This window comes from Leiobunum rupestre, chromosome 11 (assembly GCF_980474605.1).
Source record: "Leiobunum rupestre chromosome 11, qqLeiRupe1.1.hap1, whole genome shotgun sequence".
Classification (NCBI taxonomy): Eukaryota; Metazoa; Arthropoda; class Arachnida; order Opiliones; family Sclerosomatidae; genus Leiobunum; species Leiobunum rupestre.
Window position 1 is genome coordinate 12,281,188 of NC_143394.1, and position 71,316 is coordinate 12,352,503.

General features: G+C 38.4%; 5 protein-coding genes across 9 annotated transcripts; 2 read left to right on the top strand and 3 right to left on the bottom strand.

Moving 5' to 3' along the window:
- Positions 1-8,305: 8,305 nt before the first annotated feature.
- Positions 8,306-18,622, bottom strand: fry (microtubule binding protein furry). Of its 2 annotated transcripts, XM_090163806.1 has the most exons (3): positions 18,546-18,622; positions 18,398-18,468; positions 8,306-18,330 (listed from the first exon to the last, which is right to left on the bottom strand). In XM_090163806.1, exon 3 carries the CDS (start codon positions 18,312-18,314, stop codon positions 9,336-9,338), a length of 8,979 nt encoding a protein of 2,992 aa, XP_090019932.1. In that variant the 5' UTR covers positions 18,315-18,330; positions 18,398-18,468; positions 18,546-18,622; the 3' UTR covers positions 8,306-9,335. The 2 variants fall into 2 exon arrangements, with proteins under 2 accessions (XP_090019932.1, XP_090019931.1); XM_090163805.1 differs by lacking the exon at positions 18,546-18,622 and having other exon boundaries at positions 18,398-18,504.
- Positions 18,623-20,030: 1,408 nt separating this feature from the next.
- Positions 20,031-20,795, top strand: IFT20 (intraflagellar transport 20). Of its 3 annotated transcripts, none has more exons than XM_090162640.1 (3): positions 20,031-20,160; positions 20,237-20,432; positions 20,504-20,795. In XM_090162640.1, exons 2-3 carry the CDS (start codon positions 20,306-20,308, stop codon positions 20,773-20,775), a joined length of 399 nt encoding a protein of 132 aa, XP_090018766.1. In that variant the 5' UTR covers positions 20,031-20,160; positions 20,237-20,305; the 3' UTR covers positions 20,776-20,795. The 3 variants fall into 3 exon arrangements, with proteins under 3 accessions (XP_090018766.1, XP_090018768.1, XP_090018767.1); XM_090162642.1 differs by having other exon boundaries at positions 20,302-20,432; XM_090162641.1 differs by lacking the exon at positions 20,031-20,160 and having other exon boundaries at positions 20,173-20,432.
- Positions 20,786-21,557, bottom strand: SmD3 (small ribonucleoprotein particle protein SmD3). The gene is made up of 3 exons (XM_090162643.1): positions 21,299-21,557; positions 21,021-21,242; positions 20,786-20,964 (listed from the first exon to the last, which is right to left on the bottom strand). The coding sequence occupies exons 1-3, from the start codon at positions 21,393-21,395 to the stop codon at positions 20,915-20,917; spliced, it is 369 nt and encodes a 122-aa protein (XP_090018769.1). The 5' UTR covers positions 21,396-21,557; the 3' UTR covers positions 20,786-20,914.
- A 92-nt stretch (positions 21,558-21,649) lies between these two features.
- On the top strand, positions 21,650-23,748 carry LOC149921356 (protein CDV3 homolog). 2 transcript variants are annotated; one of them, XM_090163717.1, is made up of 5 exons: positions 21,650-21,765; positions 21,844-22,072; positions 22,134-22,326; positions 22,373-22,610; positions 23,531-23,748. In XM_090163717.1, exons 2-5 carry the CDS (start codon positions 21,848-21,850, stop codon positions 23,655-23,657), a joined length of 783 nt encoding a protein of 260 aa, XP_090019843.1. In that variant the 5' UTR covers positions 21,650-21,765; positions 21,844-21,847; the 3' UTR covers positions 23,658-23,748. The 2 variants fall into 2 exon arrangements, with proteins under 2 accessions (XP_090019843.1, XP_090019844.1); XM_090163718.1 differs by having other exon boundaries at positions 22,382-22,610.
- Positions 23,749-27,692: 3,944 nt separating this feature from the next.
- Positions 27,693-53,055, bottom strand: LOC149921357 (uncharacterized protein CG3556). Its single transcript, XM_090163235.1, has 9 exons — positions 52,871-53,055; positions 43,078-43,291; positions 39,900-40,150; positions 39,668-39,828; positions 38,132-38,258; positions 37,986-38,066; positions 36,436-36,580; positions 29,461-29,609; positions 27,693-27,816 (listed from the first exon to the last, which is right to left on the bottom strand). Exons 1-9 carry the CDS (start codon positions 52,965-52,967, stop codon positions 27,755-27,757), a joined length of 1,287 nt encoding a protein of 428 aa, XP_090019361.1. The 5' UTR covers positions 52,968-53,055; the 3' UTR covers positions 27,693-27,754.
- Positions 53,056-71,316: the final 18,261 nt, after the last annotated feature.

Genomic DNA, 71,316 nt, shown 5'->3' on the forward strand with positions numbered 1-71,316 from the left:
TTCTACTAGTCCCAAATATTATATATTGAATAGGAACTTTAAAATTTAAACTAAAAATAACAACCATAATTAACGGCTTATAATTATAGATTTTGGGCCGTTTTAATGCAAATAATGTAATGTAGGCTTTCTAAAACAAGTCATTTTCGAAAGAAAAGTTATATGTATTGCGTAAATGGAAAGCTTTTGTTTTGATTCCAATATTTGGTCAAAAGCTTCTGAACACGCAACAGGTTGGTAACTATGGCAGAGGAGGTGCCGTTACCATGGTAACCATTGTTAGGCCAAAGTTCCAAACCAACTGTTGTATAAATTAGAAGAATAAATGTAGAAAGATATAAACAGAATACGAAACTGACCGATCTTAAAATTACGTTTTTGCGCGCCATACTACCTGTACCTGTTTGGATTTAGTGGTCTTATTTGAATGTTTTTGAGACCCTAACATGTAGTGGTATTAACAAAATGATTTTTGAAATCGCTCGATTCGGTGCTGGGGGTTGTATCAATGCAAACATAAAGAAGCTGAAATATTTAATTTAAGCGTCTACTTTTAGCTCGCGACATGGTAGGCTACGGCCAATTTCGAGCTACTCGTTTATTATAAATGAACGAAGAAGATGGTAGTCGGGTTGCTCCAGACTGAGGTCGACACAGCTTCTGCATCCCATATTTTTACGGAAACGTCGATTAATTGACGGCTTTTAAAATTCATTTTGCGCGTGAAAATACCTCTACATGTTATGGTCAAAAAAGTACACAAAGAAGGCTGTGTGCCCAAGACATGTAACTGTAGTGTCGCGCGCTAAAACGTCATTTCAAAATCCGTCAATTGTCTAACGCGCAATTATGTTACAAGAATAAAACATACGTTTAATTAAACAACTGTTGCACAAAAGCTATAGATATAGCTTGGCAACCTGTATATTGTTCTTAAATAAATAGTAAATAAATAAAATAATTAAATAATGAATGACGCGAAATACGCTACAATGATTCAATGAAGAATATTAAACACGCTTTCCATAAGCCTTATTTACCCAAAACGCGTAAAAAAAAAACGCAAAATGCTGCGTGGAGGCTTTTAAAGGGTTATAAATAAGTTACATTTTAATAAATATAAAAATTTAAGTCGAAAGGCTATTATTTGGGAATGACTCTATTATTGTCGGAGTCCTTCATTTGAATAAAGTTGTTTCTATGGTTACGAACTGGCAACAATATGACAGCAAAAGATCATAACGGATTCTGTCCCCCGAGTCTCGTTAATAATTTTTGTCGTGGAGAGGATGGCTAGTTTTCATTAACTGTCTCTAGCCTTTCCGAGAAGTCGTACCTAACCTGATTCTTGTACCAAAGGCGAAGATTTTGGGGCTTTCGGTACGTGTTCGCTTAATCTATGGACAAGGCGGCGCGCTGTCCTTTCATTATACTATACAAATTTCGATCGGGCGTTAATTATCCACTCTTGTGTTCATTAAAGCTAACGCGGCAACGCTAATATCGAGTAAAATGCCTAATAATATTCCAAATACACCATTATGGCGCCAGATAAAGAATTTACCTAAAGTTGAAATAAACAGCAGTTTGTAGATATCTTGAAACGTACTTTTCCGCAAACTAGTGAATTACGTCGGCTTAAACGTCTTTTGTATTATTCACTTCTGAATTTGTATGATCTAAATTTTATACCTATCAATGGACGCGTCTAGAATTCGTTTATATTTTTGGGAATGAACATAAGTAACATAATAGTAATAAGTATGACACTTTCGGCCTTATTTGAGCATTAGTGGTTCTTTACCACGTTTCTCTGCCACTAAAAATTAATAGAAGGAATATAAAAAATTTAATATGTAAAATGGTAAATTTTAGTAGTCTTCATGCAGTAGGCTGCAAATTGTGTAACACAATTATAATGTTATTTGTTTTATTTTGAATATTTTATTGTTTTATCACGGTTTAGTATCAATTTAAATTGGAATGTGACATCCAACGCGTTCTTAGTGGAAGACAAAGACCATTTTAAGGATTACTTCTGTGGAAAACCACTAACAAGGAGACCTCCCGACTACCGAGGTGTTTCTCCCCTATTTTTATCAAACTCGGGGTTTAAGTAGACCTTCATGTACCTTGAAAGCTATCTATGATATTATTATAAGCCTATAATAAGGTCCCCATAAGCAAAGGTCTAGGCCAAATTTTTGACGATCACACGTTATTAAGAGGTAGGTATTCAAAATCTGCACCTCCTAGTGGTTATGTTCCCAACTACGCATTTCTGAAATAAATTTTGCGAAATTCATGCGCGAACGTTTTTAAACTTAGAACCACGAGGGAGAAATCTCCGCCGTGAGCCCTTAGCACCGTAGCCAAGGCTTATTCGCCATTTTATCGCTTTAAAATTACCACATATCTTTTCAAAATGATTCATCCGAACTTAAAACTGGCAATTAGAAATAACAGTTGCGTTTCTGAAGGTATTTATTTTTCAAATGTGAGATTTAGACGCGTTTTGTGTGGCTGCTCTACCAAGTAAGAGAATATTTTAGATGTAGCAATTTTTAAAAAGAAGATGTCGTTACGTTAATTTTTTTATCGTATGGACAATGCCGTAAACATAGGGCTCTATGCTAGACCTTTACTTATGGGGACCTTATGATAGTCTTATGATATCGTTCACGCACAGCTTGTGCGAATTCAAAATGCATGCGAAATTGAAATTGATTTCAGAAATGCATAGTTGAGGACGTAGCCACTAGGGCGTTTTAAAAACAGTAGATCCTTTTCTAAAATTCGAGAAACTGCGAACGCGGTTTTTATTACCCTTTGCTCCGGTACTGCGAATGGGTTCGCAACAGACAACAGACAAACAAACAGACACGGTGATTGTAAAACCCCTCCTAGTTATCATAGTTCCCTCTGAGAGGTGAAGATGTTAAAGGCTGACGCAATCTATCAGTCGCGAGGCACGCGTTAAAGAGACACACAATCATTTGATAAATTAGTTCCGAATTTCAGGTGACTCCTCCCCTTCCGTACCTTGTCATAGCAGATACGCAAAATCAAATTTTTGAATTTTTTATACGCTATTTCCAAAATTCAAACGATTCTGGGATTTTTAAAACCTATTGGCTCGTTCAGGGCCGGCCCTACTATAGGGCGAACGGAGCGGCTGCTCTAGGCGCCAAGTCTCAGGGGGCGCCTCAGTGGTAGAGAAAAATAAAGGAAAAAATATTTTTATATTAGAAAGCAAGGGGGGCGCCGTAATCGGATGTCGCTCCATCCTAAAACTTGCCTCGGGCCGGCACCGCTTGGCAAACTAGCAGCCTTCGAAATTCCACGTGATTTGGGTTACGGTTATGATGTGACATTTCCCATATAAGATGTTGCTGACGCTGAAGGACCTAATAAAAGATCCATAGAATTCTGTTCCCATTAAGCACTTTACGTCATTTCGCTCGAGCTTAATTGGAGTGCGTTTAGTTCGTAAGGATTCTTGCAAGAACTTTTCTATCGCCCCAAAAGGGGTTCCGATATTGCACCAGTGGCGCACCCAGAAATTAATTGAATTGAAGGGGGGGGGGGGGGGTGAGCTTGTCGAAGGCTCGAATGAAAAGTAAAAAGTAAAACCATTCTATATAAATTCGTATGTTCTGGAGGGGCCCTGGACCCCCACCGATTGGTACTCCATCCAATGGCTTTTGACATTTTATTTGCAGGTAATCCTTAAAACTTTTGGGGTCTTCAGTAAAGAACTGGTTGGAGTTTAAAAGCCGAGTATGAGTTTCACGAGGGGCTGATCACTCCCCGTAATCGGTGTACAAGCCTGTAGCTTTGACTGCACTAAAATGATTACGAAAGTGAGTACAGATTTAGCACTACCAAAGGCTGTACTCATTTTTATATTTATGTAATCGGTGTACAGATTTTCAGAGAGTGGTTAGCCCCTCGAAGTTTCATACCAATCTTGCAAGCAAATCGAAGACTTATCTTGTATTTGGATGTACCGTGTTAGAAGGACCCTATTTAAAACGAAGATGCTTCCTGCATTGAATATTAGAAATTTCGGCAACAGTGCCCAGAGGCGGCACCAGAAAATTTTGGGAATTAAGGTACGCCAAAACGTAAGCCCCGGATCGAGAGTTTATATTAGTCAACTTTATGTTTCGATTCAATAATTTGTGACATTTGTCAATATTTCTCCGAAATAAGCGATATATTTACTTTGGAAAGCAACTTAATATTCAATAGGCGTTGATCTCAAGCGAAAATTAGCTGGCGAAGGAGATTCTTCGCCGTCTTGACCTAAAAGTTACACTAATGCCAAATTCGATTGCGGAGTATGGGTAAACTACGACACTACGTAATCAAGTCGATAATTGTAATAATAATAATCAGCTAGGCTAATCAAGTCGATAGTGGTTTTAGGTGTCAACGAGGTTTTCTTGCCACTCCATCAGTGTAGTGTCTGCTGCAGCCCGAATTCCAAACGGTTAGCGTCTGTTGTCAAATAAGAGAAAATTTCCTAAATCTGTTCGTCGTCGATAAAATGCCAATTAGAACTTTTTGTAACTTCTATTCCATCCGTACAGGTAGGTGGATATTTTTCGCTTGTATTGGAACCAAATGGTGTATTCATTTTACACTAAACTATTCGCTTGTTCTGGTGGATATAATTACTCTATACCGTGAACTATTCTTGAAAAACAGGAGCCAATAAAATGATTATCAAAATTTGGCCCCCATCTGGCTACGGGCCTGACTTCAAGTAGTCAGACTTTTGAGGTTCCGATTCCTACTCCGAAGATACAGTTCCCAAAGCGAGTAAGGAAATTAAAGAAATATCTGGTATTTTCTTCTCATACGGTTGGTAGAAGTACAGCAGAACTGCTTGATTTAAACAGATACAAAAATAAAGAATACCTCACCATATAGACAAGAGATTATCCAAGACAGCTAGCACATACCTTTCTCTTTACCCTCCACTTGGGGCTGGCGAAGGGGATAAACCGGAATTGGATACAATACACGGCTTGTTTTTTCGATCGATATTCGTCGCTTTATAATATTCCTTAAAAAAGCCTGTGATGTAAGTTGTACCTAAAGTGACGTAATTCTGCTTTTGCAACATTTTTTCATAGGGTGGCGCTAGTAGTGGTGGGTTACTTTGAGAAGACGCAATTTAGATAGGATAGCTGGAAATCCTTTATTTGTGTTACAATATTGACCCCCCTATAGTCATATATTATCATATAAAATATTTTACAGCCTTTTTTAAATATATTAACTACCACCACCCTCCTACGCATTGGAACCCGGCCACCTGTTTAAAGGCATTAAAAGTCACTCGATGACTTGGGCCTAAGGTGGTGCTTTGTTATTATTATTATTATTATTTGCTTTTATTTTAAAATTGAATAATTATTTGTCAATAATAAAAATATTTCGATTTTTAAAGGTTTTTAAAAGTTAGGCTAAAGCGACTTTTTGAAAAAGCATTATCTGGAGTGAAGGAAAAGTAAAGTTTACTTTTTGATCGGATATTTCGGATAAAAACAGATTTTAAATTCCATTAAAGAAAACGGATTAATTTTTATTTTCCTTACTGTGCACCGGAATCAGCTCAAACTGAACCATGACAATGACGAAAGAGGGGAATATGTGGCAGGATCTATTTCAAAGAAAGTTCGTCTGGGACGCTTGTGTACAAGGCCAAAAGTATTTGCCTATCGCCAGTGTCACGGTGCAGTTTGATAAGATTTTGCCACGCCACTTTTGTTGCAGTTTAAATTAATTTCCGTGTGCGCCTCTGGCTAAAGTTACATGCTTACAAGTTACACACCTTTTCAGCGCCGGCCCTAGGGTAGAGCAAGCGGAGCGGTCGCTCTAGGCGCCAGGACAGCGGCCAGGTGGAAAGGGGCGCCAAAATTCCTTTTGAGAGGCGCGGGGCGCCGTGGCAACAATCGAAAAACAATCTCGCTCTACCCTGACCAAGGGCTAGGGCCGGCGCTGCGTGACCTTTTACGGAGAATGTTCAGAGGAAGATTATAAACTTTGTTATGCCTACATAAATTTAGCCAAAAAATATATAGTTTCTTATTGGGAAATCGCTCTTGCATGAATTAGGACCTGAAAACCACAAATTACCATCTATCACCAAGAAAGTCTTGCAATTTGCGTAAATTGGGTAAGGGACCGAAATCAAAGATAAATTAGGTAACGCCACATTTATTATTCAAACCAATCGACACAAATAAACGATAATACTCTTTACAGACGGGGCTTATAAACCCGGGTTTAGATCCCGTTTTTGAAACCAGAGCTTATTTAGCTACTATAGCCGAGAAGCCCGCCTTACAGGCGGGCCCTCAGCTAGTTGTGTGTTTCGAGGCACTTCACCCCAGTACGACCCCAACCCCTTTTTCCCATGCAAGATTTTCCGTGGCACCCTTTTCCCCAAAGTAGAACCACCCCAGTAAGGCCCTACCTCCCCTTTTTCCCCATGTGATAATTACCGGGGTACCCCCAGTAAGGCCCTTCCTCCCCCTTTTTCCCATGTGATAATTACCGTTCCTCCCCTTTTTTTCATGTAATAATTACCGTCGTACCCACCTCCCCCTTTTTCCCATGTGATAATTACCGTGGTACCCACCTCCCCCTTTTATCCTTGTGATAATTACCGTGGTACCCTTTTCCCCATAGTAGAACCACCCCAGTAAGGCCCTTCCTCCCCCTTTTGCCCATGTGATAATTACCGTGGTACCCCCTCTCCGCTTTTCCCATGTGATAATTACCATGGTACCCCCTCTCCGCTTTTCCCATGTAATAATTACCGTGGTACCCACCTCCCCCTTTCCAATGCGAGAATTACCGTGGTACTCTTTTCCCCGCAAAAATAACTCAAACTCGCAGTCGTACCAAACCCACCTCTGCCCCTTTAAACCCCCTGTATCCAATGGCTGATGCATAAAGGCCACGGAATTAAAGTACGTCGAGAGGGCCACGGGACTTTCAAAACGGAACGACCCCGAAACCCCCGCCTCCCACCTCCCTGTTTCCGAAACTCACAGGCCTTCTGAAACTACCCCATATGATCCCCCCCCCCTCCGAAATTCGCGGCGGAAACAGAGAGAAAATTTCGGGTGTATTGCGTGTTGGGACAAACACGGCCCAACTCTCAGGGGCGACAGATTTTGAGATTTCTCTCTGTTCCGCGGGTCGCTTTTTCCTCGCCGCCCCGCCTTTGGCTTCGTGACAGACTAAGCACACATTCCTGAAAGCTGGGACGTACGACCAACGTACCAAGCGCTCCTTATAATATAGATATAGATATAGATACTGAAATGTGCTATAAAAATTTAACTTTGGTTTAAATGAACCCAGTTTTATTAGCCTCGTCTGAATAGGGTATAACTTGTTAACGATTCTCAAGTCGGGTAAAATGATGTTATCTGTTCAAGTACCGAAAACTCTGAAAGACCTCTATCGGTTTGGCCCTCAATTTTAATTGAGCGTCCAGTTACCGATCTTCAGCAATAGCGCCTCCAACTTGTCCGTCTATAACTGTCTTGTCAAACTCCACTTGCAATTCACTGGGATAAAGGAGTCAATTAACCGATATTATATTGATATTCACGTGAATTAACCGATATCAGGGCTCCCAGCGATTTTTTTTAAATATTATAGGAATTATAGGAAATTTCATAGAAAATATAGGAATTTATAGGAACATTTTTAGCCAAAAAATAGGAATTTATAGGAACATTTTAGCTAAAAATAGGAATTTATACGAACAATTTTGAAAAAAATAGGAAATTATAGGAATATATTGAAATTATAGGAATTTATAGGAACTCTGGGAGCCCAACCGTTGAGGGTTTCGAGAACACCGGACCTAAGCCAGAGCTAAGCTCTATTTAGAAGGCAAATTTTCCCCAAGCGTTAAGGCTGTTTTCTAATACATTATTTTTAAAATTAAAGGAAATTCCTGGATATAGCTATAGAAAAACTAGAAAATTTCGAAAAAATAGGAATTTATAGGAACAATTTTGAGAAAATAGGAAATTATAGGAGCGTATTGAAATTATAGGAATTTATAGGAATTATAGGAACTCTGGGAGCCGTGCGATATTTTATTGAAATTCACGTGAATTATACAAATTATAGTGAAATTCACTGGAATTAAGCTGACCCACCAAATTCATGTCAATTCACAGACATTTCGTGCTTAGAGTCACATTAAAAACTGACTCGTGTGTATTTGTTGATATTTCACGTGTTTAACTTTCCATAAAAGAGACACATTCCGAAAAAATTGGGATTTGTAAAATCTTTAATCTATACATAACTTTTACAACAAATAAATTACATTTAATAGTTTATTTTGGTTCTACGCGTTTCTGCGTATTTTTTCTATCGTCGATTCAGCTAGTATTTAATAACACGATATATTTCATGTGTAAAGGAATGTTATACTATGTAGCAATAAGCGCCTAGTTTAATTTTAGTTTGTGATTACATTTTTTTGTAAAGAAACTTTTAAAAGCTATTCCTGAATAAATAAATACGTATTAGGTCTATAACCAAAACTTGAGGAGACTTGTGACTAGTCGCATTTCTTTGTAACTTTATAAAGTAAATAAAATCGGATTTATGAGATCTGAGAACTATAGTTTCCACCAAGGCTGTGTGACGGTGCATGTGTACAATTGTGTGTTGTTATATAAAACTATGCAAGCCCGTTTCATACCATCCAATATACTTCAAAACACTTGTTCTAAAACTCACATTTATTCGTACTGGGTTAGTAATAGAAGCTTAAGTTTCGTCTTCGGTCGAAAACTGAGACTAACGTTAAAGTAGATATAAAATTGAAACTAACGTTTTTACTTTGTTAATATTTATTAAACCGTTTCGTATCTGAATCTAACGTTCGCATTGGTTTATTAATTTATGACAACGTTTCGAACCAAGTGAAAAGCAGAAGTTAACGTTTGCACGTTAAGTAAAAAAAACGGATACATTTTGTATTGGGTTATTTATAAAAGGTAACGTTTCGAATGAAGTTAAAAACTGAAGTCGGAAAAGGACGATAACATTTGATTTGGGTCATTAACTGACGCTAGAGGTTCATACTAGGTCACTAACTAAATTTAATATCTTAATTTATTTAACTATCAAAATCTATCAACAGCTATTTGCACAAATGAGTGAAGAATATATTTAAAGGGTGTGAAAAGGGCTTTAGGAAATGTCCTCAAGGTGAAGACATAAGGTACCGGTTATATATTTACTTTGTATGTAGTATAGTATGGATATCGTATATAACAATTTTACGTCGGGTTCGACCTCGGTCTAGTCTTATCCAGGGCTGTCGAGTGCTCCAAACTATGCAACGCCGAGGACAACTGCAAACTGATATCCATCAACTGTTGACAGACGGAGCTGAGGGTGTGCTCGGGTTGGGTCATGATGAAATATCCCGTTCTGTTCTCGCAGAGATTCCGGCAACGAATAGCCAAGATAATTTCAATGTCGTCCTCTTCCCCGCTTCCCAGGAACATTCCCGGAAAGAGGTTGCGGTAGTTATTCAAGGTCTTGAAGATCTTGGACCACTTACGTTCTTGTATTTGTTCAATCAGGGTCGTTTCCGCTTCCTGGTACGATACGCTCGCGACCTCTAGTTGCAAAGCGGGCGATAGTCGGTCGCTTTCCGTGTCTTCAACAGCCCGAACCAGTTCCCGTTGAACCGTGGTTACTTCCCGGGATAGGTCGATAACATCCGGTAATTGGGTCACGGTTGATAGGGTACTGAGCAACTTTGCGTAACTCTCTAATAACAGCATCAATTGAAAATGTAATTTGTAAAGACAACGGCATAGCTCAATGCGCTGCTCCTCCACAGATTCCTCGGTGACCGGTTCCCCCAATGACTCGAGTTTGAATAGCGATTTTAAATTATCGACGCATTCTCTGGTATGTTCTCGTTTCTCCAAGAAAGTCTCCCAATGCTCCTGGTACTCCAAAACGCAAAATTTGTGTCGGTCTTGTTTAGCGGCTGAATTGATGAGCTCGCTATCTATGTAAACGTACGGGCATTCAGCGTGGTTGGTCAATATATCCATGGTGGTTAGAAAATGCGAGGCAATTTTCCGAAAAGCATCAGTGCTGGAAAAAAGCTGACAGCAGTCACGAGTTGTGCGGGCTATTTTCTGAAACGTCTCCTTGAAGAGTCGCGCTAGTATTTGGTAGGAGTTGGCGGTGAGTGTCCCCGCTCTTTCCGCCATTAAAGTATGGACATGCGCCCGCCATAAGTCCTCGGTATCCTCCGGAGAGGACGCGCTTCGTGGTAAGCTGATAAGGGGGGAAAAACTGGGCGACGCGTTACTTAACGTCAAATCTCCGTCGCTGATAAGACTATGAGAGGAATTAGACATGGGACTTGTAGGTCGTCCTGCTTCGACGCTTAGTGGTAACGAAGACGGCGGGAATATCAGGTTGACGCTTAATCCTGGTAATTGCGAATGTACTTCGTCGGACGGGGACACGCTACCGACTTCGTCGTCCGAGGACTCTTCTTTACGCGGACTCAGAGTAATATTGCTGGTAACCGTCGAGCTGCGGGATTTTGACTGTTCAGTTGAGTTGTCGAAATTGGTAATGGACTTGCGTCTAACACCCCAGTTGAAATTATCTACGCTTTCCGCCTCCTGTCCCTCCAACTCATACTCCAAGAAATCGAAGTCTTTGAAGAGTCCAAACTGTTGTTCGGCGCGTCCCGCATCCTCAAGTTTACTATCGCCAGACATATCGTTGATAATGGCGGATACTTCTTCGGTACTGCTACACATGGAGGACTGGTGCTCCAATATGTCACTGCTCTGACTAAAGATAACCGACGGGCTTTTGGGGAGGCCAACCCGTTGTCCGCAACTAGTTAGCAGGCTTATTAAATGTTCTCGCGTTCTCGCTTGAGATAGCCACGGTCTCTTCCATCCGGATACGGAACCGTTTTCAGTGAAGGAATGGTTATGGGACAGACTGCGTCTTGGAGACGAGGCACCGGCTTCGTCACTCTTTTGTTCCGTCGAGGATTCGCCCTTGGTGGCTCCTCGTATTTGGTACCTTTGTCCCACAACAGGTGTTCCGGCCACATCGTAAATAAACTCCATAGTGCGTCCGGGGAGTTCTCTTTTGTTGCTAAACTCCGAATCGGCGAAGGAGGTACTCGAAGATATGCTGACGCTGTCCGCGAAAGTCGCTCCTACATTCATAGTTGCCGGTGGTGCTGCCAATGTCGACGAACGAGTTACGATTAATTTCATAATCTTCAAAGCGTCTTTCCAATGGGGCGTTTCGATGTAACGAGATACGACTCGCAGGAGGTCCGAGTTGGTCGCTTGCGCCGATGACGTGACGTCCAAATAATGCAACATGCAATATAGTATGTTCATGACGTGGGTCGTGACGTTACTCGATCCCTTCTCCAGTATTTCAACCAGGAACGATACCAGCCCGAAAAAGACGTGGGAATAGGCATCGTATAAGTACTTGACGACGCATTTGGTCCACTGGAAACTTTCTTTACTGAAGGAACGGCGGCGGTATAGCGTCATGACGGTGGCGAGGTTCTCGAGTTTGGAGGAGCGGTCCATACACGCTTGGGCAATGCTTTCAGCGCTTCTGATGCAAAGTGGGTTAGGGTCGTCGTAATTCGCCAACATGTATGGGAAAATCGCCATTATGTTGAATGGAAAACTGAGCGATTCTGATGGATCGATTATGGGTATGTCCAACGTCAGCGTTAACTGGGACAGCAGAGATATTGTGGGTTCGAACGTAGTAGGACTCGTGCATCCTTTCAATAGCAACGCGTGGACGCCGGGAAAGTTGGACCATTTCATCTGCACCAGTATCTTCTCTAGTTTCTCTTGGCAATCGGTGCGATCCAGGGACAACTTCGACAAGACTTTTTCCAACAACCGTAGCGCTAATAAAAATTCGTGCTCATAGTCGGATTCTAATAGGGAGACTGCGATCCAGAAGAACTGCGCCAATAGAGTATTTCGGTCTTCCTGGCAGTACTGCTCGTCCGTTTTGAGTGACTGCGCGCTACGGGAGCGTCCGAGGTTGTTCGACTTCGCTCTCGCGTCTGTTTCGGAATGAACTCTGGCTCTAGACTCTCTACCCTCGATGGTGGGCGAGTCCGGTAATTTCTTAGCGGAATACGACACTGAGTATGACGTACTTCTCACGTGTCCCGAGCTTCTGGGTGACGGCACGTTACTGCTCGAACCACCGTGACTGATGAGCGGGCTCGCGGGATTAGGAGCGCTTCTACGGTTATTTTCTTTATTCAAATTGGGTGTTGATTTGAAAAATTCTTTCATAAACTCAGTGATTCTAAAATTTGAATCGACCAAATCGACTGAGGACTCTGACGTCAAAATTAACTCTGTGACGTATCCTTGCATATCTTCCCCTTGTTCGGAAACCGTTTCAACGAGTCGGGATAGTATATCCAATATCATCCTTGCCGTTACTGGCACCTTAAGCGCCCGGAATATCTGCAGGGACCGTCCTGCGTAGTGTCGTGAAGAGCAGGATAAAGCCAATTGTAGGGCGACTTGGGCCCAACGTTCTTCTATATGCGCCAAGGGAAAAGATTCCTTAAAAACGAACAGAATGTGTTGCAAAAATAGAGATATTTGCTCAGCGCTTTTAATGGTCCAAACTTTAGCCGTTATGTCCTCCGAGCTCCATAATGGTTGATTTTTTTTGGCAGCCAGATAGTCAATTAGCGACTTGATTAGTTCTTCTAAAGTCGCGTGACTGCTGTCAATTTTTATAACGGTCTGTAACGAATCACTGTTAAGTATTGAAGAGAACGAACTGGAATCTTTGTTGGTGGTTGAAAAACTGACATCGCTAGCTGAAGTCATCCCACTACTCGCCAGGGACGCCATTGTCTTCTTAATTTGTTTGTGAGTTTCGGTGAAATTGCGAAAATCAGTTTGGCATACTGCCACCGGTAGGCCATATTCGAGTTGGTTGGTACGGTTGTTTAGTAAAATCTTCGACACGGTAAGAAAGTCGTTGTGGTGAGCCAAGACTATTAGAAGGTTCAGTAGTAGACGTTTGCAATGCTCGTGCACCAATTGTCGACTATGGTCCATTCCCAGGAAGGCCACGTGCAGCATTAGAGGAATATGCGGTGACCAGTCAATGTTAATACGGTCCAAGACGATGTCCGTAATTAGCATAAGTGCCAAGTTACAGCGATGGAATCCAGTTACAGGTTGGGAACTGCTGGGGAGAAATTCTGTAAGTGGGGCGTAGAAGCCACCATACTCTGGCATTGGTAGAGGGTGAGGTTGCGGCGTGTCTGGTTTGGCTTGATCTTCATCGGGAACTCTGCATAGTAATATAAAGTTATCATCTTCCACAGATGTAGATAGGAAATGATTTTCTTCATCTTTTAGCACGCTTCCAGCCGAGTTTACAGTTAGTCTATCCGCCTTCGTAACGCTACAAGCGCTGGACGTACTGTGAAGGGAGCTATGTCCGCTTAGGTCATCTTTGATGGCTCCGTCCTTTTCCGATCCATCCTCAGCACTTCGTCTTTTAGTATGAATGGTACCTTTTTCAAGTCCAAGGTCACCTCTCGAAGCGTCAGGATGGGTACTGTTGGAGCCACCATCGTCCGAATGGCTGCTGCCTTTGCGGATGTTAGTAACCCTGAAGAATGGTGGAGTCTCGGTTCGCTCAATCAAGCAGTTTAAGGTTTCTACGGTTTGTAGTTCCGACATCATCTCGTCCAGTAACCTTTCCGGTCTGGATCTGGCCACATAAACAATGACCCTTTTAGCGAATGGTAAAAGTTCGTACGGTGCCAAGCCAGTTACAATGAATAAGTATCGGATTATAACTTTTAAATTGTTTGGCCAGCAGCTGCACAATGCTGCCCAAAGGTCCTCAACTTCTTTGGGGTGTTCGTCCCCAAATTTAGCGGTGATGTAGAATAAATTGTTAAGTACCATTTCAGTCGCTTCTGCTGATCCCCAACCTTCACGTTGTTCTAATGGGACAGCGGCGCAGGAATCGGAACAGAATTCTGGAATTCTGCCAATTTGGTTTAAGGGATTCATTTGGGATATGTTAGGGTCGACCAGTTCCATATTGTATAGCCATGGAAGCAGATACTGTAGTAGGTTTTGTCTAACTGCCGGTCTTGCAGTTTGAAATCTGTGGGTGACTTCCGAAAACATGGGCATTGTAAGTTCAGTGTGTATCTGGGCCATGTGTCTCGATATATCAATTTGTGAACAAGGAAATCCGGATGTTATCAGACTGTCAAAATGGTGGGTGATTTTCTTACGGGTGGTTATGCTGCATTCGCTGTTGGTGGTATTATCACCGTCTTCGTCTTCTTCGTCGATGGAGATAGCAGAGAGACTTCTAAAGAATCTGCTATCCAGTACTTGTAATAGTTGAAGGGCCGTTTCTTGTATTTGAGCACTGGGACAACCAGTGTTCATAAGTGTTACGTTGATTATAGCCATATAATGATCGCATGGGTATTCCCTAACACTGAAAATTGTAGCCAATGCGTTGAAACAACCATCGGCTACTTGTATGTTACCAGTATAGCACCGGTCTACAAGCCAATCAAGTAAATTACCAACGTCAGGGTTGAATTCAAGCAGGAGAACTACCGTTTCCTGCGCGAGTTGGTATATTCTTTCCTCAGATGACTCCAAAAGACTATTGAGCCATAGGTATATGGAACTTTCTTCGGAAAGACCTGGAGGGTCAAATGCTGAGCCACAACAAAGTATGGTAGTCATGGCCTGTAAAGCGCAGTGTTCAAAATCAGAAGTGGGTTCGTTACTTAGTGTTTTCCGTTCACCAAACCCAAAATGGCATCCAAACTTCCCACTCCAGCTGGAGAAGAGATAGAAAATGTTTCGTCTTAGGTCCCTGCCCAACAAATTCATACGACTCTCCAATGGGAAGCTTTTAATTAGTTTGTGAATAAATCCACAGAAATGTTGTTTTATTTCTTGTACAATGGCCGGTACATCTTTATCATTTTCAGACTCAAGATAAAGTCTAGCACCGTCGATATATTCAACAAATGTTGTGTTTAAGGATCCAGCATCTCTGTCCAGGACACTAGGGCTAATTCCAAAAGTTCCTCGTTCAGCTATCATTTCTAGGACTCTTGCAAGTTGAACTCTGAGGACATCTCTTCGCCTTCGCCTTCTGACATTTTCTTGTTTACGGTCTATAGCTTCCCGTATATAAACCACCAATTCTTCCATAAGTTCCTTAATGGTATTGTGATTAATATGGGCAAGTCCTAATACAACCGCCCCTCTGGTATCGGCTTGCTCACTACGTAAAAGTGGTGTTATGAGTTTGAACAATCCAGAAGCCGTTGCTCCTGTACTGGGTGATCTATTATCGGATCGTTCGAGACTTAAATTTTCAGGGGAAGAACTGAAATTACCAGAACTGTCGTGAGAAATGTACTTGGTTTGTATTGAGGAACACGGAGGAGCGATACTGCAGGCGAACATTAAATAATTTCTCCATAAACACAAATGCATGTCTCTTTCGTTGAGAGCTTTTTTGGTTGTGGTTGTGGTTCGTAGTAAAGAGGCTCTATTGTCATTAACCAAATTAACATCAAGTTGACTGAATAAATAAGATATTCTAGTATATACAATAGGCCAAGCTTGGGCAACAGCGTTAGTACAATGCTGTGGTATGTGATCAGGTTCTAATAATCCAACAAGACACACTCCCCATGCGTCAAGTCCTGAACTTTCTTGTCTGTATAGCGATACATTTGAGACTTTATTGCTGCCATCACCGCTCTCTTGAAAGCCTGATGTCCAAGCTGAGCTGCTACGTTCAGTCAGCCACTGAAGATCAATATTGGAAGCAGACATAATCGCAGCTTTTTCGACCGATGGTAGGTATGGAAGACATTTTTCAACAACTGAAGGGCAGATTTGATCTATCAAGTCTGATACAGTGTCTTCGTCTTCCTTTAGCGGGACTAAAGCTTTAATAAGCACCTTGGTTTCCTTAAGAATATGTGCTGCAAGCCTTCTAGGAGTTAGCCGGCAGTTGCAAAGCATTACCAGAGCGCAGGCTTCAACTAGATTTAGTACATTTTTCAGATGCTCAACTTTGGTCATGTCAAAGGTTTCTTTTCTCACGGAATTGGTCTGATTCTGTAAGGCGTTTTTCCAGTTGGTCAGTAATTGCACCAACATTCTTAAGGCATTATCTAATAGTTGAGGGAAAGTATCGTTGACTTCTTTAAGCAGAAATTGGGCAAACCCATGAATTACGTCTTCACGCCAATCTGGGAAGTCACTGATCATATTTTGCAGGGATTGAAAAGCAAGGCCTCGTAATTCTTCATCCATATGTACAGTTAGTCGTGATAGTAAGTCCACCAAATCTTGCCGACTCATACCGTCAGGTATTAGTCGGGGTACCGCAGCAACACAGGTTCTGAATAAGTCTATTTTTGGTTTACGTTCTCCAGTAATCATATCATCAGGCTCCTTGTTGATATTTTGAACTGTGGTCATCATTAAAGGTCTTCCAAATTGAACATCCAAAGCTTTTAGGATATCGTCAAACGCTTTCCTAACGTACGAATAGTACTGGGACATACCAATTGTTTTTGCCGTTTCTTCGGTCAGCATTTTATTCAAAAAGGTCTTCTTAACTCTCAGGGTGTTTCCTGATGGTAGAACACCAACCGTACGAGGCATCGGTGGGTCACCTTCCTTCTGCTGAAGACTATCAGCAACCACGAGAAAAGCTCTGAGTCCAATACTCATTCGTTCCGGAGTTAGTATAATTTTTATAGGTCGTCCGACTGATAGCAAATCAAAAACAATTTCTTTCATAGCAAAATCTAGTCTCTCTTGGGCAATAAATTGAATGATTTTCACAAAAATATTTAACGGGGTATCCCTTGGAACAACGGCTTTGGATCCTTTGGGAAAAAGAGAGTTCACTATGCTTTGAAGTCTTGATTGAGTGGCTGTGTTACTTTCACACTTAATTCGAATCATATAAACCCATAAGAGACGATATAGAGATTCCAAGGCGACTCGGCACATTTTAGGGTCTCGATTCTTCAGATGTGATAAACACATGGCCAAGAAATAATGCCAGTTTTGAAGAAAGAACAATTTCTGGCTGACACATAACAAACATGTCACCAAAGGAAATAAGGCTAAGTTATGTTTTTTCTTGGTGCTCAAATCAAGTGTTTGAGAGTAAAGCATTTCAACAAAGTTTTTTAAGCAAGGTACATTGACTTCGTTCTTCACAATAGCAGCAACAGGTACTAAAATTTCCACAAACAGCCCCGCTAGGGCGTGCTTGATATCTTTATCCTTCACCTCCAAAAAATACGTGGCACACTCTTGCATAAATTGAAACGAAGCTTCGAATTCTTCAATGGGAACCATTTTTACACGAAAGAATTTCATTCCCATTAGTAAGCTAATAACGCTGTGAGATATTATCGGACTTGGTTCCTTATTTCTCAGCTCCTTCAGTTCAGCCATGAAACATTTTCTCACAGACTGAAACCTGGATTGGGCTAGAACGCCAATAACTTCAGCGTACAAATCGGCGACGATATTGACATTCTGAGCATTAGCTCCAGTTTGCGAACCTTCCCGAAACTTGAAATGCTTAAAGGCTAGATTTTCAATATGATTCACGAGATCTTCGTGACCTGGGTGGACAGCGAACTGCTTCACGACTTCGATTAAAACCAAGCAAAATATGAACTCCACTGCCAAATCTCTTCGCTCGTGGAGGTAGTCCAAATCTGTTCTTTCTGTTACTTCTGATTTTCCGGATTTTGATTCAGTTCGAAGTTTCTGATCCTGATTTAGGGAAGAATCAAACCCTTGAAGCTGATGATCATACCAGGCTATTAATGTTCGAAGCAATGATGGAAGGCAATGCTCAGCAACTGATCCAAATGCTCCGAGCAGTTGATCGAATACAGGGTCTTCCCCTCTTTGAAGAGACTTTGATAATGGTCTCTCAAGAGATTCTGCAAGAACTGCATCAATTTTCTTTTCAGCTTGGGAAATAAATTCTGCAAAAAGGGTTCGCAAAACGTATTCCCCTGGTTTGACTTCTGTGTCTATAAGTATTCCACTAGGAAATGGCGGTCTTTCTTTCCTTGTTCCCCAAGGAAGGACAATCTGCGTGCCCAAGTTTGATCCATTAGGAGCAGTGTAATTTGTATTTCCACTCATTTTTTAAATGAAATATCTATCGAGAAAGATGTTATCAATGCAAAAGATTAAATTTCTTCTTATAAAAAAGGTGACTTAAATACCTGCTTTAGTTAAAATATTTAATCAATTTTTCCATGCTTCCATCAACTTTGATTCAGAAACCAAGGCTTAACTTGATAAATAATTTTAAATAAATTTAGTTGATATTATCCAAACAAAGTCCAAATAATAAAATAACGATATGCTTACGAAAACAATCTAAATACTCTTTACAACAAAATAATTGAAACATAACACCTTTTAATAAATAAAACTTTAGAAAATTTCATCACTATAAAAACTTCATTTCCGGGTTTTCACTGAAGCAGTGTTGCCAAAACCTATTGTCCTTTGTCTTTGCAGCGACCATTGTTATGGACTTTTCTACCTTTTCGCGTAATTTAACTGCATTATAGTCCATAGGACTGGTGGTTTTTATTCGAGGGGCTAACCACTCTCTGAAAATCTGTACACCGATTACATAAATATGAAAATGAGTACAGCCTTTGGTACTCCTAAATCTGTACTCTCTTACGTAATCATTTTAGTGCAGTCAAAGCTACAGGCTTGTACACCGATTACGGGGAGTGATCAGCCCCTCGTTTTTATTAACTTTAAATTATCGTACATTTCATTTTCCACCAATATCCCCTATTTGACTTAACGTTGCTAGGCAACGCGTTTGGAAATTTATAATGTTTATGGTTATGTTCTCTTTTCCGATTTTCGGTATAGTTAATCGCAAGCCAGATTCCCTGCGCAGTACTGATGAGCTCCAAATATGGTTGGCCTCCAAATAGGGTGAAACCTGTCTACATCTGGAATTTCAAGCCACGTTCCCACTTTGGATCCGTTTTTAAATGGTTTCGAAAGATAAAATCGAACATTTTCAGTGTTAACGATAAATACATTCGACAGCAAAATTTTACAATTTCATCTTTCGAAACTGTTTTAAAACAGTTACAAAGTGTTTAGTGTGAACGCGGCTTCTGACTATTTTAATTTGTTTTGACTAGAAGATCTATTTGGTCCGAGTTTCGCTTATTAAGTTTATTTTCGAATACCTATTGGTCCGAGTATTTCCTAAGTTTTATTTTTACTATAAATTTTTTAGTGTTTAGCTTTTTTGTCCCCTTTTTGTAGAACACTTTTCTACCTTTTCGCGTAATTTAAAAATATAGAGTAGTATCGGTCTGTAGCTTTGGGCTATGGCCGCCATTTTGAGGGCAGTTTTTTATCTATAGGAAAAAGCATGGATGACGTCGACATACGTCACGCCGATATTACTCACGGACTGTGTATAATTAGAATACTTTATCCGTGATCGAGCGTAGTCTGTAGCCAAAACTATTCGCTCGCTTTAGGACGAAAAGAATACACATTTTACCCCATCTACCAACTTCTTCCATACAATAACAGCCAAACTGTATTTTGAAGTTGCTCGCTATTTCCTAAAAATTACTCCAAAACTAGAGAATAATTTTCGCAAGTGGTTTCTTTTCGCCTGTTTTCAACTTTTCGGACTAAACGACTAGAGAACCCCTGAGAAGAGATTACGTAACTTCCTGTGAGCAAAGATAATTTAAACTGGTACGAGTTTAAATTATCTTTGCTGTGAGAAGGAGTGAAAAATTTTGTGAAAGTGAGAATTCACTATATCAAGGGAAGAATTCTTCTCCTCAAACAATGGCAACACTGATCTTAAACACAGCAACCGGTCGGATGGAGGCTGATTTCTCGAAGGTCACTTGCCGGAAGTAGGTAAACGCTTCATTACAAAACCATCAATCCGAAAGCTCTCAGAATTTGAATAATCGAATTTAAGGTACGGAGTTATATATTATCTTTCTTTGGTATAGCCATCTGTATAATAAATAAAGGCCTTATCACAAATTTTAAAGCTTTTAGCTTATTCTATAACTGTGCGGTGCAACAATTTTTGTTGTCAAAATATAAGTTTGTTTAGGACCATGGCTACTGAATCTCTGGGAAAGATTGGTCTATATTTTGATGAATTAAACAAAATCAGAGTTCTTGATCCAAATTTTTCACAGCAAACTCTCGAGTTGAAAGAAGAATGCAAAGAGTTTGTTGACAGTAAGCAAAAATTGTTCAATTTCATGACCTTGTTGCCATGGCAACCATTTGTTGGCATTTTTTTTTTACAGAAATAGCTCAATTTCAAAGCACTGTAGATGGATTTATCAAAATCATAAACACAATGGCCCAAGAAGTGGAATGTGAAAAAATGAAGGCTATTGGGTCAAGAAACATGTTGAAGTCTGTCTCTAAAGATCGTGAAGCACAACAACAACAACTCCAGGGTTTAATCATAGAAAAGAAGCTGCAATTAGAAAGGCTACGAATTCAGTATGATGCCTTGAAGAAGGAAGAATCTGAACAAAATGATATTATTGAGCATTTTATGATGATGAAATGAATCAAATAAATTATTAGATTGATATACAATGTATTTATTTGACAAATAGAAAGATTATTTTTAAAAATATAATCCTAAACAATGTTGAGAATGAACGACGGGTATGACTGAATGAAGTCGAATGTATGGCGTTAGTTGTTTATTTTCGCCTTTGAAATATAGTCCTGGCTCTTCCCCTTCCTCTAGCAGCTGTAGAAAAATTACTTTAATTGTTGAAATTAGTTTAACATTATAGAGACATTTACCTTGAGCTCTTAGAATAGCAGATTTGCCTCGTCCAGCAGAAGGTGCCAGTCCTTTCACTCCAGTCTTTTTAAACATTGGAGCATTCTTTAACATGTCTGGTAAAATCAAGAATCGAATTTTGCTTCCTCTGATGTAAACATTCTCTAGTTGTGTTACTCGGCCATCACGATATGTCACCGTGATATTAGACATCTGACAGTTCATGTTATCTTCGGCCTCCACTAATTTAAATATAATTTGTGAAATTTAGCTTATATGGTAGTCAACAAATAATTACCTAACTTCCCCCTATAAATTTCACCAGTGTTCGTCTCACATGTGACAATGTGGCCCTCGGCTTCGTGCAAAACTTTAATGGGTACGCCGATTGACATGTTATCTTTACAAAACGTTTTACCTCAAATGAATCAGAAAAAAATTAACTAACAGACTGGTTAATTTAATATTTTACTTGGATATTCAGAAGAAAAAGCAAATATCTTTCGAAACAAACGTAAACTGCACAAAGGGCGAGTTTTCACAGCGCAGATAAATGGGAAAAGAATCCGTAAGGTGGAGGAGCTTAGTTAGGTACAATCAGGATTGTGATTGGTTAATTCTTTCAAAATTTAAATTCAGTTCAATTCTTTTATCATTCAATTCGTCACGTGTAAAATGACGAGTCACCCGCGATTCATTGGTCATTCAATTCGATCATTGGTGATTGCGGCTTTCAAGTGGAACGTAGCGGAGTTTCCGAGTTTCGTAAGCGTGGTCATCATTTTAATGTTTAAAATCGTAGTTTTACAGTCTAAACTAATTATAATTTCTTTTATATTATAGTACCATGGCAGATTCAAGTTTGGATAGCTTTTTTGCTAAAAAAGATAAAACTAAAAAGGCCAAAAATAAGGGCAAATTCATGACCTCGGATCAGACAAGCCTTGGCCAGGCCAAAAGAGGGGATGAAAATTTCAGGAAAAACGAAAAAAGTGCGAAAAAGGATAAAGATAAATCCAGCTCTGGAAGTAACGGCGGAAACTCCAATAATTTAATATCTAATTTTGAACAGGTAATGTTTTGCTTTTAAATCTGAATTACATTATTTTTTGACTCTTGTCTTTATTTTTCAGCCTAATGAAGAATGGAAAGAAGTTGAAGATGAACAAGAAAAAGACTACTCTGGGCTTAGAATACAATCTCTATCACTTTCGGATAAAGAAAAAGAAGATGAAATGAACAGAGATCAACTTAATCAAGACGGTGATGGTGATGATTCTAGGAATAATGAAGGGCCACAAGGGCCTTGGAAGATCTCAGCTGGCGGTGAGTTAGGTACGTGTACTCTGCTTTCTAAGTGTAAATTATGTAGGTGTTACAGATAAGGATGAAGATGATGAAGTAGATGAACCTGAGGAGCCACAACAAGAAGAAGCACCAGTATCTGCTTCTAAAAGCTACGTTCCACCCCAGATGAGGAATCCACAAAACAATCAATCTTCCTTCATCCAGCGTAAATATGGAAAACCCATAGTTCCTGAAATGGATAGCGAAATCCATTTTCCATCCTTGGCTTCTGTTTCTGAATCTGATAAGAAAGGGATTAAAATGTTAGTACTTTTATGGATTTAAAGAGAACATGCTTAGCTCACTTTTGAATAGGCTTAATCAAGTTTTTTTTAAGCTATCCGAATAGGCCAAATTGAGAAGCTTCAAAAGTCTATAACTTAATTTCGGGGGAAAGATAAGCCCTTAGTCAAATGAATTCAACATTTCCACCATGGAACTATACAACCGTGGCGGATGAGTATTGAACTTTTTATGCACTGTATTTATAGTGAACGTTGTTGTCACTTGGAAGGTGTTGGGTTCAAATTGCATCTCAACAGGTTGAAAAATTTAGAATTTTATTTCATTTTTAAAGTTCCCTGATATTTAATAATTTGATAGAAATAAGATTATTATAATTCTGTTTGTTATTAAGGGCTTATAAGTTTTAATATTTTTCTTTAGTTACAATTGTTCTTTTTAAACCTGCGTCTTTCCAGATGCTCATGGGGAAATGTAACCCATGCACTGAAAGAATGGCACTGGTTTTACTATGACTGTGTTAGTTGCTAATCCGAACTTCTTAACCCCCGTTTCAGAGATTATTGAAAACTTGTTTTTTACAATTTGTAATATATGACAAATATTGAAGCTTTTATACTTACCACCAGTGCTCGAAATTCATAAAGATAATTTTTTAATGCACAGCACCCATTTTTCAGAATAATTGGAAGCTTTGAAAGGAAACATGTTCCGTTTCGTGAATAAGTCCATTTCAAGCCCTGCTTCCCACTGAAAGGGGGGTTATATATTTCTGGTAGCTTAATTTCTCCTTATCAATCTCTTCAAATTCCATATTAACCTTGTCCTGAATTTATTCAGTATTAAACTTAGACAAACCCGATAATTTAGGCAAAACCCTCGCCTAAATCATTTTTCATATTTAAATAGATTTTGTATTCATGACGATTTTTATTTTTAGTGATGACAAAAGTTTTCAGTCTGTTACAAGAGGATCTAAAAGCAGGGATGACGTAAATCTAGGTGCTGTTAAAGTAGAAACTGGTAACAAATATTCAGCGTTAGGTCGGAGAGACTATGGTCATTAAATTTTAGGTCTTTAAATTGTGGAAATTTTTGGCAAGATTCAACGAACATTTTAAAAGACTAAATAGTTACATAAAATGGAAGTTGAATGAATTGAATGGAAAAAATAACCTTCTTTAACAAAATGGCAAAATATCACGGCCGCAGTATTTTGCAAGATGGTAGAAACTTTCTAGGATAAACAAAAGTCTTGCCAAGTACAATTTGTGGTTTCAACTTTATTCTACATTTAGCGTTACTGCTCAGTGACGGGCGGAATACAGTTTAAAATTATATTATTTTATATACGTGAAAAGCTTTTAAACCATACGAAGATAGCTAAAAATGGGTCAAATGTGTACTGTTGCCTTAATATTCTGTATAAAAAAGCTAGGGTATATCAAAGCCAATTCCATTGGACATGTTTAATACTAACCTAAATTTAGGGATTTTGAATTTCTTTCGTTTATCCAAAGTAACGTTATTGGCTAAAATGTTCCTCGCATTGAGTCTGTCACTTCGTAATTATTCCAAATTTACCTAGGTTTATTATCATTGTATTTATTCAAATCTGTACTTTTTAAGTTATGATAAAAAATAGGCTCCCGAGTTTTTTAATTTCTTTTTTATAAAATTGTTTTTGAAAATCACAAATTTATTCCAAAAATAAATTCTCCGTTTACAAATACCCTTGTCTTGGAAGTTATGGAAACAGTTCCCCCAGGGTTCATATGGAAAACCTAGAAATATGAGGGAATTCCATTCTGGACAGAAAAGTGAGGGAAATTCCAATTTTTTTGTAGAAATGAGTGAAATTTAAGAGGGTTCAGAAAGTTTTCCCTAATTAATACAAATTAACACAAGTTTTTCTTATTAAAGTTTTGACTTTATTTCTTTGTTTATATTATAATATTGAAGCCATTTAACTTAAATAACAATCATGAAATTTGTTACTCTGTAAATCTTAGTCTTATTTTATCTTGCACCTGGAATAATCAGGGAAGTATTCCTGGGAAAACCTGGATTTATCAGGGAAATCAGGTTCCCATTAGGTGTATGAACTCTGATAAATGTTCATAACACAATATAATTTTTTACATTACTGATAGCAGAAGTCTATAAAACTCCCACCTGGGGTAGTATGAAAGCTTTTTTTTTAAGTAGGGGGGGGGGGGGGGGCTGAACGAAGTGTTTGTAAACTATTAATTTGTGTGGGCCTGTTCGTAGAATAAGATTTTGTCGATTGGTAGGTCATAGCTGCTTCAGTTTTTTAAAAGGTCTTAATTTTTGAGACAAAAACATGATAATAAATATTCTGTACATTATAATGTGTTTTAATATTCAGGTTACTTGAGTTAAATTTATTTTTGTTTGGATTGTTGAAAGAAAAGAACTGGTTTTACCACGACTATATTTTTTGCTAATTTTATCTTCATTACTTTAATTTTATAGTTTGGTGAAACTGTTCGAGATTTTCGTTTTTTAACATGGCTTTCTTACTCCCGAAGGAATTGATTATAGACTTCTGGTGATAGCTATATGTGTAATAATGTATTTTTACTTCATAAGCGAGAAACGTACGCAACTTCAGTGTTACCCCTCGGTATTTCACAGCGTAATTTAGAGGCCCATTTTGAATCTCTCCCCCCCCCCCTCGACAAGTCAATATTTAGCCCTTAAAAATTAGGGGTCCTACTTCTAGTGCGCCTAGTCACGGGTGGCCTAGTTGTACTACTTGATCATTTCCAGAATTTCAGTACACAAGTAGCATATATTTAACCTTCAACGAAATTTTTACGCAATTGGTATTACTTGGCCATGTTACTTTTAAAATTCGTACCAACAATGCATTTATTTATTCTTAGACATTATGATTATCTCGAGAGACGATCCACAGACATCATGATCGAATTTTCCTCCGGTACGAGAGGGGGAGGGAGGAATGGAAGAACATCATCGGCGTCAAAAGACCGTAGTGTTAAGAAACCAATGAGATACCGCTGGCTGATTTGATTTTTGTGGGGGGTTGGGAACCAAATTAATATAAAACTCGTTCCCTAAATTCGAAATAACTGCCTCGCGCGTAGTCAATAGCCACTTCCGGCCGGATCTCCGAAAAATTCGCTCTATAGTCACCATGGTAACCAACTATAGATAAGAACACGGCCGTTATATGACTACTAGCTGAGAAGCCCGCCTTACAGCTAGGTATAAGTATAGTTCCTATGTCTATGAGAGCTACAGGCATGATCCATTATTGTTTTAAAACCACATAAAACGCAAAAATATCTGGTATCTTGAAAACCGCGAGTCAAAAACCATGGCGCAATTTTCACTAAAACTTTACGTTTTAACTATATGTCGGTAGCCCTGCCAGCTCCATGGAGGCCATTTTTCCGACTTCCGCCGGGAACTCAGTAATAGCGATTTCCACTGGGGGATTTCGGGCGCTCCGGGAGCGCTCGTGATGAGATTTCGTCCTCCACTGGGAAATCGAGAGCAGCTTGAGACGAGATCCGTGTCGTCCACTGGCAATCTCGCTCTTACAGCGAGCGGTCTGAGAGCGAAAATGTTGATCCGAGAAATTCGACGGATCGACAGATTTCGAGCGGTTTTCGTGATTTTTAAAAATGGCGGAACTAGGTAGGACAATAAATATTCGGGCTGCTTATTTGTTTATAGAATCGTCTTTGGATAGTTCCGACGAAGAAATAGAGGCAATTCTTTTAAGGTAAACGCCGGAAATAGTATAAAGGCCTAAAATAATAAGATATATAGAGGATGTGGTATATTCCTACTCCGAAAATGAAGTAAGTTCTCCTTTACGCCTAGGCTTAACCATGGATGATTAATAAAGTTTATCGAATACAATATTATTGTCCGCCATGACTTTCCGCGTATTTCACTGGAAAATGCTGGCCCCGAGAGTTGCTCTTAAAACGAGGTTGTATTTCACTGGGAAACTCGACACGAGCTGTGACGTCGAAATCGATTTCGGGGCGCTCTCGGAGCTTCCCAGTGGAAATCGCTATAAGAGCCTGCGTTACGTTCTAGGAGCTTGATTTCCAATCTAGGGTACGTAGTTATATTATCTTTGGTTGAACGCAGCCCTAGATAGGTAGCGGCATAAGTTTATAATTATAATTATTCCATGAACGTATTCCCGCGCTTTGTTGTTTTTCATCTGCTAGTAATTTAAATTTTCGCGTCTTGGTCTGCCATTTTGCCAAAAAATCTAAAAGGAACACGCGAAAATTTTCTCCGATCTCGATCTCGATCCGTTGATCTGTCGAAATCGGCAGATCGGTTTTGGGCGATCTCGGAGCATCCGAGAACGCGAAATGGAACACGCGAAACTTGATCGGAGCAGATCCGAGCACCCTAATGGAACATAAAATGTTGAAAAGAGCGATCTAGAGTGCTCGAGAGCAGTCAAATGGAAAACGCTATAAGTTTTTTTGCAAAATGGCAGACCAATACGCGAAAATTCCAATTACTAGCAGACGAAAAGCAACAAAGCGCGGGAATACGTTCATGGAATGTTCCATTTGCGGTTTACTCTAGTCGATCGGGGTGAGATCTATGACGTCAGAGACAGATTCGGAGCGAATCTCGCGCAATCAAATGGAAAACGCTATAAATGTATAAGGAAAAGGATTTAAAACTTAGGCTGAAACTTTCAGCTGTTGTACAGAGAAAATTTTGAACGTCAGTCGTCAGATAGCCTTCACACAATAGGTAAAAGTCGCTTTGGGTTACTTGGGTATTAGCCTAGCTGATTATTATTATTATTATTATTATAATTTTCGAACACCACTCGTTGAAGATCTAAACACGTCTCTGAATTTAAGCTTTGAGATAAATTCCACTTTTAATAACCCTTGGTGGTGATTTCTCAGGCATCGCTTTACCATAAGTCTATAATAAAGAAAGGTCCATAAGTTTGTCACTTATTCGTCGAGTGACGTAGAATTAACTTTGGCTTATGTGGGTATGTTAACCAATATAAAATTATTTCTGGAAACGGGTCGTTTTTATTGACAAAAATAAACGCAATCTCAGGCATAATTATTTTTTTATTGAAAATTGATATTAACACCAAGTATTAAATTATCCAATATTACCAACTCTGATACTTCAAAACAAACGTTGAACCGTCGTTTGGATAGATTTTGTCAGCGCCTACAAGAACATTTTTCAATTTACATTCGTTTAGACAACATCGGCGTTTGAATTTCACTAGTTTCCCGCGCTGAGAAAGTTGCGGAATATTAAAATTCTCTTTATCCTATCTGACTCGCCACCCCTACGTCATAACATTTCCTATGGTTAAGAGAAGACGACGACAAGATAGGGAGAGGGGAATTTTCCTTCGCTGATTGCCTGACTTTCGGAAACAACTAAAGGGGAGGAGCTTTACCGAAACGCCGGTGTGCCCCTTCAAGTTCCAGCGCTCAGTCAATAAAAGTTTATAATATAACTGAGGGACAGGCCACTTCCATTTTGGGTGCGTCTTAATCATAGTAAAATGATTAAATCAGGTTAATCGTGATTAAAAAATCTAGTCAAGATTAAAAAATCTAGTCAAGATTAAAAAATCTAGTCAAGATTAAAAAATCTAGTCAAGATTAAAAAATCTAGTCAAGATTAAAAAATCTAGTCAAGATTAAAAAATCTAGTCAAGATTAAAAAATCTAGTCAAGATTAAAAAATCTAGTCAAGATTAAAAAATCTAGTCAAGATTAAAAAATCTAGTCAAGATTAAAAAATCTAGTCAAGATTAAAAAATCTAGTCAAGATTAAAAAAAATAGTCAAGATTAAAAAATCTAGTCAAGATTAAAAAATCTAGTCAAGATTTAATCACTTATCACGATTTAAACGATATTTAATTATTCTAATCATGATCTAATCTTTTTAATCAGATTTAATAATTTTAATCACAATTTAATCATTTTAATCACAATTTAATCATTTTAATCAATATAACCATTTTAATCACAATTTAATCATTTTAATCACTATTTAATCAATACAATTGGTCGAATCGAGATATTATCGAGCGCGGTAAATACGAAATAATAATTATAATCCCATAATAAAGTATTCTAATCAGCTCGTTCTAATCACGCACAATTATAATCATTCCGATCACCAATATAATAATTCTGATTATCGTTCTAATTTATAACCGCGATTTAATCATTCTAATCATGATTTAATCGTTTCATTCAGGATTTAATAATTTAAATCAGATTTAATCATTTAATCATGATTAAATTAGATTTGAACATTCTATTAATTGATTAAACATGATTTAATCAACTTAATCGTGATTAAATTGAATTTAATCAAAATAATCACAATTAAATCGGATTTCATCTTTCGAGGGGTGCGTCGTTAATCAAGGAAGTGACTTGCCCCTCGAATATAACTCTTTAGAAATAAGTATCCATAAAGGCAAAAATTCAAGTACTTGAATGGATTCTGGATAAAGGATATTATTATCAAGCTAATAACAGGAGATTTTGATAAGGTAGCCAAAGTAAGTAGGGTCCCTTTTTTTGAGGCTCTTAAAAGGATTTTAGGACCCTTTTCTATTTCCTAAAGCTAGCAAAATATGGTGTTTCATCCTCAAAATTTAATTATATACGCTAACTATAATAAAAATCAGAAGAATTTTAAGAAATTGAAAAGTTATCCCCCTATTGTTTGACTAATTTTCAATATTTTGGGTCACTTTTCGAAAGATTTGGGGCCCTTTTAAAATTTCAAGGTAGGACACCGAGACAACTTCTCCCGTAAGAGAAATATACTACTGCTGATACCTTTAGTTTGGGTCTCGTCTCTGAAACTTTGTCCTTCATTTGTGTGGTATCTTTGGTAAAAGGCCCAGAATTTCCGATTCTCCGTGTCCTGTTTCAATCCGTCCACCGAGATCAGCATGGGTCCGAAAGAAGTCTCCGTCCAAGTACATCTTCAAAGTAATTTTTATTATTAACGCATCATCAACATAAGTAACGAAATGCACAAAAGTATGACACTGAGATTTAGGTTTAGTGATAGTCTGATGCGAAGTGATTGTGTAGTCGGAATTGGACACTCGTCGCACCCTCTACTGTAACGTGGCTTTCTTGTTTAAATGTTGCTCTTACGTCACAGTCTCTTGCTTTTACAAGTCTACGAGCGCGCGCTACAGTCGCCAGAGGAATATAGCTTTTTCTAGTGCGCGTACAAATAGCTTGTGCGAAGAATATAATTAATAGCGTTTTCCATTTGATTGCTCAAGATTCGCTCTGAATCTGTCTCTGACGTCATAGATCTCACCCAAATCGACTAAAGTAAAACCGCAAATGGAACATTCCATTAACATATTCCCGCGCATTGTTGTTTTTCGTCTGCTAGTAATTTGAATTTTCGCGTCTTGGTCTGCCATTTTGCCAAAAAATATGGAAAATTTGCTCCGATCTCGATCTCGATCCGTTGATCTGTGGAAATCAGCAGATCGGTTTTGGGCGATCTCGGAGCACCCGAGAGCGGCAAATGGAACACGAGAAACTTGATCGGAGCAGATCCGAGCACGCTAATGGAACATAAAATGTTGATCAGAGCGATCTAGAGTGCTCGAGAGCAGACAAATGGAAAACGCTATAAGTCTTAAAGTTGGTCCTTTTATTTATTTATTTATTTGTATGTCATGTTCCTAAGAACTCGAGAACTTGGAAAAATGTCGCGTGGTCGCGCCGTTATTAGTTTTAAAACCTAAAAACTCGAGAACGGTTAGCTCTAGAGCTTTGAAATTTTAACTCAATGTTCAGGGCCTGATTTCCAACTAAATGTGCCTAATTCCAAATACCTGACATGGTTATTAATCTAATTCCATTTTACTCATAAAACGTCGCCCGGTTTGTTTTCCTCTCTTGAGTTCCTTGCAAAGAATATAAAGCTTTATATTCTTTGTTCCTTGCGCCCGTTCCGACCTTTAAACTTTTTAACGGGTTAGTGTGAAATTCGTAGAAGGGGAGTTAGTGTGAAAGAAAAGGACTTCGTAGAAGCATGGACACTGTATGGTAGAAGGGGAAGTTTAGTTGGGATTTTTAAGTAGTTCAGGACTTTTTGCTACGCGTGTTACGTGTGTTACGTTTTTGCTACGAGGACTTTTTGCTACGTGTGTTACGTTTTTGCTACGAGGACTTTTTGCTACGCGTGTTACGTGTGTTACGTTTTTGCTACGAGGACTTTTTGTTACGCGTGTTACGTGTGTTACGTTTTTGCTACGAGGACTTTTTGTTACGCGTGTTACGTGTGTTACGTTTTTGCTACGAGGACTTTTTGTTACGTGGGTTACGTTTTTGCTACGAGGACTTTTTGTTACGCGTGTTACGTGGGTTACGTTTTTGCTACGAGGACTTTTTGTTACGCGTGTTACGTGGGTTACGTTTTTGCTACGAGGACTTTTTGTTACGCGTGTTACGTGGGTTACGTTTTTGCTACGAGGACTTTTTGTTACGCGTGTTACGTGTGTTACGTTTTTGCTACGAGGACTTTTTGTTACGCGTGTTACGTGTGTTACGTTTTTGCTACGAGGACTTTTTGTTACGCGTGTTACGTGTGTTACGTTTTTGCTACGAGGACTTTTTGTTACGCGTGTTACGTGTGTTACGGTTTTTTCTACGAGGACTTTTTGTTACGCGTGTTACGTGTGTTACGTTTTTGCTACGAGGACTTTTTGTTACGCGTGTTACGTGTGTTACGTTTTTGCTACGAGGACTTTTTGTTACGCGTGTTACGTGTGTTACGTTTTTGCTACGAGGACTTTTTGTTACGCGTGTTACGTGTGTTACGTTTTTGCTACGAGGACTTTTTGTTACGCGTGTTACGTGTGTTACGTTTTTGCTACGAGGACTTTTTGTTACGCGTGTTACGTGTGTTACGTTTTTGCTACGAGGACTTTTTGTTACGCGTGTTACGTGTGTTACGTTTTTTCTACGAGGACTTTTTGTTACGCGTGTTACGTGTGTTACGTTTTTGCTACGAGGACTTTTTGTTACGCGTGTTACGTGTGTTACGTTTTTGCTACGAGGACTTTTTGTTACGCGTGTTACGTGTGTTACGGTTTTTTCTACGAGGACTTTTTGTTACGCGTGTTACGTGTGTTACGTTTTTGCTACGAGGACTTTTTGTTACGCGTGTTACGTGTGTTACGTTTTTGCTACGAGGACTTTTTGTTACGCGTGTTACGTGTGTTACGTTTTTGCTACGAGGACTTTTTGTTACGCGTGTTACGTGTGTTACGTTTTTTCTACGAGGACTTTTTGTTACGCGTGTTACGTGTGTTACGTTTTTGCTACGAGGACTTTTTGTTACGCGTGTTACGTGTGTTACGTTTTTGCTACGAGGACTTTTTGTTACGCGTGTTACGTGTGTTACGTTTTTGCTACGAGGACTTTTTGTTACGCGTGTTACGTGTGTTACGGTTTTTTCTACGAGGACTTTTTGTTACGCGTGTTACGTGTGTTACGTTTTTGCTACGAGGACTTTTTGTTACGCGTGTTACGTGTGTTACGTTTTTGCTACGAGGACTTTTTGTTACGCGTGTTACGTGTGTTACGTTTTTGCTACGAGGACTTTTTGTTACGCGTGTTACGTGTGTTACGTTTTTGCTACGAGGACTTTTTGTTACGCGTGTTACGTGTGTTACGTTTTTGCTACGAGGACTTTTTGTTACGCGTGTTACGTGTGTTACGTTTTTGCTACGAGGACTTTTTGTTACGCGTGTTACGTGTGTTACGTTTTTTCTACGAGGACTTTTTGTTACGCGTGTTACGTGTGTTACGTTTTTGCTACGAGGACTTTTTGTTACGCGTGTTACGTGTGTTACGTTTTTGCTACGAGGACTTTTTGTTACGCGTGTTACGTGTGTTACGTTTTTTTCTACGAGGACTTTTTGTTACGCGTGTTACGTGTGTTACGTTTTTGCTACGAGGACTTTTTGTTACGCGTGTTACGTGTGTTACGTTTTTGCTACGAGGACTTTTTGTTACGCGTGTTACGTGTGTTACGTTTTTGCTACGAGGACTTTTTGTTACGCGTGTTACGTGTGTTACGTTTTTGCTACGAGGACTTTTTGTTACGCGTGTTACGTGTGTTACGTTTTTGCTACGAGGACTTTTTGTTACGCGTGTTACGTGTGTTACGTTTTTTCTACGAGGACTTTTTGTTACGCGTGTTACGTGTGTTACGTTTTTGCTACGAGGACTTTTTGTTACGCGTGTTACGTGTGTTACGTTTTTTCTACGAGGACTTTTTGTTACGCGTGTTACGTGTGTTACGTTTTTGCTACGAGGACTTTTTGTTACGCGTGTTACGTGTGTTACGTTTTTGCTACGAGGACTTTTTGTTACGCGTGTTACGTGTGTTACGTTTTTGCTACGAGGACTTTTTGTTACGCGTGTTACGTGTGTTACGTTTTTGCTACGAGGACTTTTTGTTACGCGTGTTACGTGTGTTACGTTTTTGCTACGAGGACTTTTTGTTACGCGTGTTACGTGTGTTACGTTTTTGCTACGAGGACTTTTTGTTACGCGTGTTACGTGTGTTACGTTTTTGCTACGAGGACTTTTTGTTACGCGTGTTACGTGTGTTACGTTTTTGCTACGAGGACTTTTTGTTACGCGTGTTACGTGTGTTACGTTTTTGCTACGAGGACTTTTTGTTACGCGTGTTACGTGTGTTACGTTTTTGCTACGAGGACTTTTTGTTACGCGTGTTACGTGTGTTACGTTTTTGCTACGAGGACTTTTTGTTACGCGTGTTACGTGTGTTACGTTTTTGCTACGAGGACTTTTTGTTACGCGTGTTACGTGTGTTACGTTTTTGCTACGAGGACTTTTTGTTACGCGTGTTACGTGTGTTACGTTTTTGCTACGAGGACTTTTTGTTACGCGTGTTACGTGGGTTACGTTTTTGCTACGAGGACTTTTTGTTACGCGTGTTACGTGGGTTACGTTTTTGCTACGAGGACTTTTTGTTACGCGTGTTACGTGTGTTACGTTTTTGCTACGAGGACTTTTTGTTACGCGTGTTACGTGTGTTACGTTTTTACTACAGCGTTTACTTTTCTTACGTACAAATCAGATCTCATTCATAAAACTAAGACCCAGGGGGAAGCCGGGTATTAAAGCTAGTAAAAGCTGGGTCCTGTGACGTAAGAGCAACATTTTAACAAGTTGGACAAGACCACTTTTTATTTTATAAAATCAACTATTACTGTCGGGTTAGTTTGATGCTGATAAATAAGATCTAAAACGCGTCTAGATCCAAATTTAGAAAATGACTACTTTCAGAAACAAAGTGAATGTGTTTAAAATCTTCAATTTTATGTTTAAAGGGAATATAACCTCACGTATTTGGTGTGGAACACTAACGTTTGCAGGTCTGGCCGCTCTTGCCTTTGGCTTTAAAAATGTTTGGCGCCACTGTACAGGGTAATTTGAAAAATTGAAGGGGTCTTCCGTAAAGATTGCATTGCAGGTTATATTCCCTTTAAATTAAACAAAAGTTCTTTTTAAACAAGTTGGCAAGCCAAAATATACCTCTCCTCGGAAGAGTTTTTAATTTTCAGTGCGGTAAAAACGCTCACCTGTCGTTCAAGAGGGCTCGGGTTCGAATCCTGGCCGATTAAAAAATTATACTACACCCAATGACAAAAAGAGGGCGCTTTTGGAAAAACCTTTTCCCTGATTCTAAGAAACTGCGTACGCAGTGATTACCCTTTGCCTCGAAAATGCGAACGCGTTCGCAGGACTGACAGACAGACCCACAGACAGACAGACAGACACGGTGGTTGTATAACCCCTCCTAGGGTACAAAGTCCCCTCGGAGAGGTAAAAATAACATTGGCCATTATGTTGAAATGTTGCCTCCCCACGTCAGCTTATTGGTTGTTATTTCGCCAATGTAAACGTTATTTTTACTTTAGAAAACGTTTCAATTTAGGGCCGTAACCAGGGGGGAGGGCACTCGGGCCGTGTCCTACCTGGAATTTGAAGTGCTCTACCTAGAATTTTGAGATGAAATTGAAATCTGAGGAAAGTGCCCTATCCAGATATTTTGGTGATCATTAAAGTTTTTCAGTTGAACGCATTTTTATTTTAATATTATAAAATTTAATTTTTTCGTTAAAAAAATTAGGAGTTAGCAATATAAACAAATAAATTTATAAAAATATGAATAACTATAAATGTAAAATATATGTCAAACCATCGCAACCGTAGTCTATCTCTCTCTTTCTCTCTCTCTTCGTCGTGACACCAGTCCTGATCATGGCCGCCTCCACGCGCTTGTTCCGCGTGCAAACTGGCAGTCAATCTAACACAAATGGGGCTACTCCCTAAAATGCATAGGTGGCATAGTTGGCATAGTTCCGGCATAGGTCGATTTAATACCGTAAACGTTGCTACTATAGCAAGTAAACCAAGGAGCGGAATCACTATTTATAAGGCATTGCTCTTTTCGCCGAGATTCGTAGGGATAGAATACATTCCACGCCCGACTTGACTTGGTGCGTAAGGCTTGGTGCTGTCCTCTAGGTTGCGTTATAGATGGCCCATAGCATTTTTTAGTATGGGGCTCGATCCCCCCTCGGAATCGCGCGCTAAGTCCGGCGAATCCAAATCGCCACGTTTCTCGTATGCCGATGTCGCGTCGGTCGATTTTAGGGAGCTATGCCAGAGAATACATATGTAAAGATATATAATACGAAAAGTTATGTCAGAGCAATTCCGATCTGCAAAAAGAGCTATGCCTGATACAAAACAACAATGCCTTATAAATAGTGATTCCATTCCTTGGTTTACTTGCTATAGTAGCAATGTTTACGGTAGGAAATCGACCTATGCCGGAACTATGCCACCTATGCCACCTATGCATTTCAGGGAGTATCACAAACGGGCCGCCCGTCACTCGTTACAGGCTCTGATCGACTGACCATTGAGCATTGGACGACAGAGTAAATCATTCTAATTCTCATCAATTTAAAAATATACATTGCCCTACTCAAATTTTAAGGCTGGTTACGGCGCTGTTTCAACTTTCAAGAAGCCTTGGCTGATTCGGCAAAAACGCTGTCGACAGCGTATTCTCAGATATGACAGCGTTTTCTCAGACATGGTTACCTAAGTAACTAACACTTCCAAAGACTAGTAACAGCACGTGAAGACTTGGAGAAGAGAATCTGGTTCTGGAGGGAAAGCACGAAGCACAGGGGCAGTGCAAGGTTCCTAGGTTCTATTTAGTATGATTTTAATCTAGTTGTCAAGATAAAAATAATATTTATAGTTTCAAAAACCTTCAAATGATGGCAGCACTAGACTAGGTCTGACCAAAATAAATCCAAGATGAAGATAATGCCAATTCTTAGCCAGGTTGGTGAAACCTAGGAGCAACAAACACAACACCACACACAAGGAGAACGCAACCCGTCAAAAGTCGTAGATTTTCTTGTGTACGTTTTTCATTGGCTAGACGCTATAGCGCCTGCTGCCGTCGGAAGGGATAAATTCGGAAATTGCCTTCCCCCGCGCCCGTAAAACGTTCAGCGTAAAGGCTCGTGACGCTCGTCCAATGAAATTCGTACACAACCCTTCGTTAGCGTGTTTAAAGGCTAGCTGCGTTCTCCATATGTGGTTGTTGCGCCTAGGTGAAACTGTTATATAAGAAAATAACGTAGGGAGAATACGAAGTGTCATACTTATATATATGATGTGACTTACGTCATCAACCATTTCCGGCTACACACTTACTTGAATGTTGCATTGAGGATATCGTAAAGAGAGCTGTTTTTGGTATCGCTAAATGTTTTAGCCACTGTCTCGTTCCCAAATTCTTTAATTATTCCCACCACCAACAGGTCGCTTGCAGTTTCATTTCCGTTATTGTTATCCTTATCTTCAATAAGAAATTTATATGGTTTTAAAGATTGGATTCGGTTGATTTATTCACAGACCACCTAACACAAGAAGGACTGGCATCAATCTCGAAAAAGGTGTCTCAAGAGTGATGCGGCTTTTTTTACAGCAAACAGAAAATAGCGAGTGAAAATCTTTTATTTTACGAAACAAAAAGGTCGCGCGTGAGCCAGTTTTCTACAATTTTTACTGTCGCACTTATACCTTTAAAACTGCCTCTACTTGCCGTGAGAGGGCGCTCTCTTAAAAAAGCCGCGTCACTTTGAAATTACTACCCTTCTTCGGGTAGGTGGTCTGTGATTTAATGTAAGGGAGTATAAAGTTTATAACTTTTTTTCAAAGTAATTACCTTTTCAGCAAAGCCACGTAGCGACCATAAACTGCAGGATTTTTGTATTTTAAGAAGACGCCAGCGGCGGCCCTAGGGTGGTGCCAACGGTGCGGCCGCACAGGGCACCGTGATAGAGGTTGCGCCGAAAATGCAACGATAGATCGGGACCAATAACTTGTGAAACGCCTGACCTCCGGTGGTGTGGTTTAAATCTTACCGGTACACCGGGCTATAAATTCTGATACACATGTCACGAATAAGCGATTGTATATCGGGGAAGATCTGGAACCAAATGAAAAACTTGCTAGGGCCGCTACTGGAAGACTCTCTGCGCTTTTAAAATGGCAGACGAATTTGAAGTGGCTAAGTTGACTTCTCGCGTTAGTCGCTAGGTAACTCCGCCAAATCGGTTCTTCGATTTTGTATGATAAGTGACTGAGTTACAACGCGTAGGACGGTGTTCGCAAAGCCCTTCATGCCAAGCGAGCCAACAGCTCCCTACACTTACTACGAACATTAACCTCCACAAGATGTTATGGAAAGGGGAAACCTAAGAACTCGAGGGAGGAGAGAACGTGCAACTCAACGCGGAAGGAGCGGTTCCGGGTTTTCACCCAGTGCCACAAGCTAAGATTGAACCCGGCTCCTCTTGCTGCGAGACAAAAGTGCTATCCACCCCGCCATCCCACCTTGGGTATTAGCAGACCCTTGCGGTATAATATCAAGCATAAATCTATAATATTGCTCTATAAGTATGTCACTTTGGGGAATATTTTACTGAAAGCTAGTAATGGAGTGACGTCATCACAAGAAGAAAATCCCCCTAGCGAGGCGCTGTCAAAGGCTACGTGTGACACGTTAGCAAGCAGACGCAAAACGACGACGAAGCCAGTAATGCAGTCTGTCTTTTGAATAGCTCTCGGTAAAACTTTTGCATGTGAAGAATAGGCATTGTCACACTTATGTCACAATATTATACACTTATTAAGTTATTACCTCTTAAAAAACGTTGCGTTTTCTAATCACACACCGACTAGTTAAATTTGATATTTACCTACGTTATTTCCATTACGGCTGTCTTCAGTTTTGTTGCAGTTGATTTTGGAAAGACTCGCCAAGCTTTTTCTGTCGAGCACTTTTGAAAATGCTCTATTACAAATTCTACATATTTAAGGTGTTTGAACTAATGAAAAGCGTTACCTGGTAAAGCGAAGTAAGTCGCCATTGCGCTTTCGAAAGAGCCGTCGCTTTTTTGTTGACTCAAAATGTACTCATAGGCCAGAGTCAAGTTCCAACCGATGTCGTCAGCTTTGGCCGAAGTTAACGCCTATAATATAGATTTATGAACCTTCCATAATGTGTGCCGAACCAAGAACGTGCTTAGGGTTAATGAGAACGTACTAAGAGTTTGCCTTCAAGCCCCCTAGCAAGATCTCCTACCTGAGCCTATTCTTAAAACGTAAAAGGTTCTTTTTAGGGGTCCTAACGCTACTTTTCTTTTAAATTTCGATACTTTAGGCCTATTTACACGAGTCATCATTTGTGCGCCACAGTTTTCGACTCGACTTCGCCAAACATTGAATTTTCGTTCGAAATATCGCCCGTTAACTGACAAAGGGAATTACTCGTAATTCTTAAAAAAAAAACTACCTCTAATACTTCAAAATTTTCCAATTCACATAAAGGTATTTTATATTCATATTAGCATTTAGTTTTGTTCATTCAATAGGATCTGCACGAAAATTATTAGATTTTAATATTTGGAGCTAAGCCTCAGTAAAAAAAACTAGCCACTCTTTAAAGGTTGACCAACAAATGCGTTTGCGTGGCCAACAAGTTGTGTACATGTAGATTTTTTTTATTAAAAACGAAGAAACTCGGTGTGTTACCAAGGATGGTCAACAATGTTTAGCAAAAATGTTGGCACGAGTGAATTGGCCTTTAGTCACGGAAGGGAAGACTTAGATATGATTCTTAATTTAGCTCTTGCAACTTCAAAGACCATTCAAAGCAACTTGAATTGAGCGCCACCTCTAAATACCATTCCTCGGGACGAACAATGGGAAAATCAAGATTATTTAAAGTTGAATAATATAGGCAGTTAAATAAACCACTCTCTGACTGTCTTGCCCCCCTGTTGAAAAATGCGGCCAGATCGATGCATAGAAAATTCTCAGCTTTGGCAGTATAAAGATAAACCATAGTCAAACTAGTTATATGTCCAGTCATAGCAACACAAACTCTATAGTCAGCTATGTATGATATTTTATTTAAAGGACTATTGACCCTATGATCTCACTTTCCAATTTCTAAAACTCGGGTTAAGATCTAATGCACTGTTCTAATTAAGCTAGCAGAATAGTTTTCTTTGTACTGAAAACTCACCGACTGGGAGGACTTAAAGATGGAGAAGAAAAGGGTATACAGAGGGGGTGGAAAAAGCCGCAAAACGCTTGACTCGATAAAAAACGCGGGGATCTCAGTACTCAGTAGTGATCTAGGGCGCAACTCGCCGTTGCTGACGTCTGGGAGGAAAGTCCAAATAGTCACGTGACTAAAACGCGCACGCGCCGTAGATAAAGTTGGCCTCCTCTCTTTTCAAAAAGGTTCCCCCGTGAATTGAGAGAAAGCGCGTGGTTCTGCAGAACGTACGGCCCTCTCCATCTTTAAGTCCTCGCAGTCACCGACTCGTACGTTCTCCCTAAGCCTAAATAAGTTCTCGACCGAAATGAATACCTGTAAAACCAACGATGACGTATAAATGTTACCAAAAGTACCGTCATCGCGTTGCTGTTTCTTGAAAAATTTCACGCTACGATTCAGCGTTCGACCCATTTCGGAATGTTGCCCATTTGCCATTGAACAACTTAAAGCCAAAAGTGACATGGCTGGGTAATCTAGAAACGTACTCCAAACAGAGATAAATCGTTACGTGATACCATGCAAAAGTCTAAACAACGTCAAATACCTAACAGACGTGGAGTTTCCCTACTGTTTTCCAGCATGTATCTTAGTCTTTTAAGTTTGTACTTGTCCAAAGTCACCCCGGAATTGCACAGTGCCAGATAGCTTAGCGCCTCTGCGTAGTCCGACGTGAAATTCTTCTTGTTAGCGTAAGTTTCGAGTTTCTTCACCAAATTGAACTTGTAAAAATTCGAAGGGTCCTCGCAAACGGACAACAGTGCGTTCACGAACAGCGACAGTTGTTGGTCTTCCCCTCTGGCGGAAAATTAACCACTTTTACCTCGAGATTCTAAAAACGTTCTAATTTCGTCTAAATAGACTCGCGGCGAATACGTGAACTTCATAATCATGTCGATAATGGTTTTATTGGTTTAAACGGCCAAAATATAATAGAAATTCCAAAATAAGTTTTGTAGTTATGTCATTGAGTTGGGAATATTAATCTAGAGGTCCAATCAAAACGTCGGATTTCAGTACTTCGCGAATCAAGTTTTTAAAAAATAGGAATACTGCCGTCTTCTCCCAAATGACGAGAAAACTTTATCATTCTACCCGTGGCGCCGTCTATCTCTCAATGGTTCGTTCAAATAAGACTCGTTTTCCGGCAAAATATTTTTTTTCAAAAATAATGGATGATAACGTTTTCACGTCATTTTAGAGGAGACGGCACATTCGTAATTTTCAAAAACTTGTTTCGCGGGGAGCAGATTTTATTGGATCTCTAGATTAATATTCCTAACTCAATGAGTTAAGTTTCGTATAAATGTTTCACTTTCAAATGTGAAAATTTACATTCCAAGCTAGCAATAAAGCATGTTTACGTACTTAGAATATTAGAACAAAGATAATATAGAACTCCGAACCCTAAATTCGAATTCTGCGAGCTTTCTCATTTACGTCGGTTTTGTAACGAAGCGTTTACCCACTTCCGGCAATTGACCTCCGAAAAATCGGCCTCCGTCGGTTGCAGCTACAAGACGCCAGGCGCGTAGGAACGTTCTAGAAGTTGGAGGTGGCAAAGAGAAACGAAAATGGGTCTGGAGAATGGTTTTGAAATTTTAATGGAGTGTAGCTTCTCCGAATGCATGTGTACTTATTACTACCATAGACAAAGAACGGGTTTAAGACCCTGCAAGATGCTATCTGTAGTCGTTTGCCATGGTAAATGCGGAGAGACGTTTTTCTGAGTTCCGGCGCGAAGTGGGTAAAGAGGCAGTTATTTCGAATCTAGGGTACTAGATCTAGATTGTCTTTGATTAGAATTAGCAACGAAAGTTCACCGGTTTTTTAGTGACAAAACGTAAACGAACGATGGCAACTGTCTGTGTGAAAGAAATTGTGCCAGGGGAAATCGAAATCGTATAAAGTAGTGTTGTAAGTCGGAACATTTTCCGGAAAATGACCGAGGCCTTTATATCGGAAAATTTTCTATATTTTTCCGAAAAAAATAAAAAAAAGTTTTAATTCCATGATTAGTCTAATATTTTGTTTAAATTTAAATAAAGCTGCATTTTCGCCTCATTTTTTTCGAATCTAAGAGTAAAACTAAGCCTCTAGACTAGATTAAAAACTGATTAACAATGTGGCAATATCAATGTTTTGTAGTATATTTACTGATATTAAACATTTTATATCGATAAAAAGTTAAACACATTAAAAACCCTTAAAAATTAATTAATCTTTCAATTTTTTAATTTTCGGAAAATTAACAACACTAGTATAAAGTATACGAGGGTATATCAACATCACACCGGAAATGCTTAAATCTGTACTTGCCTCTATAGTAAGGTTCCAAAAAGGTCAGCTCTCTCGGCTGCTTAGTGGTTTGTTGCGGGGGTAAATTGTTCAAAGACGTTGAATGCCATTAATTCAAGTGGCCGGGTTACAATGCGTAGGAGGGTGGTAGCAAGCTCTTCATTCCACGCGAGCCAACCGTTCCCATGAACTTGGAGGATAAAAGTGTTTCTCACTTTTATCCTCCAAGCCATGAAGGTATTCATTTCAACCATGAATATCGAACTGTATAAGGTAGTCTAGCCTCAGTTGCTAGGATGGGATGGGCTTAGTTATTATGATGTCGGCCAAAAATTGTATTGAATGACAATGTTTAGCGCGAAATTTAGTTTCTAAAATTTTAATACACCTCTTTTTGGTTGAACGAAAATAAGTGATAATATTAATAATAAATTCCTTTATTTATGATTATCAAGTAATTTGGTTAAGAATCACGAGTCATTTTCTTCGGCACTTAAATCGCGAAATCCCGGAAACGTTTTGGTGATCCAGTCAACGACCATCGCCTGTCTCCTGGGTTGCGTTCAACAACTATCAACGGAGAAAAACCGTTGAGTTATCGTTGAGTTATTTTAATCAAAGCTACGTCACAAAAATCTAAATGTTGTTGTACGATTTATAGTTCGCTGACTTAACGAACAAAATATCGTCTGCTACCCCTCCTTTAACTTTGTCGAATGACGTCACGACACCGATGAGCGACGGAAAAACCATCTCGCTCAGCCGATGTTTCGGCTGAGTCTCCGATGATCAACGTGACGTCAAAACCGGAAGTCAAAAAAACCGTTCAGAAAAAAACCGCTGACCGTTGAGCTCAGCGCTGAGCTTTTTTAGAGTTGTTGACCGCAGCCCTGATTGGCTCAAGTGATGACGTAAATGCAGAAAGGCACCGGCCATCTTAGCCTCAGATGGTAGAAAGTTCGATTCATGCTTGAAACGAATAAATTAATGCTATTACCGTTACCTCAACGCATTTTTATTGAAAGTGGAAACCGAAAAACTCCTATTACTTCGAGTCGAAAGTGGTACTTCACCACCCCACTTCAGTAAAGGACCCGTTGGTTGAAGCAAAGATAATTTAAACTCGTACCCTAGATTCGAAATCACTCTCTCGCGCGTTGCCGATAGCGTTTACCCACTTCCCGCCGGAACTCAGAAAAAATTCGCTCCATGGTTTGCGCCTTACCGCAACCACGGCCAACTGCGATCACGCGCAATAGCGCGGCAGCGCGTGATCGCAGTTGGCCGTGCCACAACCGATGGAGCCCGATTTTTCTGAGGTCACGTGCCGGAAAAGGGTAAACGCTTCGTAACAAAACCGTCAATGGGAAAGCTCTCGGTATTCGAATCTAGGGTACGAGTTTAAATTATCTTTGGTTGAAGGTTACCTGGCCAGGGCTAACGCGATTTGCAGATCCATTTCTTTAACAGCCAAAGATTTGTGGTAATTTCTGTCGAAGAGGTCCGGACTTTCCGTCAGGCCAAGAGCGGTAAAGACCCTTACAGTGGACAGTCCCCAGGCGCCATTGGAATCTGTGTTGGACCATAGCCATTCTTGGCTCAAGGCTACCGATTTGTGTAACTTTGATTCGAGCGACGTTTCTGAAACGATGGAAAATATTAAACAAATTAAAAGACTGTAAGACATAATACAGAGATTAAGGGGGAAAACTATATTGGCCATTGTCTACTTTCACGCTATTTCAAGCTGAATTCTTTTAATTTTGTATTTTAACTTATAAAATTAATATTTAAGCCTCTTGTTTAGTGACTAAAATAATTTTGACAATTTTAAATTTAAAAGTAATTAAGGTATTACGTTTTAATTCGGACTCCTGGAGCTAAACAAGTTGGGCAAGCGCCCAAACTACCCTTTCAGGCCCCCCAGAGGTCCTATAATTCCTATAAAATCCTATATTTTCAAAAATGTCCTGTAACATCCTATATTTTTAGCAAAATCCCTAAAAAGTCCTATAAAATCCTATAATTTTGATATTTTGAACATTTCAAATCCGACCACTCACAGTTATTTATAACCACGCAGTTAAATGGCTAGATTTAGCTATCGGATAAGTTCCTATACAAGGTTACTCTAGTCTATACTTTGTTATTGTTAAAATGGTTAACTACTAGTATATTTTTGTTATGAAATGGTTCAATAGTTTCTATTTTTCAAGTGAAAATCAAAGATTTATTTCACTAAATATAATAGATTTTGTTTTTTAAATGCATTTTTAAGCTAGTAAGTGAAATAACATATTTAGTCCTATAAAATCCTATAATTTGAAAAAATAGTCCTAAAAAGTCCTATGTTTTTAGAAATATAATCCTAATGTTCCGATAAAATATTTTAATATTTGAGTGGGGGCCCTGCCCTTTAGTTAGAACCTTATATCTCGTTAACTATTAATATTATAATTATCAAAATTATTTTAAGCACTAGAAGAAAGTTCAGCCTAATAAGAAAAATATAATTCAATTATGTAATTGTTAAAACAGAAACGTTCAGCTTGAACGAAAAAGAGGCTTTTACTGTATTCTTCCCCCTTAAGTACGTGATGGGGGAACGCATATCAGACTGGTGCTCAATTCCTTGTTTGTTAATGCGAAATGTCTTTCACGTCACCTTAAGTAGGTTAAAAAATAATTGCGCCTTCGTGTTACCATAAGTAACATAATAGAATTAAGTTCGTTAGTTAGCAAAAACTATCTGATTTTTAGAGATATTGCGCAATCAAGGCATATAGTTCCCCTAATGTTCAAATATTCCCAAGCATGAATTTATACTACTCATTTCAGTCGGAGCTGGCTGATAATGTTCGCTTAGAAAATTAGCATTAAAACTATGTCATACCATAAGTCTTCACACTTCCTATTCTTCCCATGAAAAGTTTTACTGAGAGCTATTTACAAGACAGACTGTATTACGATCGTCGTCACCGTTTTACGTCCGCTCGCGTCACACGTAGCCTTTGACACCGCCTCGCTAGGGGGAGATTTTCTTCTTGTAATGACGTCACTCCGTCACTAGCTCTCAGTGGTACCATAACTATAAACAGGAATCCATAACGCTACTTGGAATGAATTTCGGCTTTGATTCCCCGCTGTTGTGGCGGGACATAGTAGGCGGAGCTTATAAGCCGAGTGGTTGCTCCTCCCCCTCTCATAAAACCACGTGACTAATGTGTCGTTTGCTCTGTCGTCTGTTTGCTAATTAGGTCTTTGGTGAAGTTGATTATAATGTTATAAAGAACGGTTGAAAGCATTTGTTTCGGAAATGAACATATTTTTAGAGAACGGCATTTTTAAAATTCCCTCCGCGCCGGTTTAAAGACTGTATTGAGTTCATGCATGGACTAATTAATTAGTCCGTGGTTCATGCTAGGAAAAGACCCAATGGTTTTAACACATTGTGCCAAGCACTATGGAATACATGTTTGAAATCCTATCACAGGATTTCGATAACAATTTGCTTCACTCCACGCTTCTAAATCTGAGCTGTTCAAAGGCCTTTGTTCAGGATTTGGAGAAAAATAGACTTCATCTTTACGGACCATTACCCCTGTAGCAAATTAGAGTCGGGCCGACGTCGGCAAAAGGTACTAAACACTAAAGTCGGCCGACGGTCGGCCAACCTTTGGATTTCGGGTCGAAATGTCCTAGGGGTAAAAGGGTCGGCCGACCGTCGGCCGCCTACAAAACGTCGACTCATTACCGCCTTTTAATAGACCTAAGAACCGACTCCGAAACGACGTCATCCCGACTTGGAATGTACTGTATAATTACGTCGAAACGACTTACTTTTTGATATTTTAAGTGACTGAAAATGACCAAATAAAATCGTAAATATAACTATATTAATAGCTATATACATGTATCGGAAAGCTCTTGAATCTAGAGTACAGAGTTCTAGAGTTTCTTGGGGCTTAGTAAAAGTAACGAATAAATCTTCATTAATAATATCTTAGCCTAACATATTTAGCTATACGAATGTAACCTACTTGAGCTGAGAGATTTTTAATACGGAGACATTCTCAGATTGAATATATAATCTTTTTCGAAAAAATATAATACAGAAAGGAAGTTATTTTAAAAATATTTCAATTTGTTTTATTAAATCGCCAAAGTTTCACAGTTTTGAGCGATTAATTGGCAAAGCGTGACCTTAAATCGACTCTTTGTGCTACAGGAGTAATAATTATATGTAAAGTCTATCCCAAAAAAGGATTTACGGTTTTAGTGTCGAAAAACGTTCGGACGTTTTTAGGTCGGTATTTGGTCGTCGACTATTAAGCGACTTTTCGACCGTACCCCGACCCTAAAACGACTTCATGTGCTACAGGGGTATCCCCATCTCGCTTGCAGTACCTTCGCATCGATCCGGTAATGATCTCTGTTTGCCTCACGATTGTTTCTATAATAACTTAACTCTAAATTTTGACGATTTCTTCTCTCTTAGTTCCTCCCAAACTCGGGGCCATTCACTCAGACTCTCCAAGCCCCGAGTTCGTACCGCTCAGCGTCTAAATCATTTTTCTTGTCGTGTTGTTAATGACCGAAATTCCCTTCCCCAAGAGATTGTTTCTATCCCCAATCGCCACACGTTGCGCCGCCACATCTCTGCCTTTTTATTTCGTTGCCCCAAGGGGGGGAAACGAAATTATAGTTTCCCTCTGAATCGGGTCGACTTGGATAGGGGTGTTGGATAGGATTACCTCGCCGTGTTCGTAAAGGCGCGAGTTCAGTGGAGTTTGCGGTTGAGGCTGTGAAGGGCGCTCCGGGGGTAACGTCAGAGTCTTGGCCGACCGATCAAGGGGTGGTGGTGGGAGGGAGCAGGTCACCTCGTAGTAGCCGCAAAGGCATTTTTCGACGGTTGGAGTTTAACGCAACAACTTCGAGGTAAGCCTGCCCCCTCCGCTTTTCGTTCCGATTGGCGCCATCGTTTCACTTGGCGCCGTCGCGGCGGGTTGACCTTGTAGAAGACTATGTTACGAAAGTTTCGAAAATTCTCCGCTAACACCGCCAAAGCGGCGCTGCGGTTGTGAAATCGCTGTCATGTTTATTACTTAACTTAAATATTACTTAAATATAAAAGCTCTTAGTTTAAAAGTTATTTGAATATTTTTTAAGTTCTAAAAAATATTTTTTTAAGTAACGTAATATCATTAAACATAGATGGCGATAGCGTCACTAACTTTTACTTTTCAAACTTTATCTCTCGAACGCGTTTCCAGGTCAAGGGGTGATTCCCCCCTTTCCGACGCCGAGAGGAAAGGGGCGAGAACCGCTTGCGCGGCCTGTGTTCAGTGATTTTCTTACGTTGTAAACATTAGTGCCTGGTAGCATATCACGGATTTATAAAACGTTTGCGCGGCCTGTGTTCAGTGAAGTGAGTAGTGCGTTGTGAAGTCAATATTTGGCCAATGTGCGTTTTCTTCTCACGAGGACAAGATGGAATTTTGATGGTTTAAGCCGTCATTCAGGCTGTATTTCTCATACTTCATTTGAAACAGGTAGTTTGGTTTTATACATTCAGGCTGTATTTCTTATACTTCACATGAAACAGTTTGTTTTTATATTTTCAGGTAGTTTGGTTTTTATATTTTAATTTTTTATTCGTATTTCTATTTTTCTTAATTTGTTTTTCGTTGTTTTTGGATTCTTGTTTTTTTTTTTGGATTTGTCTTAATTTTTTATTCGTATTTCTATAGCATTCTGATTTTGAATTTGTATTTTTATGGAATTGAATTGATATTTCTGCTAGGAAATAATTCGTTTCAATTTCTGTAATTGCAAAATCGGCCATGAAACCAAAAACTTCAACAATCTTAGCTGAACCGCCAAATAAACACACTCGGCCAACCTCTTTGCCGATAAGTGCATCACCAACTGGCAAAGAAAGAGGGCTACAGACAGGGAAAGGTACGCTGCCAAAAGCCAAGACCAACAAGACCCGGCTTTCCGGGATCGACAAAATCTCAAAAGGCGGATTGCTTATGCTGCCAAAAAACAAATTACCGTTGCTTCATCAACTTCTGTTGCAGAGTTGCAAAATGGGGAAATAGATTTATCAACTTCTGTTGCAGATTTGCCAACTGGGGAGATAAATACAGAGTCAATAGGAACAAGTCCACCAGTGTCTTCGAGTTGTTCACAAATTGCAGAACCGTCTAACCTTGCAGTGGAAGATAGACCAATGCCAGACGGAGAAGTCGGTGCAAAACCACTAGGTGCAGAACCGTTTGACCTTGAAGTGCAAAGTACACCAATTCCTGGCCATTGTTCTATGGGACCCACCAACGTAACTATATCTTGCCACGCATTTTCCAAAGCAAAATGTACGATTTATTGACAAACTAAAGTAACACAGCGTTTTTGGAAAACCTGACCTATCGTTATATTATAAACTTCTATTTTAGACCTTGGTAGTATCCGTAGCGCATGAGTATCCGTAATGTATTTCAGGCCGCATAAAAAAGTTGGAGCATTGTTGCCAGCCGTACGATAATTATTGGTACATGTCGATAATGTAAGAAAATGGTTGAAAACTACATTTTTAATATTTCATTTCTGTTTTAAACCCGTCATTTTGAATAATTCTGCCGAGGCGTACGATAATGTAAGCATTTTTTTTACTTTAACAGAAAATGGTTAAAAATGACATTTTTAATATTTAATTTCTGTTTTAAACCCGTCATAATTTTAAATTAGGAACAGCTAGATTTCTTTTGAAAGGTTAACAACATACGTTTTCAGTTTATCACGCAGACTGCCAACTTATAATCTTCCAACAAGACAAAGGCAGAATAAATAATGTAGTCGAATTATTTAGCGTTATTAATTTTACTGGTTGGGTTTTATTTCCTGAAATCGATCATTTTTAAGTCTGGTACAATAATTTTATTTTCACGATCTGGCAAACGCTGAAAGCTTTAGCGGTAGAAGTCGGGAAAGTGATATGATAAATACCGTGTTCCCCTCCTTAATGTGGCTTTCTGTAAATAGCTTTGCCTTGCAAGGCGCTATTTGAATATGGCAAAACGAAGAAACCACTCAAAGCCAGCGGGAGCTAAGCTTTTAATGGTTTGAGGACCGTATTTTTTTCCTGACCAGCGACGACGCTTTTATCTTTTTAAATCTGAAGCGGGTAATTTCTGTGAGGTGAGCGAGCCGCTTCCGTTGTTTTGTATGCGCTTCACTATGTCGTCGATTTTCCTGGGCCTGAACTTTTCCAACGAATTCGGCTGATATTCGTGGCGCCTATTTCTCAGAATTTTGTAACTCCGGAAACAGTTCGCTCGTTCTTTTTCTGCACCGATTTTACAACACACAGCTATTTCGATTTTCTGATGCTCTAATCACGATATAATCTTTAATCATGATTAAATCGGATTTAATCAATATAATCATGAATAAATCGGATTTAATCATCTGAGGGGTGCGTCGTTTATCAAAGAAGTGACCTGCCCTGGAATAATTATTAGTATAATTAAAATCACCTTTTATGTCCTCGTGACACATTTGTACTTAAACTAAAATGGAAAGTGTTGAAGTGGGCTTTTTCTTTGGGTTTTTCAGTATTTCCCAATATTTTAAGAAAAGAAGGTACCATAAAGCGTTCGCACGTGCATATGTTCTCGGAACTGGACTTCCCGTAATCCGTCATTTGTTCGCACCGAAGAAAGTTCACCTAGGAGGGTTATTTAACCGTCCTAGGTTACCCTAGCTTCTCCGTGCGAACAGGGTATAGTATATCAGTAAGAGTGTATTTAATTAGTAAAAAAAAACGAATTCCGACTGCGAAAGATTAACGGGAAATATTTCTTTGTTTAGCTTTACTTCCGACGCCAAACTTTACCCACTAAATTTTCGATAGGTTAATTCTAACAGATTTTTACGAAGAGTTTCTGAAAAAAACACAATAATTTGGCGTATGAAATCCAATAGGAATTTTTAAACGATTTTTGTAACAATTGACCTTTCTTAAGAAAGGCTCTTTGGTAACGAAATAATATTATCGCCCTTGGCGAACTTGTTTCATTTTAAAGATTCCTCTCGCGTTACTTGATTCTTAATCTCTATTTCCTAATTTACTCATTTGTTTTCGTCTCTCCCTTTATTAATTTTTTCGCATTCTCAAAATCCCATGTCTTTTTATCATTATTTTTATTTTATATCGGTCTGGTTTTTTTGCGTCTTTCTGTAACGATGCTCAAACAAAAGCCCACCTGAGCAATTATTTTTGTCATAAATAAATAGCCATGAGCATATCGCCATCTAACTATTGGTTTCAGTTAAAGTAAATAGTAAATGGAGTCATTATTTAGTCAAAAGGTACAATCATCGTGACTAAAAAATGTGTATTGACCGACTGTTACTTTTTGGCCAATCATTGCCACTAGTTTGATGGCTGTTGGACGTCAGCCTGACGTCGTCACCAATGCTTAAAAGTAAACGGCCTTTAACATCGGCGGTATTACCAATGGGGGCTTCGGCCCCGCCGCCCCCATGGGATCGGCGCTACTGCCGTAACCTACAATAATATAGTACATTTTAGTATCTTTTGTAAAAATTTAATTCAATAAATTAATAAATTCTTGACTAACCATTCAAATAAGTTACACAAAATTCACTTTTTTAACCACCCTTCTCCCGGTTTTGTTTTAGATTTGGTTTTAGTTTTACTTTGTTATTCTAGAAAATTCCAAAACAGAAAACAGTGCCCGCCAATAATAGGCGCTAGAATAAACAACTAAACAGCTTCTGTCTTTCGCTAAGAAGTTTCACCCGAGGGTTTTAATGCAGATTATGGACGCGCAAGGTAGCTCTTTATATGGTCCTTGCCGCTGTGGCCTAAAGAGGTGTCAGAAATAAGGACTAATTCGGAATTTTCATTGCGTTCTCCTTTGATGGCCTTGAAACTCAACAAATTAGAAAAGACCCGCGGTTTTTCGACCAGTTGCAAGCTATTTGAAAATACCAAATACTATTTCCCTCCTTTTTCGAGTATTCGACTATTTGATCAGAAAAAACGAATATTCGCGAATATTCTTCGATTCGACGAATAGAATATTCGATTTGGTATTCGATCGAATTATTTGGTCTCACCAAATATTTTGCACACCCCTACTCGGGTACCTATTATTGACGTCATTTGCGGGTAGATGTTTATATTGGTTTGTACTAGAGCGAGCCGAGAATTCTTAAAGGGAAACCATCTGAGAGAATATAGTAAGAGAAAGATTTCACAAGCCTAATCTTAAGCCTAACTTTGGGATTTTCCAAAATCATTTTAACTCTTATGGTGAACACTAATACGACATCGGAATCGAAATTTCACCTTTAATAAAACCATATAATTGTTTTACGGATAAGGAATTTAATTATCAATAAACCGAAATAAATACCTTATTTCCAAAACAAACGATAGTAATAAACTTTCGAAAAATATATGTGGTTTTCGCTATTTTTATTTTTGAAGGAAGCGTGCAAAATCACACGAGCTACGCTCCTCTAAAATATTAGGAGCGCGCACCCAAAGAATCAACACATAATTTTATACACGTATTTAATCCTAACCAAAACTAGAATAGTAGGAATTAGACAGGAAATCTTCTACATTTCTTTTTCTCCGCAACAATTTATGAAATTAATTTTATAACTAAATATTTGTTTTAATTGCCATGACATATATATTTTAGAATGCTGGACATAAAAATCTATCTAAATGACAAAATTTGAAATGTGTCGAAGCTGACGCTATCTCTTTAAAATTCGTATCACTAGCTTCCGTTTCTCTTTTATAAAGCTGATGACGCGTTTTTCGTCACGGAATTGGACGTGACGTAATTTACGTCATTACCCGTGAACCAGGTTACAATAATAATAATAATAATAATAATAATAATAATAATAATAATAATAATAATAATAATAATAATAATTAATTTATTGATGTGAATTATGGCTAAACATTATTACATTTAGAAGTAGTACATCGTCCCATTGCCACATGAGCGTAAAGCTCGTGCGTGGCGGGGATATTCTTATACATTTTTACACAAAAGTTCATTTAAAAAAATAATGAAATATTTACATCGGACAGAACTCCGTGGGTGGTTTATACATTCATTAAAGATTTCGCGATTTTTAAATTTAACTTTACAACATGTTTTTTAATTGAGTGTGACCAATTTATAGCAACCATGCAACTATTTTAAATTTATAAATTTTAAAGTTATTAATTTTTTGACACTTTGATCTAAATAATTATACAATTTAGGGCCTAAATAATACGCGTGTTTTTGCCCAACAGTTTTTAAAGTTTTTGATGGTAACAAATTTCCATCCTCAACAAATCTTGTATTATAGATTTTCATTGGTTCCATTCAATAGACGGGTTAAGCCAGCCCTCGAAAACGTGTAGCTGATAGCGCGTTGCACTGGTTGATCTCGGGCGCTCCAAGATCGTCCAATTTTGGATTTGAAGTTCCACTGGGAAATCGAGAGCTAAGCGGGTCTCGCCGAGATTCTAGTGTTCCCCTGGCGGTCGCGATGTAGCAGCGAGCGCTCAAAGTTGATCCGAAAATTTTGGCATATCAATACAAATTGCGAGCATTTTTATGCGCGAAATGTCGGCTGCTAGAGACAGAAATTCTCGATTTCGGCTAGCTTACATTTTATTGGAGTCATCTTCTGACAGAATTGGAAGCTATAGCATTATAATATTATGCACCGAACATAACTAGACCCAAAATGATTAATTACGTAAATGAGGTAGTTATGAATTATACGATGATAAGTAGTTAAGTCTGGTCTTTGTACACCGCCATTTTAGCTTCACAGAAAGGTTGAATAAAACTTAAAATTTCCACGCGTGTTCCACTGGAAAATATATCAGTGGTGCAGATCTATTACGTCAAATACCAATTTTAGAGGTCTTACGAGTGGAACGCGCTATCAGTGTAGACGTAGCTGTATCGCGTGCCATCTACACTCCTACAAACTCTAATTCTTGCAAGTTTTCTAGGCCTGACTTAACCTGTCCATTAAATAAAAAATAATTATGGTATACTTACGCGTGTTTAAAATACGTATGATAATGGTTACGGGTAACGGTGATTTAGAATATGATAATTTTCGCCCACTCTACGCTTAATCACTATTAAATCGAATACCTACCGTTGCCATATTCCTCGGAGCTGTTTGTGACATTAGCGGCGACCGAAGTCCCAACCAACGCGATTAAAACCAAGAGCGCAACGAATCTCCGTCTCATTGCTTACGAATTCACGATGCGAGAAAAGAACAGCGTTATCTCTCGCTTCTTGAAAAACTGTGTCTTTTTGAAGTCCTTCCAACTTATATACTCCTCTGACTGACGGTCGTGAGTTTGATAAGAATGAAACGGACGCTTTTCCACGTCGCTACCATACCGCTACTTTTTAATAACAACTTTCAATTTGTTTGATTGGTTGGTTTTTTTTAAACTTACGCAATGGTTCGTAACTTGGTTTAATTTCCCAGAAAATGATGAGCCGTCAGATCCTATTACGATCTGTTTTGTTTTTTTTTTCGCACCTGCCTCAGAAGTATATAATATAGCTGTTGCGAAAGAAGTGTCCGTCTTGACGATAAAAGTGAAACTATAAGTAGACGTAACGTCCAGGAGTATGACACTTCCTATTGTGGTAATGCTAATTATCTAATCGATTTCTTTTTGCCACTGACAGTTTCGACCAACTTCGACCTGAGTAGTATATTATCTTCCTTGCTAATAGTATATTTCGGCTTTGGCACGTTTTTGATAGCAGGGGTTTCTGCGAGGGGCTGATCACTCCGCGTAATCGGTGTACAGAGCCGTACCTTTGACTGTACTAATGGGATTACGCGTAATCTTTGAAGTCCCTGCCTTTGGCAGTACTAATCTAAAGGTAATACGACGTAATCGATGTACAGACTTTCTAAGAGTGGTTAGCCCCTCGGGTTTCTGCCTCAAACTTAATCTCGCTTTAGCAGTCACTCTGAAAATCGATATTAAATTTTTTTTAATTGACATGTAATTATGTTATTATGTTACTTATGGTGAAACGTAAACCATCGCAAGTTCTAAACCTCGGAAACAAAATTGTGAATTATTTTGATCTTTTATTTAAAAATAGGGCCCTAAAATCATACATGGCTATGGCGTCAAGTGGTGCAAACACCCTACTGTCGGTGAAAATGGGTGAATTGGTGCTTATGCATTTGGAACTGGCAGGTAAAGATACCCCCGACAAATCAGCGGGAACCTGTCAAGGCACATGTTTCGAGCGAATAGCATTAAGAAAATATGCACATAGATACTTATCTCTAAGAAAAAGATTATATATTTCTGGTCCAACACCGTGGGTAATTTGACATATTAAAGTGATTACATTAGCAAATTTATATAACACGTGTGTTAAATATACATATAGTTCCTCGTTTGAATTTTTATTGCTTTTACTGATTGAACAATTACTAAACAGATTTGGTCCGTAGTGTTAAACGAATGAAGATAAAAGTGTTGTAATTTCGAATTCAACTTCTAAAGATCTCGAAAATAAGTTAATATACCAGGTGTTTAACTGTAAAATATCAGGAGTTTAACTTAAAAATAGCACGTGTTTTACCTTAAAATATCAGGAGATTATTGTTTTTTTAATTTATACATATTGAAATTATCTGTGAAATCTTGAAATTAACTGTTAAATCTCTAAATCTTCTGTGAAATCTTGAAATTAACTGTAAAATCTTGAAATGAACTGTTAAATTTTGAAATTAACTGTTAAATCTCTAAATCTTCTGTGAAATCTTGAAATTAACTGTTAAATCTTGAAATTAACTGTAAAATCTTGAAATTAACTGTTAAATTTTGAAATTAACTGTTAAATCTCTAAATTATCTGTGAAATCTTGAAATTATCTGTGAAATCTTGAAATTAACTGTTAAATCTCTAAATTATCTGTGAAATCTTGAAATTAACTGTTAAATCTTGAAATTAACTGTTAAATCTTGAAATTAACTGTTAAATCTTGAAATTAACTGTTAAATCTTGAAATTAACTGTTAAATCTTGAAATTAACTGTTAAATCTTGAAATTAATTGTTAAATCTTGAAATTTACTGTTAAATCTCTAAATTATCTGTAAAATCTGGAAATTAACTGTTAAATCTCGAAATTATCGGTTAAACCTCTAAAATAACTGTTAAATCCCGAAATGAATTCAAAATATCATGAAATTAACTGTTACATCCAGAAATGAATTCAAAATATCATGAAATTAACTGTTACATCCAGAAATGAATTCAAAATATCATGAAATTAACTGTTATATCCCGAAATTAACTTTAAAAGCTCCTAATTAACTGTAATATACAGAAATAATCTTTAAAATCCCGAAAGTAACTTAAAATCTCAAAATTAACTTTATGAGATCGAAGTTAACTTGAATATATCGAAATTCACTTTAAAATCTCGAAACACCGTTGTGATGGAGACCTTGCAAAACAATTTCACTGCATCACACTCACAGTTGTTTTCGAAGTATGCTTATAGAAACTAATGCAAATGAATCTCAATATTAACGTTACATAAGTGGTATAACTACGTCTGAAAAATAAGAAATACATTGAAGTAAATACCATTGGCGCACGAAAAACAACAATCTGCATAATTTACAATATTTATACCAAAACTATGAAATGATAGCGAGGTACGATGTAGAGACAAGTTTGGGCAAGCGCAAAATAAATGCGTCCTCCTCTTCTTTGTATGGCTAGTTGATCAGAATTTTTACAAAGGCTTATGGTTCCAGATTATAAAGCGGTATAAGTCCACGGGCTCGGGCTCACAATGTGTAGTTTTCATATCTGAGGTGAGCCCGAGAAAGAGACCGATTTGAATACTGTTTTCGAATCTGAGGATGAGCTCGATCTCTTTCCAATTCGCGATATTGTTTAGCCCTAAGCCGAGGGGTAAGACACTCTGCGAACTCGGTGTACACTGCCATACCTTTGGCAGTGCTAAATGGAACTCGCGAACTCTTGAAAATATGTACCTTTAACAGTGCTAAATGCACGAACTCGGTGTACAGATTATCTGAGACTGTCTTACCCCTCACCCTAAGCCCACGTTCGAAATTTATTTTCGCAAAAAAAGCGTTAGAAACCCGCGTGGCCTAGCGCCGTCTGGATTCCCGGGCTCAGGACTGCCTCACCGCCTCCGACTGTCTTCCAGGTGTGCCAGTGATGCCGGCATGGAGCTCGAAAACACTAATTGGGCTATTTGATGAATAAATTGTGCGACGAAAAATCGGGTTGAGCAACTCGAGCAACTCTAGAGTCCAGAGCTGTCGAAAGGGTTTAATTACATCATGTTAAGCAGAGCTACAATATAGCGATCCCGAGCTTGAGCTTGTCTTGAGTATTTTGAAACATCGAGCTCGAGCTTGAGCCTTTAGTAGTTTTAAAACATAGTGAGACCGAGGTAGAGGCGACCATTTTATTTGTAACTATAGTGAGCCTGAGCCCGAGGTCACATGTCGAATTGTAATTGTTGCGAGCCCGAGCCTGAGACCACCCGTCCTTTTGTAAATATAGTGAGCGCGAGCCCGAGACTACCCGTATATTTATAACTAGCGTGAGTCCGAGCCCGAGTCGGTTTGTAGGTTTTAAATCTACTGAGCTCGAGACCTCACATCGGCAACGAAATTTAGATTGCAAGCTCGACCATAAATCTTTAATATTGTTCCATAAGTTTGTCGCTTTGAGGAATATTTTACTGAGAGCTAGTAACGGAGTGAGGTCATCACAAGAAGTAAATCTCCCCCTAGCGAGGCGCTGTCAATGGCTACCTGTGACGCGTTAGAAAGCGGACGCAAAACGGCGACGAAGCTCGTAATGCAGTTCGTCTTGTGAATAGCTCTCAGTAAAACATTTGCACGCGAAGAATAGGAAGTGTTACGCTTATGTAACAATATTATACACTTATGGTGAGACTAGGGTGAGCCCGAGACCAACCGTAAGCTCATATATGAATTCAGTGAGGTGAGCTCCAGCCCAGCTCTTGGCGTTGACCTATGGTCCATACATTATGCATACACCGTTTTCGTACCATTTTAAAATATAATCATTAATCAATTTAATTTAAAATAAATCAATATTCATTTTAGATTCGAATTATATCATTTCCGTGTAAGGTCAAGGCTTAGCAATGACACCGCTTAAAATGTCTAAAATATCCATAATAAAACCCCGTAGCGATTTAACTTATCTTCATCAGAATGATTAAAGTCTGAATATAATAAAATTACGGTCAAATTAAACCGGGGTAATTGTTAATTTAAAAGAAAATATCAAACAATCAAACAATCAAACTTCACGAAAAAATCATAACATACAAGGGTCATTTTGAATCGTACTTTTTAGGATTAATAGGTGGCGCGACGCTAACCGAAACTCCTCTGTACTTCTCTACAAATTTGAAATTTTGGAGCATCATCGTCATTTATACTTGTAGAGTTGCCATTCCTTTTATATATTACCTTTGGTACAACGCTTACAATTTCTTTTTCTAGTTCAATTTACTCTTGAAACTAGTTTTTAGAGTGTTTATCTCAATATCATTGGTGAAAACTGGCTTTCAAACTGACTTAAACTGGGTTTGAACCTTAAAAGTTTAAAGGGAAACAGAATCGTTTGAACTTTGACTGTGGAGCTATATATAATAATGTATTTTAAATTCGGAAATTCCGACCGAATTTTTCCAAAGATTTAGCTCACTTTTAATAATAGTAGGTGCGCGGTGAACAGGGGACGCGAAATAATATGATTTCCAGACCTTCTTAAAATTGCGCGCACGTCTATTCAAACTGACACACTTATGTGAATTAATTATAATGAAACTTGTGACCACACGTACCGCGAGAACCTAAGAGCCTCGCAACAGCGGAAACATTCGAGGCATATCTCCGTTTGAAAACTATTTAGTTGGTCCATTAAAAGATGTCTACATAGCGGCCTTTTCACTTTTAGCTCACGGCGTAATTCCAGCATGGAGAAGCGTGTAATGAATGTCTGGAGGAAGCCGATAGAGGGGCTGACAGCCTGCCCTTGACCTATAAGGTATGCTCCAGTCGTAACAGACTGAGGGGTCAATGGAAAAAGCGAGGTCAGCGACCCACCGAACAAATTATGGTGGGGATGTCAGCGAGATCTGTGAGAAAATGGAGTAAACTTCTACCCACTGGCCAAGATGAGATCCTAACCTGTTTATAAATAGGGGACTTTTATTTTTTCGGGGGGAGCCCGATATACGGAACCCCACCCGCTTTCTAAATCATTACTGTTACTTTCAAGACCAAAACGATTTCGTTGTAGATCATTTTTAGCAGTTCTGGAATAAACATCCATTTAGAAATGGTAAGTTTATTGTATCGCAGAATCGAATTCTTTGAGGAAAACGAAATGAAATTCACTGTAATTATTGATATTTTATCGTTAACAGAATTAAATGGGTATAAATATCGTCGGGTTTAGTCTAAACGGAACAAAATGGGTATAAATATCGTCGGGTTTAGTCTAAACGGAACAAAATGGGTATAAATATCGTCGGGTTTAGTCTAAACGGAACAAAATGGGTATAGATATCGTTGCTTTTAGCCTAAACGAAACGTAGTGGCTATAAAAGTAACGAAATTGATATAAAAATCATCGAGTTTAAACCAAACGGAATGAAATTGATATACAAATCATCGGGTTTAAACCAAACGGAATGAAATTGATATACAAATCATCGGGTTTAAACCAAACGGAATGAAATTGATATAAAAATCATCGGGTTTAAACCAAACGGAATGAAATTGATATAAAAATCATCGAGTTTAAACCAAACGGAATGAAATTGATAGACAAATCATCGGGTTTAAACCAAACGGAATGAAATTGATATAAAAATCATCGGGTTTAAACCAAACGGAACGAAATTGGTATAAATATCATTAGGTTTAGCCTAAGCGGTACGAAATTGGTATAAATATCATTAGGTTTAGCCTAAGCGGTATTAAATTGGGATAAATATCATTGGATTTAAACTAAACGGAACGAAATTGATATATATATATATATATAACTAAGTTCGTATCGAACTTATCTTATGACTTCTAAAATTATTACATCATCTACAGTAGCAGTAAATGCGCTAAATTAAATTGTGAGCCCGGGATGCTTCTACGCGCTCATTGAAAACGTCTACAATGGCACATGTTTCATTTTCACTTCCTAAAGGAATACTTCTAACATGAGAGACTTTTTACATACTTCCGCTTCTACTAATATCGTATTAATATTGACATTTCAGCGTATTTTATACATAACGTTGTTCCTGGTAATGTTACTATGTCCAAGTGGCTATTGCTTCTTGTTGCCCAGATGGTTCGTGAACTGGTTGGGTTACAGGTACATTAGCGACGTTCCAGTCGCCAAAATTTCAGCCAATGGGACCGAGCCTCTACAAGGACGCGTATCACCGGATTTAGATGACGCGTTAGACAACAACAGTACCGAGAAAACGAGCCCGGACAGCGGCCTGCTTGAAGTCAACTCTGGCGGAATCTTTTCGCAACCCAGCGGCGACAAAGACATCCTGGAAGCCAAGAAATCATGGCGACCTTCGCGTCCGTTGAGCATTTTCGACCCGAATTATAATAACCAGAACAGATACACGCCAGTACTGATGCCGTTTAAGCACAACTTCTTCCCGGGACTCGTGGTTCAAGGCGGATATCCGTTTGGCAAGCCCAAACCGTGCTACTCGAATTATAATCATCACGGTCACGATGGACACCATGACGGACATCATGGCGACCACGATCACGATGACGGAGACCACGTCAAGCCCAATAGTACCAACAATCGCGATGTTAAGAACACCGAAGTAACCCCGCCCGTTGAAGCGGAGAAGTCAACGTCCAAAGTTGACGATATTGTGCTTCATAGTGCTTCGAATTTTAACGTCGAGTCATTAAAGGTGCAGTTTCCTATTTTGTGAGAAGCGATTAAACTTAGCAACGATTCACAATTTTATTGTTTCTTCTCGTGAGTCTATGAAAATTACGAATCGATGCCTATGCCTAGTTTTTGTGGGCTGTTTTGATTAGTATAGATAAGGCTTAGGTTAGGTTAGTTTAAGATTAATTTTGGGTTAGCTTAAGTTGAGAATAATGTTAGGTTAGTTTAAGGTGAATTTTGGGTTAGCTTAAGTTGATAATAATGTTAGCGTCAGTTGAGATTAAGGTTAACTTGAGATTAAGGTTAGCTTAGGTTGAAATTAAGGTTAAGTGGAGATTAAGGTTAGCTTAGGTTTAAATTAAGGTGAAGTTGAGATTAAGGTTAGCTTAGGTTGAAATTAAGGTTAAATTAAATTAAGTTCATGCATGAATACTAAGGTCTTTTGCCCAAAAAAATGATTTGAAACGCGAGTGTGGCTCAGACCTAAGTAGGCCTACCTTGAAATTTTAAAGGGGCCAGCAAATTCTACCTAACGTTTAGGGGTTAGTTTTAAATTCTTTAAAATTCTACTGAATTTTAAATTACAAGAAGCATAAACACTGAAATTTTGAGGATGTAGTGCCGTATTCTGCTAGCTTAGGGAGGTCCCGCACCGACGGTATATATATATATATATATATATATATATATATATATGAAAATGTGCTAGGTGATGCCATTTGTAACTATAAGGAATGACCGTTAAACTTAATAAACTTTAATAAAATCTTTCCAGGACGATCCTGAAGGCTCCACGGACCCAATTTGGGAGGCAATAAAGGAGACAATCGACGAAACTAGCGCTTTAACGCCAACACCACCAAAACCACCACCGGAAAATGTATTTTCACCGCCACAAGCAACCGGCATCATTCAAGTTGAAAGTGGCAAGAATATTGGCGAATCTACCTTACTATCAGCCATGCTCATCGAAAGCCAAAATCAACAGTATTCAGACCCGGACGTCCAAGCATTTACCCCAATTAGGAGTCATCCTTACATCTTAGAACCACCGGCTCCCGCTAAGCTAAACCTTACCACTAAGATTCCTTCATCCACAAGTACAACTGGCAGCCCTGGAGTAAATCGTACTCTGGATTCCAGTCGAGGTTTCAAGCCCATTTTCCATCCGTACTCGTTGTACCAGAGAGTTTGGAAAATGAACGCCAACTCTGAGCAAGAATCAACCTCCGTCGTGGGTCTTGTTGCATCCCCTAAGCCTCTGCCAACTTCGACTGGTTCCCCAGCTAGGCCAGAAAGCTTCAGCAACCATCATGCCTTGGAGAACGTAACTATAGCAGGCATTCGGTACGAAGGTGGTTTTCGACCCATGAGAATGATGCGAAGAAAACCGTTTACCGTGAACACTTTCGCGATAAAAGTTTAGGTACTACCTACAAAAATGTGGTGATGGTTTTCTACAATCTTAAATAGACGCTTCAATAAAACCCATTTAGCTATTCGCTAGGAAGTATTAATACACAGAGCCTGAAAGTGCAATCTACTCTTTATAAAATCCTTGCAATGGCTGGTATTAAAAAGGACAAAAACGCCGCGATAGAATATCCCATTCCTTTCGCTGTACTAAAATTGTCGTCCCCATTACGTTACCCTCCGCCAGTGGCATAGACAAGGGGGGGGGGGGGGGTTCCGTGTCTACCTTTGACTGTACTAAATTTCCACCCCCTTCTTGACCCCCTCCTAACATTCACATACTTCGACCCCCCCCCCTTGACGAATTTCTGCCTACGCCACTACCCTCCGCTTGGTGGTCGCGAAGGGGATGAAGCGAAATTTGGTACAATATCAGACTTTTATTTGAGTTCAGTATTCGTCGGTTTAAAAATTACTGAAAAAATCTGTGACATACAAGCTTTTAAACATAAATTGACGTTATTCTGCGTTGTAACGTTTTTTCCAAAGGTGGCGATTGTAGTCGAGGATTACGCTGAGAAGACGCGTTTTAGAGAGGATAATCTTTTATTGGTCCATCAATGGAGATTTTTTTTTGCATAGGCGAGAAAGCTTGTGTTAAGACCAAAGATATTATAGAACTTCGTATCCTCGATTCGAATTTTTAGAGCTTTCTTATTGACGTTTTTGTCGAAGCGATTACCCACGTGACCTCCGAATTGTTTTTGCACCACCGATAAAAATTATGTTAGGCCTTATGTTTACGTTTGCAATTGAAAAATTAAATCCCGTAATAAGTGAAAGTCCAACCTAGTTGACATGGTTTGCGTGTAGTATGGATTTAATTTGGCTTTTTGGCTAGACAACCCGCTGGACTTATTTCAGGCGTCTTTTATTGAAGCGTCTATTCTGTCGTCTTCCGCCCAAATAAGCAGCGCTATCTATTGGTAAACAAAATCACTATTTTGAATGAATTGTGGCGTTGATGTGGTAAGTACAAGATTATGTAATCAATAACGTAACTATGTTGTAATGAATCCTAGGAACAAGAGCTTTTTACATTTTATTATCATTATGTAGTTTTTTTTTGTAATTATGACGCCAGGTAACCCATTTAATTTTATTATTATTTGCCTATTGTTTGTATGTTTTGTTTTATTTCTGTAGCTCTATAATTTTACGAGAAAATAAATAACACATTGTTGTTATTGAATTTTAAAAAAGACATTTAAGCATATAAATTTGAGTTCTAAAATACCATCCCATTCGCGAGCGAAACGAGTCTAGGGGGCGTCACTGCGCTAGCTTCTCCGAGGTAGCGCCTATGATCATGGATCAATCAAACCAAGGACAGTAGATACAGGGACGAGAAAGCAGGAAAAAAAATTCGATTTTAAACGTCTTCATATTCACGGGGAGTTAGATGTAAACAAACCGCGGCCATTGTTAAGACGTGGTCCACCATGGACAGTATTATTGTAGTTAGTTTTTACCATTTTGATGTTAAATTAAAAATAAAACTACGAGCGTAAATAAAAAAAATGCCCATTGGTTTGGAACACTTAGGCCTCGTCAAGAATCGCTAAAATTAGGTGGCGACCATTTTTTTTGTTTACAACTAACTCTCCTTGCGTTTAGGTCGTTTTAGGTGATATATTCCAACAGAGGCCGCCAATACGCTTTCTCGTCCCTGTATCTACTGTCCTTGATCAAACCTAGGAATATAATACTCGTACATTCATACTCCTAGATCAAACGCTTTATCGATCCATGCCTTTGAGTTATGAATATTAATCTAAAGGTCCAATCAAAACGTCGGATTTAAGTATTTCGCGAAACAAGTTTTTAAAAAATAAGATTACTGCCGTCTGCTCCCAAATGACGAGAAAACTTTATCATTCTACCCGTGGCGCCGTCTATCTCTCAATGGTTCGTTCAAATAAGACGCGTTTTCCGGCAAAAAGATTTTTTTCAAAAATAATGGATGGCGCCACGGGTCATATGATAACGTTTTCTCGTCATTTTAGAGGAGACGGCACATTCGTAATTTTCAAAAACTTGTTTCGCGGGGAGCAGATTTGATTGGATCTCTAGATTAATATTTCCAACTCAATGATCCATGCTATGATCTAGCGTCTTTTACATACAAATAACGTTTTATTTAAAATAAAACATCAAAATATAAGCAAACGATACAAAAATTATATTAAATTGCAAGTATCTTTATTTATAAAGTCAAATTTACGAATAACGATGAGGAAAAACTACTAGCGTCTGCTTTAGCCGCTACCTATCTAGTTTTCAATGGCGAACCAAAGGGGGCGTAGTGATAGTTCGTTCGCGAATAAGCATTTTTTACATACAATCCCGTAGGGATTTGTTGTGTGCACTATTTTAATATGGTAGCCGCCGCCGTAATTCACATAACTCTCCAACCTTTAAAGGGAGTATGAACTTCGATGGTTAACATTGGATCAAGGAATTTCATATTTCAGCCACCAGGTTTAACGGAAGCTTTAGATGATTGGCGCTGGTTATGTTTAAAGCAAGCCGTATCGCCTTTTAGCAGACGAGTTTTCGATTTAGTTCATACTCCCTTTAAGGTTAAATGGTAAATTATACCTCAAAATACAGGACATTACAAACCCTCGATATCCCAATATTAATTTCGGTGAACAGGGGCGTACAAGCTGATCGTTTTTGGCGATTTTCTGCTTGAAATCAGTGACGGCGGTTCCGTGGGGGCTCTGGAGCTCGAGCCCCCACAGGGAAAAACAAACGAGGGCAGAGCTCCCACAGAATTAAAAATTGAGGAAAAATAGCATTCAGGGAAATATTTATAATCTCACTGCCTTTATTTGGGTCCGAATTCAGTCTTTTTACAGAAGTTATTTTGATATTGCAGATGCGAGTAGCATTAAGATGATATAACCGTAAAATTGATTTCGATAGATTCGCGTCGTCGTGTCAAAGAATATAAAGCCCCAGGAATGGAAGGTGTAGCTTCGTCTAGTGGAACTTTTGCGCCTCTCGTTTTTAAAGAGAGACCGGGTTGCGTTAACCGTTTCCGGTTACTCTGATTTGCTTTGCCGGAAGTTTCTAACTCAGCCAAAACACGCGGCCAATAATATCAATCCTTCCATTCCTGGGGCTTTATATTCTTTGGTCGTGTACCCTATTTTAGCGAAAATATCTTCGTCAAGTATGTGGCCAAGAAAGGCTTCATTATATTTATCTAGCCATGTACACTTTTTTTATCAAGGTATTCATTGACGGATGAGATATAAGAAAGAACGATTTAAAAAAAATATATTTAGTAATAAAAATTTAGAGCTGTACATTTTCTTGCTTAAGTTTTAAGTATATGCATTTTTGAATTAAAAAATAATGGCCCGTGCCCCCACAGAAATGTTTTCCGATCGCAGCCGCTGCTTGAAATTTACATATTTTTCTTAAATTAGGTTCGATATGATTGAAATATATATTTTTACTTAGGTTTCGTCAATTGTGAGCTATGTTTACATCGGGATATTTAATTTCAAGTGAGGTTTTTATCAAATTTGCGGAACCCTACAACCCCGCGAACGCACTAGTTTGTGATATTTTGCTTCGTACCATTTCAAAATTTAGAAAAGTGCCATCTATCTCTAAATATTTCATCTCGTCGGTGCCCACATATTGGGAATAAGTTATTCTGCCTCCCTCCAAGCTAGCCCCCCGTTACGGACGAAGAGGTAAATGATACATCAATTGGTAAGTGGTATCACTCATGAGTCATGAATGTCACAAAGTTATTTTCTTTATTGAAACCTTGTTCACGGGATGTGATGTAAATTACGTCACTTCCAACTCCGTGTCATCAACTTTATAGATGGGACACGGAAGTTACATGGAAGTTAGGGGCTGTTCACAAATTACGTAACGCAGAAAAACAACTTTTTTGACTCCCCCCTCCCCCTCGTAACAAAGAGTAACAAATGGAAAGACCCCTCTTCTTAAATTACGTAACAAATATCGAACCCCCCCCCCCCCCTTATATTATTATAGTGCGTAACAACTAATATGCTGGTAATAAAGTACAATAAGATCAGGTACTAAATTACCTCTCCGAGGGGACAACGTCCCCTAGGAGGGGTTATACAATCACCGTGTCTGTCTGTCTGCCCTGCGAACGCGTTCGCATTTTCCGCAATGTCTCGAAATCTCTGCGTTCGCAGTTTTTCGTAGTGTTGGCAAAACCACCGTGTGACGGTGAGCGTTAACGGATGCATTTGCGGTTTGGTTAGTGTTTTTTCGCTCACCGTCGTGACGGTTTGGTGTATTACGTTTTTGTAATGTTTATGCGTAAGTTGTGAGTGTTGAGTTTGTTGTGTTTGTGTTCTGATGGTTGTGCATGTTGAGTTCATGTTATGTCAGTGGTGAGTGTTGAGTTTGTTGTGTTTGTGTTTCGATGGTTGTGCATGTTGAGTTCGTGTTATGTGGGTTGTGGGTGTAGATATTGTAGTGTGTCTGTGTTATGATGGTTGTGGATGTTGAGTTCGTGTTATGTCGGTTGTGGGTGTAGAGATTGTGGTGTGTCTGTGTTATGATGGTTGTGGATGTTGAGTTCGTGTTATGCCGGTTGTGGGTGTAGAGATTGTGGTGTGTCTGTGTTATGATGGTTGTGGATGTTGAGTCTGTTGTGGTTGTACGGGCGTTTTATCTCCAACTTCTTCTTAATGACTTTGGGACGGACCGAGTGCTGAGTGTAATGCTACCTCTCAACGTCAAATGGCAGGGTTTCCATCAATTGTACACGGTATTCGTCTTAGTATCAATTTGCGATTTATTAGCGCCGGCCGGGAATCGAACCCGGGTCTGCCTTGTGCAAGAGATTTACTCTAACCACTCAGCCACCAACGCTTGTTAGATTACGGTGTTTTTCTAATAAACAGCTTTGGCGAATGTCATTTACAAAGTTATAACGTTAGGTACTATAATTTATTCTACATCATTTTAAATATTTATAAATTATATTAATCTTATATTAATTGAAATATTTATAAATTATATTAATCTTATATTTAATTAAATATTAATAAATTATATTAATCTTATATTTAATTAAATATTTATAAATTATATTAATATTATATTTATAAATTATATTAATATTATATTTATAAATTATATTAATATTATATTTATAAATTATATTAATATTATATTTATAAATTATATTAATATTATATTTATAAATTATATTAATATTATATTTATAAATTATATTAATATTATATTTATAAATTATATTAATATTATATTTATAAATTATATTAATATTATATTTATAAATTATATTAATATTATATTTATAAATTATATTAATATTATATTTATAAATTATATTAATATTATATTTATAAATTATATTAATATTATATTTATAAATTATATTAATATTATATTTATAAATTATATTAATATTATATTTATAAATTATATTAATATTATATTTATAAATTATATTAATATTATATTTATAAATTATATTAATATTATATTTATAAATTATATTAATATTATATTTATAAATTATATTAATATTATATTTAATTAAATATCTGAGTATTTTACTTTATTTGATCGTGTTCAGGAATTGAGCTCGGGTCGCATCGTTACAGTGCAGATAGTTTACCGCCGAGCCATTGACTTCCTGTAGGAATATGAAAAGTAAAGAAACCATTATGATAAGGCGGGTTTTTTACCTTTTAATAACGCTTAGAAAAAGGATAATTATTCAAAACTCCCGCGGAAACTATATAAAAGTAATAATATAGCGCCAACGTGTGGAGAACTATCAATCAAACCGGGTAAAAAATATAATCTCTTCAATTTTTCGAACATTAGTCAAATCTTGACGGGGCTAAAAAACATCAAATAAACGTATATAAAGCCGTTGCCGTCAATATGGAAGATTAGTCTTTCTTAGCTATTACAGGACGGGGTCCTGGTGTCGGTCAAAAGTTATGAGGTAACTTTGCGGTTTTAATTAGTATGTTCGGTCTTCGGTCAAGGAAAGAGTTAAATTGTGTTTCGCGTTTGGAACGTGAGCGAATGGACTTAAGTGTATGAACAGTGCGTGTTTAACACTGAAAGTGTTAAAGTAATTGTGAACTAACTCAAGTCAGCTGTAAGATAAAATTGATTTTTTTTTGAATTGGAATAACCTAATTATGCCCTTGAAATTATCAACTCAACCTGTGAGGCTAATTAAGTAGATTGGAAGATATAAGTAGCGAACAGCTCTCAGCTGTTAATTAAGACAAGAGTTTACTATAAGGTAGTTTGAATTTAGTTAAAATTACTCAGTATAATTTATGATATTTACTTAAGTGTAGGTGTAAGTGTGTTTTGGTTTATTTTTCAATCACGATGAACTAAGACAAATCTAGTCTTGAACACTTGAGTACCAGTTCTGCACAATTACGTAGGAGGGATATATATTGTTGGGTTATTGATGAAAGTTAAATCTAGAACGTTACATAGACTGTTCTGAATAAAAATAAACATTTATAATTTTGCATAATTCTGGTTGCCATTTTATTTCAAATCACTCGCCCACAACATTAAAGTTCTGGCAATCCCGAATCAACTAAATTTGCGATATAACGGCGACGGGAAATTATTCTCGTAAATTTATCGCGCGGCCTTAGGGAATATTATTTTAACAAAATTTCGATAAACTATCGTTTAATTAAAATCGGCCCGATTCCGTTAAAATTATAAACCAAAAAGCGAACGGTCGTTATAATACCCTCTGTAGCTATTTCTTTCATTAAAATTTGCTTTGTATTATAGTCAACTGACAAACTTGTACTGTAAAAAGGGTTTAATTCAATTGTGCATTGTTATAGTACGTCTAACTCACTGTTGTAACTACTTAACTTATGATATTCTGAATAAATTAAAATTGGTCGTTTCGTCTCAATTATTCTAATTATAATTAAATTTTATACCGGGCAGGATAGAACTGGGATAACATTTTTAACAAATAACTCTAAATTGTGGAGATATCTTTAAGAGTTATCTCGAGAAATTAATACCTCTAGGGACAATTCTTCCGAGGAGAGGTATATTTTGGCTTGCCAACTTGTTTTATTGTTTGTAATTAACATTTGAAATTACAACTGTATTTTTACGCAACACTTTATACCCATGGGTATGAAATTTTTTAGGGTTGTTAATTTTTCCGAAAAAATAAAATGTGGAAAAATTTCCAGAAAATTTTCCGAATTGCGGAAAATTTTCCGCAAATCGGAAAAATAAAAAAATTAAATAAATCGATTTAAAATGACTAATTTCAGTAAACATACTACAAAACATTAATAGTGTTACATTTCAACCAGTTTAAACTAGTCTATAGGTTTAGTTTTACTTTTAGATTAGAAAAAATGAGGTGAAAATGCCGCTTTATTTAAATTTGCAAACAATATATTAGACAAATCATGGAATGAAAACGTTTTTAATATTTTTCGGAAAAATACGGAAAATTTTCCGGAAAAAAGGACTCGGTAATTTTACGGAAAATTTTCCGACTTACAACACCAAATTTTTTTAAACGTGAGAAAACCAATGAAAATGCTTATGTTTTTAATAATTGCGACTGTTTCTGAAAGTGATGAAAATTTTATTGTACGATAGTAAAAATAAGAGGTGTTACGTAACATTTTAGTGAACCCTCCCTATCCCCCCCCACGTAACAATTCGCAACGCTTGCCAAAAACCCCCCTCCCCCCTACCACGTTACGTAATTTGTGAACAGCCCCTTAGAGAAGTGGATTTTAAAAACGCGCCGAATTCCTGGTGTGTTTCTGGATTTGACAATCCCTAGATAAGCTCGTGCCTCACGATCGCGACACTTTCAACTTTTCAATAGCACAAGGAATAAAGAAATTTTTTAACGGGGTTCTGTAATTGTACGTTCCGTGTGAAACAAGATTTCATTGATTTTTTTCTACGGAAATGGTATATAGAGGCATACTTATGAGTTATTATGTTATATCGGTGTCTCAACTTTGGCACTAGGAGGAGCATAAATTGAACATTAGCTGACCGTTAGGCATAGAATAGAAAATGATGCATCAATCGATAGGTGATACAGTGCCGTAGCCAGGGGGCAAAGGGGGCACATGCCCCCCCCCCGAAACGTATGGCCGTACGTACAAATATTTTAATTTTTTTTCAATGGTGTGCCTCACCCCCGAAACAAAATCCTGTCTACGCCACTGAGGTGATATCGAGCATATAAAATGTTTGGCACTTTGGGGTCCAGATTTTGGACGATTGCCAAGTTAATGATTTAGGTATTCTTAATATAAAAACTACTAGTCTGATTGGATTTGGGTACATTTATTCGAATTTCATTTGTCCGAACGGTGGTACAAATGTCCGAATGCCAGAAAACAGTATTGTATGTCCGAAAACGTATTTCATTTGCCCGAAAGATTTATCACAACTTTTGTTGGTGATTTAGTCGTTCAATTTATGTTAACTTTACTGGCCAATTTCATTTGTTCGAATAATCGTTTGTCTGTTTTTTCGAACATCAGGAATTGTTTTTTTTTGTTAAATATTGTTAATATAAGAAAATAGTAACATTAACGTGAACCTAACCTAACCTAAAATATCCACAACATTCAACAAATACTACTTTAGCGACAGAATTCGGACAAGTGATGCTACCGATTCGGACGAATGAAACAAACAAGTTGCCCAATTCGAACAATTGAAACATTTGTTATTTCGGCGGTTCGGACGAATGAAATTCGTACATTTGTTCCACGGTTCGGACGATTGAAATTCGAACAAATGTACCTACCCCTCTGATTGAAATTTCCAATCTATTTATTTTAGTGGTCCTAGGGACTACTAACTCCTAGCGTGTCGAAGTATCAAAATAGTCCGGGACCACTGACCCTTGGCCTAATATATTTCTGGTGATCCCATGCTTATATGTTTATTTATAATTGTATGGCTAAATTAACAATTGATTTGATTATGTATTTGTTTGGGAAATTGTAAGTAAATTGATGAGTGCTAGAAAAAATAAAGTAGTCCCAAGGACCTTTTACCCTTTTTCATAAATAAAGTGGTTTTTGATTACTAGACCACCCTGAATTAGTGGCTTCAAAAGTCGCTTGATGACTTAGGCCTAAGGTGGTGCCTTGGGGCGGAAAGTGGGGAGTGTAGGACTGTAAGAGGGGAAGAGTTTGTAGCAAACGTATTTTTGTCTGGCAATGATAGTTCTATGTAAGAGAACTATCCCTGTGAGTTATTGTTAATCCATGGCCCGACCCAATAATTTAAAAAAAAAAACTATTCAAACGACGCGTCTCGAAAAAAAGGAGTCCGGAATTCCCCGAAAGTTGATGCGTGTCTTATTGGGTTAATGCCAGGAAAATACCACTTGGCAATGCCTTTCTTTATATAATTTTTTTACCAAAATTGTCCCCGAAACACTGTTATAGTGCACAGTGCCGGATTAACCTATGTGCTAAGTGTGCTATAGCACAGGGCCTCGCGATTTGAAGGGGCCTCGCCGGGGCTAGGTTTCCACCAGTAGCGTAGCCAGGATTTAGTTTTGGGGGGAGGGCACACCATTGAAAAAAAAGTAAAAAAATAAAAATATTTGTACGTACGACCATACCTTTCGGGGGGGGCATGTGCCCCCTGTGCCCCACCCCGGCTACGCCACTGGTTTCCACTCTCCTCCGAAAGGTAACTGATTTTCTGAGTTATTGTGCTATCAAGGTTTAATTAGCACATGGCTCCCCCGAGTCCCCCCTACATTTTTAAATCAGATTTTTTTCTTCCCTTTCAAAGTTTCAATCCAATTTCCCAAATAGGATATGATTGATATAGACTAGTTAACTTCGGTAAGTTCGGTTAGGCCTCCCTAACCTTAAGCCCGAGCCGCGAGATGATACAAATGTCAAGCGAAAGTTCCGAAACAGGCAGGCTGACAGCTGCTAGGCTTCATACTTCACTACAGCAAACTTCGAAAATTCTAGAAGCTAGTTTTTAAGCCTAGGTTAATAGATCAAAGTTGGTCGTCATGGCGAAGAGGAAACCATGACGGCACGGGTTGCACTGCGCCGCAGAGCT

Bases quoted from the DNA above. Each gene is read 5' to 3' on its own strand.
- fry (XM_090163806.1), bottom strand. From the start codon at position 18,314: ATGAGTGGAAATACAAATTACACTGCTCCTAATGGATCAAACTTGGGC.
- IFT20 (XM_090162640.1), top strand. From the start codon at position 20,306: ATGGCTACTGAATCTCTGGGAAAGATTGGTCTATATTTTGATGAATTA. The intron at 20,433-20,503 runs GTAAGCAAAAAT...TTTTTTTTACAG, and splicing joins ATGCAAAGAGTTTGTTGACA to AAATAGCTCAATTTCAAAGC.
- SmD3 (XM_090162643.1), bottom strand. From the start codon at position 21,395: ATGTCAATCGGCGTACCCATTAAAGTTTTGCACGAAGCCGAGGGCCAC. The intron at 21,243-21,298 runs GTAATTATTTGT...TATTTAAATTAG, and splicing joins AATTTATAGGGGGAAGTTAG to TGGAGGCCGAAGATAACATG. The intron at 20,965-21,020 runs GTAAATGTCTCT...ATTTTTCTACAG, and splicing joins TGCTATTCTAAGAGCTCAAG to CTGCTAGAGGAAGGGGAAGA.
- LOC149921356 (XM_090163717.1), top strand. From the start codon at position 21,848: ATGGCAGATTCAAGTTTGGATAGCTTTTTTGCTAAAAAAGATAAAACT. The intron at 22,073-22,133 runs GTAATGTTTTGC...TTTATTTTTCAG, and splicing joins TAATATCTAATTTTGAACAG to CCTAATGAAGAATGGAAAGA. The intron at 22,611-23,530 runs GTTAGTACTTTT...TTTTATTTTTAG, and splicing joins GATAAGAAAGGGATTAAAAT to TGATGACAAAAGTTTTCAGT.
- LOC149921357 (XM_090163235.1), bottom strand. From the start codon at position 52,967: ATGAGACGGAGATTCGTTGCGCTCTTGGTTTTAATCGCGTTGGTTGGG. The intron at 38,067-38,131 runs GTAACGCTTTTC...CATTTTCAAAAG, and splicing joins GACTTACTTCGCTTTACCAG to TGCTCGACAGAAAAAGCTTG. The intron at 27,817-29,460 runs GTATCAGCAGTA...ATGTTCTTGTAG, and splicing joins AGACGAGACCCAAACTAAAG to GCGCTGACAAAATCTATCCA.